The 70,261-nt window shown below is 45.0% G+C and overlaps 3 protein-coding genes across 20 annotated transcripts; 2 read left to right on the top strand and 1 right to left on the bottom strand.

Annotated features, from left to right (window-relative positions):
* Nucleotides 1-3,734: 3,734 nt before the first annotated feature.
* On the top strand, nt 3,735-10,674 carry PDCD2 (programmed cell death 2). 6 transcript variants are annotated; one of them, XR_014295203.1, is made up of 7 exons: nt 3,735-4,112; nt 4,681-4,923; nt 5,292-5,423; nt 7,376-7,479; nt 8,701-8,814; nt 10,086-10,360; nt 10,394-10,674. XR_014295203.1 is itself a non-coding variant. In XM_082634370.1 (7 exons), the coding sequence occupies exons 1-7, from the start codon at nt 3,818-3,820 to the stop codon at nt 10,111-10,113; spliced, it is 996 nt and encodes a 331-aa protein (XP_082490496.1). In that variant the 5' UTR covers nt 3,735-3,817; the 3' UTR covers nt 10,114-10,235. The 6 variants fall into 6 exon arrangements, 4 of the variants coding, with proteins under 4 accessions (XP_082490496.1, XP_082490495.1, XP_082490494.1 ...); XM_082634370.1 differs by lacking the exon at nt 10,394-10,674 and adding an exon at nt 6,831-6,910 and having other exon boundaries at nt 10,086-10,235; XM_082634369.1 differs by lacking the exons at nt 10,086-10,360; nt 10,394-10,674 and adding exons at nt 6,831-6,910; nt 9,462-9,667.
* A 3,454-nt stretch (nt 10,675-14,128) lies between these two features.
* TBP (TATA-box binding protein) lies at nt 14,129-30,666 on the bottom strand. 13 transcript variants are annotated; one of them, XM_082633429.1, is made up of 11 exons: nt 28,931-29,545; nt 28,398-28,434; nt 28,244-28,309; nt 26,930-27,027; nt 25,714-25,917; nt 22,896-23,287; nt 19,926-20,013; nt 18,093-18,184; nt 16,883-17,050; nt 15,589-15,683; nt 14,129-14,891 (listed from the first exon to the last, which is right to left on the bottom strand). In XM_082633429.1, exons 5-11 carry the CDS (start codon nt 25,765-25,767, stop codon nt 14,812-14,814), a joined length of 969 nt encoding a protein of 322 aa, XP_082489555.1. In that variant the 5' UTR covers nt 25,768-25,917; nt 26,930-27,027; nt 28,244-28,309; nt 28,398-28,434; nt 28,931-29,545; the 3' UTR covers nt 14,129-14,811. The 13 variants fall into 13 exon arrangements, with proteins under 13 accessions (XP_082489555.1, XP_082489557.1, XP_082489556.1 ...); XM_082633431.1 differs by lacking the exon at nt 28,398-28,434; XM_082633430.1 differs by lacking the exon at nt 28,244-28,309.
* PSMB1 (proteasome 20S subunit beta 1) lies at nt 30,656-48,454 on the top strand. The gene is made up of 6 exons (XM_082633435.1): nt 30,656-30,827; nt 34,498-34,605; nt 37,668-37,749; nt 40,146-40,275; nt 47,022-47,128; nt 48,171-48,454. Exons 1-6 carry the CDS (start codon nt 30,763-30,765, stop codon nt 48,354-48,356), a joined length of 678 nt encoding a protein of 225 aa, XP_082489561.1. The 5' UTR covers nt 30,656-30,762; the 3' UTR covers nt 48,357-48,454.
* Nucleotides 48,455-70,261: the final 21,807 nt, after the last annotated feature.

The following is a 70,261-nucleotide window of genomic DNA, read 5'->3' on the forward strand; positions in this document are numbered from 1 at the left end:
GGTGCGGCTAGCACCAGTGGTCTTGGTCGGGGTGGTGGTAGCTGTGCCTCCCGCGGCCGCCCCCGCCTGAGCTGAGCCCCAGAGTGCAGTGGTAGCCGTTGGGCACCCGGCGGAGGGGGTGCGACTGGGAGGTCAGGGAGGACACGCAGGAAGTCCGGGACGAGCGGCCCGAGTTGGTGGCCACGGCCTCCTTGAAGGTGAGCGTGTCCTCAGGCTGCGTGCGGGCAGCAGCCTCGCTGTCCAGACGCTGCCCCTGGTACGGGTTGGAGCCGATCCGAGAGCTGGGGGCCAGGGGCTGGCTGAGGGGGTCTCTCTGGAGCAGGGCGTTGTGTTCTGAAAGGCCACGGCTAAGCCGGCCGGGGGAGAAGGCAGGGAGGCTGGTCTGAGCCCCAGCAAAGTGGACGGGCGAGGAGTTGGCCGTCTTATAGGTGATGCTGGGACGGGGGGGTCAGCGGAGTCTGGGGCAGCTGTCTCCGCCCGCCGCGGCCAGGGGTGCTAGCACCAGATGTTGGCAGCAGGGGGCTCCCGTTCGCTGAAGCACTGCCCTGCAGGAAACGGGAACACAGCAAACCCCAGTCAAAGGACAGGGCGAACAGAGCACGGCACAGGGGAGAGCCATGGCGGGGGACGGGGGCGGGCAGCTGCGATGGACCCGGGGCGGCCCCAGGAGGGTGGGATGGCAGTCTGGGGATGGTGGTGACAGCAAGGGATAGGCACAGGGCCAGGGACCAGGAGACCACAGCCCAGCCCACCTCTGTCAGAAGGAAAGCAAAGAAGGGACCGGACAGCGGGAGGGCCAGGGCTCCGCCCGGCGGGACGGACGGGCCCGGGGAAGTGAGGAGCACAGGCTTGGGCCTAGGAACCAGGACGGCAAGGGGCTCCCTCCCGGATCCCAGGGAGCGCGGGTGAGGCGGGGTCCTCAGGCCCACGTACCTGTCTCGGGGGTCCTGGCTCCTGCCCAGTGGTTGGCGACGCAGGGTGACCCTAACCCTAACCCTAACATGTACACTAACACTAACCCGTACCCTAACCCTAACCCATTGTCGTACCCTAACCTGTACCCTAAACTGTACCCATTCCCCAACCCTAACCATACCCGTTCCCTAACTCTAACTCTAACCCTAACCCCTAACCCTAACCCTAACCCGTAGCCGTACCCTAACCTGAACCCTAAACCGCACACTAACCCTAACCTGTACCCTAACCTGTACTCTAACCCATACCCCAACCCTAACCCGTACCCTAACACTAACCTGTACCCTAACCCATACCCTAACCCGTACGCTAACCCGTACCCTAACCCTTGGGTAGTGCGAGCTCAAAGCTCTCTCCTCAGGCAGGGCTGAGGTCTCTGGGGAAGGCAGAGCTGTGGTCTAGAAGATGCAGCTGTGGGGTCTTTTTCCTCTGCCTGGTGACAGGTCCCCAAGGTGACTGTCTCAGGTTCAGGGCAGGTCTATGGGGATGACTGTGGCTGCAGGTGACTAAGAGGGACTTATTCTCCTTGTTCTCAGGTGTCCTGTCTGATCTGACACTGCAGAGTCTGGCCCAGGACTGGTGAAATCCTCACAGACCCTGTCCCTCACCTGTGCCGTCTCCGGGGGCTCTGTAACCAGCAGTTACTACTGGAATCGGATCTGCCCACGTCCTGGGAAAGGGTTGGAGTGGATGGGGTACTGGACAGGGAGTACAAGCTACAACCTGCTTTCCAAGGCCGAATCTCCATCACTGCTGACACGTCCAAGAACCAGTTCTCCCTGCAACTGAGTTCTGTGACCACCGAGGACACAGCCGTGTATTACTGTGCAAGAGAAAGTGAGAGGAAGTCAGTGTGAGCCCAGACACAAACCTCTCTGCAGGGAGACAGGAGGGGCTGGGCTGTAGGGGGAGCTCAGAGACTAGGCCCAGGAGCTGGTGCAGCAGGTGGCAGGGAAGGTGCTTTCGGTTGGGATGGAGAATTACCTCTCCACAACATTCAGCTGCCCCAAGGGACATTTCATGTTTTTTCTGTCTCTGAATTCTCGTATTCTCAGTGCAGCCAACAAATAAGAAAGTTACATTGTCTATTTGCAGATGGGAAATCATCAGTCACTAGGGATCTGTCTGTCAAGTTCCTATATCTTATTTATTTTTCTTGACAAAGAGAACATCCAGAAGACTCTCAGCTTCCCTGTGATTTGAAAACATTTCCACAAAGGGAGGTACCAGTACATTTCATCAACCCTGTGTCCAAACCCAACTTCGACCCCCCTCACGCACAGGTGGCCCACGTACAGGACCTCCTGTCAGACAGGCACATATGACCTCAGGGGGTTATGATCAGTGCACCCCCAGGACCTCTCTCCACAGGGTCTCTCTCCCCCCAGGATATGTTAACCTCCTGCTTCTGATTTACTGGGGTGGATGTTGAACCCACCCCAACATAACGCTCTGCCTTCTACCTTTTACATTCTCCCTCTACCTGTCCTAGACCCTGATCACCGTGGGGTTGGGGTTAGGGTTAGGGTTAGGGTAGGGTTAGGGTTAGGGTTACGGTTAGGGTTAGGGTTAAAAAAAAGCACACAAGATCTCAGAAAACCAAGTAGTGTTTCCCTCTGTGAGGGGAATTTATGAGGTAAATCTCCATTTGAAAGGGTGTCTCCCTCTCTGTACCAGGAATAGGGTAACTGAAGCTCAAGAAACTTTTACCTATGGAGAAGGCCTGGACTTAAATCTACATAACAAACATACCCTTGTATACTATGCGCTGCCTGATGACCTCCTTTAACTGGCTTCCCCCCTCTCCCAACACCTTTTGTTTTTTAACTGAAGATGGTATATAAGGGAGATTAGGTCATTTCCTGAGTTAGTTTTCCTGGTGTTGACCTGAAACAAACAGACAGCCAGATATTTCTCCAGCAAATATGGGTTTATTCTCAGGATCGGGAGAAAATCACAACTTGGAGGTCTGCAACCACAGCAAGGCACATGAGCATCCCCATGAGTCAAGGGAAGGAAAACACCTCTGTAGAAAGGAAGAGGACCCTGGAAAGGCTATAGCAAACAGAGTACACAACTTTTTATTGGCTGAGTCCTTGAGTCCTGGCTCAGTCCTTTCCTGAGGCCAGGAAATGAGAGTCTTTCTTTTCACTGTGGGGCTCCGCAATTGTGGTAACGCATGAGAGCTCTCCGTTCTGGTCTCCCAGTCCTATTTAACTGAGGTTTCTGCTTATTAATTTTTACAACACTAACCCCTAACTCTTAGCCCTCGGCCCAATCCCTAAACCCAAACCTAACTCCTAACCCTTAACTCTAGGCCCTAACCCCTAAGCTTACCCCTTCCCCACCGTCCTAAACCCTCTCCCTAACTGTACCCTTCATGCCACTTTCCTGGACCAACTGGGCCAATGACATTTCTGAATCCTTCAGCATCTCCACCCTGCCTCTCCCCGCCACCCTACAGCCCCGCCTCCAGGGCTCAGGAGGCGACTGGGGTCATCCGCCCCTAAGTGAGCGGATATGTACTCCCAGACCTAGAGCGCTCAACAGTGTCTGCAGGACGTGCCCAGGCCGTCAGGAAGTCAGAGAACCCGCGCTCCGCTGCACTTAGCTCACCTAAACGCCCTCCAAGACCTCCACGTGACTCCCGGGGACTCAAGCGGCTTCGCGCCCCTGCCCCAGGAACCAATCGGAAGTCAGGGACAACGAAGCGGGCCCACGCCAGGCCTCCCCATGGCCCCGCCCCCTCTCCACTGCCGTCCAATCGCTTCTGGCCCGCCGTCCTCCGCGCTTCCGCGCCGACTTCCGCTGTCGGCGGCGGGGCGGAAGTTCCAGGGGCCTGATGTCTGCGCCCATGGCAGCCGCGAGCGTCGGGCTGGCTGAACTGGGTTTTGTGGAGGCGGCGCCGGCGTGGCGGCTGCGCAGCGAGCAGTTCCCCAGCAAGGTGGGCGGCCGGCCGGCGTGGCTCGGCGCAGCCGGGCTGCCGGGGCCCGCGAGGCTGGCCTGCGCGCTGTGCGGCCGCCCACTGGCCTTCCTGCTGCAGCTGTACGCACCGCTTCCGGGCCGCGCCGACGCCTTCCACCGCGGTCTCTTCCTTTTCTGCTGCCGAACGCCACCGTGCTGCGCCGGCCTACGCGGTGAGCGGCCCGGGGCCCGGGTAGCGCGTGCGCGGTGAGCGGCCTGCGGCCCCGGTCGCGCGTGCGCGGCCTTGCTCGCGGTCAGGGTCCAGGAACCGTGCAGTCTCCTCTGCGGCCCCACCGCGGGCCTCTCCCCTGTACCCCGCGAGCGTTTCCGGGGGTGGGGGGGGGCGTTCCAAGGGCTCGCGCCTTCTTCGCCCCCAGTTTTTTGTTGTTGTTAATCAGTCGGTAGTAGGTGTTCAGATGATAGAACCTGTAATTTTTCGGAAACCTCGGTTCCAACACGTTGCTCATATGTATGTAGTCTGACTTAATGTTACTTTTGTTACTAATTTGAACAAGCTCAAAGAGCCTACTTAGTTGTATGGACTTTAAAAAGTTTATCGTTTTCACTCTTATTTTTTTCTTCCTTTCCAGAAAATAAGCTTTTTGTAAGCAAAAACTTTCTTCTATTTTTCTTTTTAAAAAATGACTGTCTTTTCAGCTCTGTGTGGAGTGAAGGCTCAAATACTTGAATTGCTATGTTGTTTTATTTAAAACATGTATAACGTTTCTCCTCTCTCCTTAGTTTTTAGAAATCAGTTGCCCAGGAGAAATGACTTCTACGCCTATGAGCCACCTTCTGAGGATCCTCCGCCAGAGACAGGAGAATCCGTGTGCCTCCAGCTCGAGTCTGGTGCTCATCTCTGCAGAGTTTGTGGCTGTTTAGGCCCCAAAACATGCTCCAGATGTCACAAGGCACATTACTGCAGCAAGGAGCATCAGACTCTGGACTGGAGATTGGGACATAAGCAGGCTTGTCCACAAGCAGGTCAGTCAATTCTGTTTTTATTTTTAAACCTCAGTTTCATAGTGTCTGTCAGGCCAAATCTTTCATTTTGAGGATAAACGTTAACATTAGAAAAGGAAAGGTGTAATACTTTTCAAAGCTTTGGTTAACTAGTGACTTAAACACCTTTATGAAGAAGGAACTGTGAGGTCTTGCCCACTCGCGTCCCAGCCTAGCTTTAGTGTAGTCATTTAATTTATGAGCTATAATCTAAAATGCTGGAGCTACATATGTTACTTACTAAGGAAAACTGTTATGACATGGAATAAATACACTTCAGATACAGGAAATTATTTGACCTTCCAAACTAAATGATTACTAATGATGCTAGTTACCTTACTTTGTTTCAGGTGATTTGGACAGTACAGTTCCAGACCACAGCTTCCTTTTTCCAGAGTTTGAAATTGTAATAGAAACAGAAGATGAGATTATGCCTGAATTTGTGGAAAAAGATGATGAATCAGAGATTATAGGTAGCATGGGTAAGGAATCAGTTTCAAAACTCATTCATTAAATATACACAACTATGTATAAAATAGATAACTAATGAGAACCTACTGTATAGCATAGGGAACTCAGTGCTCTGTGGTGAACTAAATAGGAAGGAAATCTATAAAAGGGGATATATGTATAAGAAAAAAAGGAAAAAGGTGGGGGGAAGAATAGTGAATCTAGTTGAAGCAGAGAGAAAGTAGAGGGTCAAGCGTCCCAACATTCCAGCCTCAAGGGACATGTTCTCACCCATTTCAGGGGACACTGAGGACCTGCCATGGAAACCTAGGGATTAGAGAACCAATTTGGAGACACCTGTCTTAGATCATTGCTAAGACAAAAAACGTTTTTCTTTTTAACTAACACATGAGAAGATTCAGAGCCAGATTTAAAAGCACCTAGGGAGAGGGATGCTTTGCTTGTTGGTGGGTAGTAGTGTTAGAGGGTGTGCTTTGGGGAAGAATTCACTGATGAAGGAGTCTGATAGAAAATTTCCAATAACAGGTGAGAGAGGACTCCCTGTATTGAGTGTCCAGTGAAATGAAGCCATGCTGTATCTAGTCTGGACAGTGCATGCCATTGATCCACACTGTCTCTACTCCTCAGACATGGGGCCAATGAAGTAATAAGCAATAGAAATGTAAAAAAAAAAAAAAAAAAACGCTTTCATTAAGTGATTAAATATAATGCTTGAAAGGAGGGGCTCAAAATGCCAAGAAGAGAAGCACTGATAGGAAAAGGCAACTCACTTGGGAGGCTGCAACCTATACTTTTCAAATATTGCCTCATTTGAAGATATCCTTTCTGTACTTCCCTCCTTGGTATACATAAGGTACGTTCTGGTTCCCGTAAAGGTGTCAGAGGAAGTATCCAGGTGGTCAGTTGGGTGGGGCTGCACAGGATGCTGGAAACTTGGAAAGTTTATCTGGCTCCAGGATTTGTTTCTCTGATTGAGATGGTGGACATGAGAGTGCCTAGCAGTGTTTGGTGGGCAACAGGGGCCCTTTTATCTGGCAAGTTTCAGATACTTGATTTTGTCAGTTACCTCAAGGTTATGCTCTGGAGCAGTGCCTGTGCTGAGACTGAGCAGTAGCCAAAATTTATCCAACACTTACTCTGTACCACGGGCCTTTTGGGCATGATCTTACTAAAATCTTGACATCAGAACAATATGTTAGAAACTCTGCCCCATTTGGCAGTGAGGAATTTGAGGTTCTGGGTATAACTTGTTCGGTCGTATAACTGACTAAAGTTGTTAAGTTCTAGAACTGAAGTTTGAGCTCCCGTCTTATTGACTCCAAAACTTGAGCTCTTAACCACCACAAAATGTAGATTTCAGAATCTAAATTAAATTTTAGATTAGAATGTCAGCTTACTGGCTTACATTTCACATTCAGGGTATCAGAAATATCTTCTGAGTTACAAAGACTCGATCCTGCTGGGGATGGCGGTGTTTCAGGTGGCTGAGATTTCAGAGGTGAGTGTGAAGGAGTGAGCTGGTAGGGTTAGGGCGTGTGATAACTGAATGAGTGTAAGGGAAAGGAGAGATGAAACATGAAGAGATTGGAAATAAGAGTCCAGATGGGTGAAGGACACTAGTGATAAGCAGGGCTCATATTTTTGGGGTGCCCTTCTGTGTGCTGGGCACAGCAGTCCTCAGACTGGGACTTGGGGTCTGTTCTTTTAATTTGGAGTTTTAAAGAGAAGCTCTTACTAGGAGCCGGCATAGTAATAATGCTTCATGGAGGACCTGCAAAGTCAGATGGTCTTAAAGCACAAACATTAATGAATTAAAATAGGAAAGGCTGTGGAAACATCTGGCCTTCACTGTCTGATTTAACACTAAGTTGGTTGTTTAAAACTGGCCTCCCTCAGCATGTGTTTATTGTCAAGACATGGAGATTATTCCTGTTGCATAATAGTTATGTTGACAATTTTTTAGGTGAAGCACCTGAGGAAGAATTGGATTCCATGGCAAAACATGAATCTAGGGAAGATAGAATTTTCCAGAAGTTTAAAACCAAAATATCCCTTGAACCAGAACAGGTAAAATAGAGTTCATATACAGCTCCTTCTGTTCTTTTCAGGTGGTGTTTTAGGGGTATAAACCCTGAGTAGGGAATTCCCTGGCAGTCCAGTGGTTAGGATTCTGCACTTCCATTGCTAGGGGCCCAGGTTCGATCCCTGGTTGGGGAACTAAGAAACCAGCCTGCCACATTAGCACAAAGACCATTGGGGTTTTGTGAAAAGAATAATGGGTTTTGCTGTTATGAAGAATTCTGGCTTCTTCAAGTACATACTGACCTTCTGATGTAATTGTATCTACAGTGTGGGGGAAAAAAAAGAGTGGTTTTGAGGATTAAGGTAGATTGTAGACTCACAGTAAGTATTCAGGAAATGTTTCCCTTTGCCTCTTTTCTTCCATTAACTTTATTCCCCTTAACTTCCCTCACCGTAAACATAAATCACTAAAGAAGACAGCTAAATTCCCATAAGCCAGTCTCTAGAGCAAATAAATATCCAGGGGCTTATAGGAAGAGTAGGTCTAGGTCCTAAATACTGAGAAGGTAGTTTTTAGCAACGCATATGCTTTTAACAAGAAATATTGAGGAAAGTCACTCATTTGTTATATAAGATGTTATTATAACAAAATTTACTTGTTTTATTTATCTAAACACTGTGGCTCACTTGGTATTTGTTCCTTTAAAAATTGTTAACTTAGGTTCCTTATATCTGTGTGAAGGTAAGCACAAACCCTGGGCTGCATGTTAGATTGACAACCTGATAATGGGGAAATAGGATTATTGTTAAGTCTTTTCACAAAATAGTCATAGGATTCAGATTCTAACCATACTGACATCTAAGAAAAATCATCTGGGTATCCTGAATCAGATAAGCTGAAACAGTCCCTTTGATCAGGGGTCCCCATGTCCTGGGCCGAGGACTGGTGCCGTGAAGCTTCACCTGCCACTCCCCGTCGCTCGCATTAACGCCAGAACCACCCCCCTTCCCCCTCCCTGTCCGTGGAAGAATTGTCTTCCACGAAACGAAACCGGTCCCTGGTGCCACAAAGGTTGGGCACCGCTGCCTTTGATGACACTGAGAACGGTATTAATTGTGCCCAGTGGAGGGGCGCAGGGGGACAGACAGTAAAGTGGTTTTCAGATGAGCGTATCATCAATTGTAAGAGTATGTACAAAGCTTCTCTAGATGATCCTCAGATCACATGAGATGTTGGTGATTTAAACTGATCCTGATTGATTTTAGATTCTCAGATATGGCAGAGGGCTTGCCCCCATCTGGATCTCTGGTGAAAATATCCCTCAAGAAAAGGATATTCCAGATTGCCCCTGTGGTGCCAAGAGAATATTTGAATTCCAGGTATGACCTTAAATAAGTACTATTTTAGTATGTAATTACCCTGATTTATAATTTTAAGCATTAAAAAACTTTGCCAAAGTAACATATGTGTATGGATCCCTATGGTATTATGGAAGGTTCCCTATAATGAAAATCAGTAGTTTCCTGCCCCACCTTAGGGCTTGTTGCAAGGAGGGAGTTATCTTTTACTGGTCATCTGGTAGTTATTTCTGTCTTTAAATAGCATGCTTTTTCTGAGATTTATCAGTTTACTCGTTTTTTAGACATTACCTGCTGACTGACTTCTGCAGTAGTGAGGATTTAAATGTAGTCGCTAACACCATCTAGACCATCGCCCACTTCCCAGTGTGGTTAGGGTCAGTATTATTTTAGTGCCTCTATCGTTACCTTTATAATTGAAAATAATATACCTTTTTTACAATCTTCGACTCTCTCCTTTGTGAGAGTGTTTCGGAATGCTTACTCTGTCTAGTCTTGGTTTGTAGATTTGTTAGGAGAACAAATTAACGTAATCATTAAAGTAAAATTTTTACCTCCCCCCCCCGCCCCCGCAAAGAAGTTGTTAGCATCAAAATCCATTTGGGTTGGGCGGAGATGCTCTTGAACTGTGGATTCACTAACCTTATAAAGTGATATTTGTTTCTTAGGATAAAAAAAGGACTTTTGTGGACTGATCCAAAACTGATTGGTTCTTACTGCCAGAGCTCTGACTGACGCCCAAGATGAGCTGACGGTGGTTGTATGAAGCAATTTGATAACAGTAGTGGCGGTGCTGCCTCTTCCTCTTCCCAGGAGACCACCGACTCCTAAGACCCATTTCTAGTCTATACAAATACATCAGTAGATTTCCTTTTTGTATTCTACCAGGTTAGTGTTTCTTCAGAGTCATAGAAACAGCATCTGCTATTCAGGTTGTAAATAACCCAAAATAAAAGTTGCCCAAATAGAAGCCTCATCCCTATTTTGTGGCATATTATTAATAAAATATAATTAGGTTAACAGCCAGGTCAAATAGGTCAGCTGATCTTATTATACTTAGGAACTTCTTTCTTAAATGAAGAAGAAGGACACCAAATAGAGAGGGACTTGAAAGAAATGTAGAGTTGCAGAGTATTTTTAGATTGTTAAATATGTTAACGCCGTAATGTCTGTAATCTCGCTGTGGAGATGGAGGTGGAGAGACCAGGATACCCAGGAAGGTCTGGTCTGTTGAAAGCGGACTGTGCTCCTCACTGCCAAGGAGCGCTCTGACTGTGCCATCCTTTCCCCAGGTCATGCCTCATCTGCTCAACTACCTGAAGGCTGACAGTCTGGGCAGGAGTGTCGACTGGGGCGTCCTGGCCATCTTCACCTGTGCTGAAAGCTGTGGCCTGGGCACTGGCTACACAGAGGAATTTGTTTGGAAGCAAGATCTGACAGATGCCCCCTAAAGACAATGGTGTAAAGCCTTAAAATATTCATCATCTCTTAGACTTTCCAATTCCATTTCTAGGACTTTATCCTAAGGAAATAATTATACCAGAGATACACAAAGATGTTGTTTTAGGTGTTGTGTATCTACACAAAGATGTTGTTTTAGGTGTTGTGTATCTGTCCAGCAGGAGGCTACACAGTCTTAATGATACAGACTTATATGCACATCAAGTAAGATAAAGATGCCAAGGTACCACTGTAGATGGTACTCAATAGTATGCCGTTTTTGTAAAAATATTTATACACGTGTATGTACACCAAAAATATCTGGAATGATATGCACTAGATGTGAACCGGTTACCAGTGGGACTAAGTGACATGATCTTTTTACTTATATGTAATTTATTTCTATAATAAAAATGGGTTATGTGCCTGATTAAGTCAAACCATCACTCAGAGCATTTCTCCCCTAAAATTTGCAAAGTTAAAACAAGGAGAAAAATATTTGGGTAAAACCCCAAGAGTCTTCCTGAGTTCAAAGAGAAGCTCTACTTCAAGACTGACTTTGGTCAGCCAGTGGGACTGCTTATAGACCAGAGACTGAAAGGTCTTCTCTCTCCATCTCCCCATCTCATAGCACTGTCCACATGGCAAGTAAACCCAAATAAGGACAGGGAATCAGCCACTGGAATTTCCCTGGGTCAGCCTGAGGGAAGGCTCTGAGGTAGCTTTCAAGTGAGGGATGTTGTTTCCGATGCCTCTGTTTACACGAGCGGTTCCTAAATCAGTGCCATCAACCATGCTAAGGCTCCTTTCAGCCCCAAGTGACTTACACTTACCTTGTAATAATTCCCAGTTCTCTTAGTGCTGGGCAGGCTTCACTGCTGCGAAGGCAAACCTAGAGACATTGCTGTTGATCACTGCTTGAAGACCAGCAGCTAGTTCTGGTAACATCCCTGCTAACCCTGAAATGCACTGCCACCATAAACACATCTTTTTGGAGGTAATATCACTTGCTAATATCACTGACTTGGCTATTTCACCAGTTTTATATCAGGAAATCCTGGCCTTTTAGTCCATATCACACGTGTGTGAATATGTATGTAATTTATATAAAGATACATAAAATGCTGGACTAGTGGGGCCTTCATAGCCCAAACTATAAATCAGAAGTTTGCCCCAGTAGGACAGCATCCTGACTGCTACGGACTTTTTAAGCAAATTGATTAGGGTCTGTCTATTTGGAGAGATCCCCAGATTATGTAGACATTCTTGCAGGCATGTTGGTAACCCGCCAAGCTATCCTTTAGGTGTGTATCCCTGCCAAGGTCTGGAGATGACAGCAAGTTCACCGGGCATTTCCATTTGGAGACAGACTTCCAGCACTGAGTTGGCAACCATGTCCAAAAAAAGCAACTAGTTGAAAATAACTAAAAAATAAGAAAATTTAGATAAATAAATAAAGCAACTCAGTTGCCTCTAGATATGTCAAGACATTTAAAAACCTTCATACCAACCATGAAATGATCGACACATCTCACCCAGCAACTGCTCCTGCGGAGGACATCAATCACTACTGCCAACCCATGCATGCTGTCCCTCAAACCTCTGCTTGGCCCAGATACTGCCTGACCAGGCAGCTCACCGTACGGGAGAGAGCAATGCATTCACCTGTCCTTTTTTATTTGATATACTGAATGCTGGTCATATCATCCTTTGACAATTCAGAGATCACAGCAAAGAAAAAATGTTTCAGTGCTTTTGATATTCATATTAGTGGTAGTGTTCTGTTATTCTAACTAACTCATCATCCCACGTGTCTTTAAAAATTAAGGGTTCTCAGCGTAAAATACTTACTATAGAACTGATCAACTAAAAACCCTGTAGTCTGAATCTGGATTGGATATACTGGTATGAACTCATGAGGTGTTTTATCTTGAAAACTTTTAAAGGGAAAGAAGCAAGCACTTATCCTGCTATGTGAAAGAAGTGTATCACTATATAAATAAGTATTCTAACAAATCATGAAAATAATTAGAATTTTATCTTTTGCAACCCACTAATGAATTAGTGGGTCAGAAGACGACAATAAGACATTAAATTCCTAACAAACACTACTTACAGTCTTTACAAAGGGATCAAGCCTTTAGGTGCAGTCACCCACCGGCAGGAAATGCAGAGAACAGAGGGATATGCTGGCTGCACCATCCTGAGTTTGCAAATAGCACGACAGACTGTAAGAAACTACTACCCAAACAGCCTATAAATTTCCTTAAATGAGATGGCAGGGGAACTTAAGGAATAAAACAGACATAAAAACATATCCATTTATTAAAATGGAAGACTAACCTATATTGGTGCTTAGGTAATTACTGTAAAAGGATAATGGTTATTTGGGTGGGTGGTGTGGCTGGGCTGGTGCATAAGGAGTAAGAATAATTCAGTAAAGTGACTGGAAATAAATCTATCAGCAAGAATTTTAAAGTCTTATTAAAAATGCCATTAATAACAAACAAATACTTAGGAATTAACTTTTATGTAATGTAAAGCCCTATAGAAAAAAACTATGAAACTTTACTGAAGAACCTAAGACTCACACGTGGGGAAACAATTCTTTCTTGAATAGAAGGAGATCATATTGGACTGATGTCTTTCCAATTCATCCATACATTACTGACATCACTGATGATTGGAAAATGCAAGAAAAGGGCACTTAATACACCATGTTCTCTCTGGACTGTAATCTGGTATGGATCTATCAAAACCTAGAATGTATAAATGCTCTTAATACAGTGACTCCTCTTCTAGGCATGTTACTACAGAAATACCTGTACTTATCCACAAGTACACATAAAAGGATGTTCCCTGCAGCACCTGTTTATAATAGTAAAACACTACAGATAACGTAAATGACCATAATTATGGAAATGGTTAAATACATAAACTTGTGTAACCATCAGATTACACCATCAGACTACATCATGTGGCACCATCAGATTCCATTTCATGGCAGTATGTTTGTCATGGAAAAATGTGTCTGATACAGTGACTAAAAAAAGGAAGCTATAGAGGCTTCCCTGGTGGCGCAGTGGTTGGGGGTCCGCCTGCCAATGCAGGGCACACGGGTTCGTGCCCCGGTCCGGGAGGATCCCACATGCCACGGAGCGGCTGGGCCCGTAAGCCATGGCCGCTGAGCCTGCATGTCCGGAGCCTGTGCTCCGCAACGGGAGAGGCCACAACAGTGAGAGGCCCGCATACCGCAAAAAAAAAAAAAAAAGAAAAGAAAAAGGAAGCTATAAAATCAAACATATGCTTTACAATTTTTTCAATAGGATAACAAAAGCACCCCAAAAAGAAAAAATCTGAACAGAAGAGGGCTGGGGAGGTACCCACCAATCTGGTAGTTAACCTGGGGAAACAGACAGACGGGAGAGGAAGGAAGAAACTTTCTGGTTATATACCTCTGAGCCATCTGAAAAAATATTTTTACAATTAAAAAGAAACACACACACCCGAACAATGAACCCCAAGAACTTACACATGCTCACCTGATGTTCATGAGAAAAACACACCTCACCAGTCGGTGGACGACCCCAGCTCTAACACTGAAGGCCTTTGGCTTAGAGCCCGTGTTTGCCACTTACGGGCTCTGTAACCTTGGGCAGACCCTCAGCTGGGGCCTACCTTGCCCTACTTGTGAAAGAGGAACAAAACCTAACTGCAGCTTTTGTGAGAAGGCAACGTATCTGGGAAACGGGAGGTGCTCAATGTATGGGACTTAATAAACACGTTTTGTGAGCAACTTAAAATTTTCAGACAATTCTTCCATTTTCACCGCAACATACAATGAAATGTTGATTGAAACAAACAACAAGCAAGCAAGCAAGCAAACACACTGAAATGGTTTCAGGCATTATATCTAAAATACAACTTTTTAAACAGTATGATCACATGAATCTTACAAAGTTTCATTTATAACATCAATCTAACACTTTTATAAACAGCATTTAATGTACAGAGTACTCTGAAGGAAGAAAAATATGTACAGCCATTTGTTTTCATTAATACATTTCTATTCTGTCCTGCAATACTGAAAAGGTGGAATGTGGCACAAAAATAACCCATAGGAGTTACAAATTAGAAAACAACACTTTTAAAAAAGATTTTTACTTTTCTGGTAGAAATATAAAAACTGTGGTTTATGGGGAAGAAATTAAACAAAATAAAGTCCAATGGATTGTTGAGGTGGCTTTAACACTTAAAAGTTTTGTCCCTTAAACCAACTTGTCAACAGCAGTAAGTGTTTAAAATCTAAATATAAATAAACGGGCAGCGCTGCCCAAATAGCAGCACAGTTCGAGCAACTTACAGTAACACTTCGGTGTTCTCTGTGCAGAAATAATACCCCCTCTCTGGTATCCCTACGGGGTACACATGCAGGAGAGCTTCACCTCGTGCTGCAACCTACAACCAGACATCCATCCTCTCATCACATGGGGCCATCCACAACACCACTAAATGTACCAGAACTGATTTGTTTTAATAAAACAAGTGGGTGGGGGAGGCAGGAGTACATGACAGCCATTACGTTGTCTTCCTGAAACCCTTTAGAATAGGGTAGATGTTCTCAAAGGCTTCATAAATTTCTGCTCTGACTTTAGCACCTATGAAGACAAGGTGGAGTAGAGAAGAGTCTGAAAAAACGGCATTTCTTAACATAAAACCACAAGCACAATTCTCTCCACACCTAGTAAGACAGATGCATTAAAACATTAACGATGGACCCTTGTCATAATCCTATTTTTGTTTTTAAGGTGGTGTTTTTTTAAGTTGGCTTTTTAAAAAAATTACAAAAGTAGCGCCCCAGGTGACTCCAGCCTCCTTCCGCAGTCTGCCCACGTGACTGGTGCTGGTCTCTGGACTGGGTCAGAACCCAGCAGGGCAGCAGTGAGAGTGGCTGAATCTTATTCTCCCAATTGCTGCCTTCAAACAAGCTCTTTTGAATCTTCCTTTGTTGTCGCAAAATGATAATGGTGATGAACCCCAAAGTTTTAGACAATGGTACCCAACTTAAAACGCCACCTGTTATGCAATGTAATGCCCCCCTCCCCCTCCCCCACCAAGGTCATGCTTCAGCTGGAGAAGCAGCCGGGCTGCGCTCTGACTTCCCTTGGCTCACTCCCTCTGGTGGGTGTGTTCCCCATCAGAGTGTCAGGGTCAGGGGAAGAGAAAAAAGGGGCAAAGCTGCTGTACAAGTCACCAGTCAACTGTCCCGACACTGCGATATTACTTCTCAGCACTGAGAAAATGCCATTCTTCACACTTTCAAAACTTCGAACACTACTTCCTGTTGCAACTTACCTGTTAATACAACTTTTCCAGAAACAAAAATAAGGAGAACAATTCTTGGTTTGATCATTCTGTAGATTAAACCAGGAAATAACTCTGGCTCATAACTAGAAGGAAAATGGCAAAAACAGTTTAGAAATTAACAGCTACTCATGCCTTTAGAAAAAACGGGGACCTGAACAAGGGAAAGTACTGGGTAAGCAGCAAACTGATGAGGAGGTGAAGCCCAGTTCTTAAGGAGCATCACAGGGGAGAGTGCTCAAGGCCAGGGAGGCCAACTTGTAACTGGCACATGAAGACCAACTAACTCTATTTCTAATGAATCTGGATTTCCTGACATAAGAACAAGAGCTTTATAACTATGTTCTATAGTCTCTGACCTTTATCAAGTTTCATTCTGGACAAGTTTACACCGACTTACAAGAGCCCAATAATCATTTATTTATAAGATCTGACAGTCACACAGTTTACCTTCTAATCATTCACATCTCATCTCCTTAAACTGAAATATCTCTAGCTGTTAACTTTGTTCAGGCAATTTAACCAAAGTGACTGAAAAGATACTAGTTGGAGACTGAATCTTTCCCTGACTATGTTGTCTGACTAAATGCACTATTGGTATGTTTTATTCTAATCCTAGTAATTTCATTTTCTTAGTTAGAGAGATTGAAAACAGTTAGGATGTGTGACTGTGTTTAACCTAGTGGAAAATTCAAGATAGGCTTCCCTGAGGAAGAGATGCTGGGGTGGATATGTGAAATGCCAGTGGGACTTTCCTAGGTGAAAAGTGAAATAAGAGTGTGCCAGGTATAAAAGTGGGATGTGCAAGGGCCCTTGTGCAATAAGGGCATGATAAGCCTTGGGGGTGCTATGAGCAGAGAGGCTGGAGAGGTGGGCAGGGACCACCTGCCTTCTAAGTCTTCATCAGGAAGTAGCAGGGAAAATAAATGTTGACTAGCACAAAAGATTCAAACAACTGGGGAAAAAATTGATACAAGAAGTTGTGGACTTTGTTCATGTATTTAAAATGTATTTAGTGAGCAATAAAATAATAAAACATACAGAAGGGAATCAATTTCATCCCAGTAAAGGGGAGTTTTGGGTGTCGTTAAGCGAAATGAAGGAGGCTGGAGAGAATAGGTGTTACCAAAGACATCAGGAAGAAACTTCAACGATAAATATACCTATAAGTATATCATTTGTTCTTACATACTAATTAGTTTGCACATGTTTTATCATGAACAATGTTTAAATAGATTATAAATTAATTGTTGCCAAAAACAATCACAATCCATTTCAGACTCACCTACTGAACTGTTGGTGGGTAAGCACAAGGCCTTCTAACCTTATAGGGAACTTCACGTCACAGCTCCCCACCATGTTCTGAATCTTGAAGTCCAAGAACTTAGCTGGAAAACCCAACTTCTGTACAACCCTGGCATATTTTCTTGCTGCTAGTCTGGACTGTTCTTCACTAGGGAAAGAAAAAGTGAAATATTCATACTCAAAGGCAGCTAAAATAATTATTTAGATGAAAAGCTTATAAGAAGTCCAAATTAGGAAAGATATTTTATTAAGTATAAAGTGGTCACCCCTTCCAATAAAGAAAAGCTCAACAGACATTAAGAGTTTTATGTACAAAGTATTCCCGTGTCCTTGACAGAAAGCTTAGGCCTACCAAAATGAATCCCTCTTCAATTCACCAAATTACTGATAGCCCTAGATTTAAAAAAAAAAAAAAAGTTATTTATTTATTTGGCTGTGCCGGGTCTTAGTTGCAGCACACGGGATCCTCATTGCAGCACGCGGGATCTTTAGTTGCAGCATGTGGAATCTTTGTGGCATGCAAACTCTTAGTTGCCGCGTGTGGGACTTAATTCCCTGACCAGGGATCGAACCCGGGCCGCCTGCATTGGGAGCACAGAGTCTTAAGCCACTGGACTACCAGAGAAGTCCCGACAGCCCTAGATTTTATACATGTGAAACATAATATCATCATCACCATTATCATTAATATTATTGTATTTTAGCTCACAAATTTCTACTGAGATGAAAACTAACAAGCTTTATTTGGATAGGAAAACAATGATGAGACTTATACTCAAAGAATGCATACACTAATTCCTCTTTTATGTCAAGTCTTTCTTTATCCATTCCTAGAAGTCATCTCTTGGACAAAACTATGACTTAGCAGGGCAGGGCTCATGGAACAAAAGCATAATGAGAGCAGTATCATCGTCAACAAGAGGCTCTCAAGTGCAGGGTCATGAATGACAAAAATGAGGCATGCATACATGCTGAACTGTATGGAAATAAGGTGATAGCATACACCCTAAACTAATGCCTGATTTTAAGAAAATGAAGTTACTGCTGTCTAAAAGTGATGAGAATCAACTATTTTAATAAGAAAGCAACAATAACATTTTATTAAAGTATTAGCCTAACACCTAGAAACCATGACACAGCCATTTCTTTCGTAACATACAGACCAGGACAATGAACTCCTTTAAACCCACCTCTTGGCTCCTGTGCACACCATCTTCCCAGAACTGAATATCAGTGCAGTGGTCCGGGGCTCTCTTATTCTCATGATTACAGCAGCAAACCGCTAAAACAGCCAGAGACAATAGTTAATGATGTCATACCAGACTGCTGACTTCTGTCAGAACTAGACAATGAGAAAAAACACCCCAAATAGTAAGAAGGACCTGGTACTTAGAAAGTTATCAAGATATCTGTCATGTGTTTCCGTACAGGGCTCCCTTACATCACCATGTGCCACACGTCTTTTGCATACGGAGCAAACACACAAGTTGTGACTGCTAAGGCGGTTGGACCAAGATCTGTGTTCTGTCATACACATCCCAACAAGTGAAGACAAGGAATATTTGCAAAAATATCTTTAACTATAAATTTTGTTTTATTAATTTTTTTTAGGCAAATCTACTGATAAACCTTTTCCACCTCCAGAAGGAATTAATAAATCAAATTACAAGCATATCAACGCATAGTGATGTTACCTCCTGTTTCCAATAGACTTTTAGAAACTGAATTGGTGGATCGGCATTTATATAAATGTAATGGCCTCAGTGACTAGGTTACATGATATAAAGCAAAAAATTAGTTTCAAAATAACTGAAATTTTAATATCTGCTATCTAATTACACATGAAAAAATTCATATTATTTCTAATCAAGATCACTCTGACAGATTAGATTGCTTTCACAATTTTAGTTTAAAAACTACTATATGTCTTCTGATTTTACCACCACGTAAAAATGCTAGCATTATATTCTAGTTTATACAAGTCCCAGGAAATGCCTAATTATTTTGCATTTCCTAAATTCCCTCTACTGGTTTTATTGCTTGGATAACTAATATAATTTCATTAGAAAAAATTATGTAAAATCATGTATTCAACTTAATAAAATTATGACAAAAGATTAATTCTTATAATGCTATATTCATAGGGACTTGCCATATGCATTAGGCTGTTTTTTTTTTAATAAATTTATTTATTTTATTTATTTATTTTTGGCTGCATTGGGTCTTCATTGCTGTGCACGGGCTTTCTCTAGTTGCGGCGAGCGGGGGCTACTCTTCGTTGCGGTGCACGGGCTTCTCATTGCGGTGGCTTCTCTTGTTGCACAGCACGGGCTCTAGGCGTGCGGGCCTCAGTAGTTGTGGCTCATGGGCTCTAGAGCGCAGGCTCAGTAGCTGTGGTGCACGGGCTTAGTTGCTCCGCGGCATGTGGGATCTTCCCAGAGCAGGGATCGAACCCATGTCCCCTGCACTGGCAGGGGGATGCTTAACCACTGCGCCACCAAGGAAGCCCTAGGCTGGTATCTTAAAATCAGAAAACTTGTAGGTATTTTTCCCTTAATCTTTTTATTATTAAAAAATCGGCAGTTATACAAAGGTAGAAAATATAATAAACGTCTTGTACTTATTATCCAACTTTAACAATTATTAACTTTTGGCTAATCTTGTTTCATCCATATGCCCCTTTCCCAATTCTCCAACTGGACTATTCTGAAGTAAATTCCAGGTAGCATGGCATTCTGTTCTATATAGTTTTCAAAACATAAATGGGATCATACTATATATTTTCTTCTGTAACTTCACATGATCCCCTCACAATGGATATGTCAAACTTTATCTTGTGGACTGCTGTATTCCTAGAGTCTCTTACTTGGCAGCTATTCAATAAAAATGCTGCATATTTTGCTTTAAATCCTTGTTTTGCTGGTGTCAACAAACTTAAACACAACATATTCTTTTTGATCTAGAGACCTTTGGAAGAAAATTCTGTATTATTATAGTCTGAAATATATTAAAATTGTTCTGACCTTGGGATTATATTCAGCATTCCGGGCACGAAGTGCAATGGTCTTTAGGTCAAGTTTACAGCCAAGATTCACTGTGGATACAATATTTCTGTAAGAAATTAGAAAAGAAAACATGATTATTTACTGTTAGTGTTAGATGATTACTTAGAAGTCGTATTCTTTCATTAGAACTAATTTAATGAAATTTAATGAGATTAAATTAACTTAAACTATCTTAATTTTTTAAATTAAAATTTTAAAAAATTGCTGACATTTATTAAGTGTTTAAACAAGTACCAGACACCATGCCAACATTTTACAAAGATAATCTCACTTAATACTTACAATGCACTATGAAGTAATAGCTATTAATACTGCCATTTTCAGATGAAGAAGCTGAGGCTTAAATGGGGGTAACTTGCTCTGTATACACATGGCTCCTAAGTGAGGTATGACTTTCTCACTTCTCTCAAAATAAGTATCTTTTGGAAGAACAAGAGTTCAATTATCTTTGACAAAGGAAGAAAACCAGCTTTTTCCTCTGATTAACCCTCAGTAAGTCAAGAAAAACAAACATCACCATTTATTACCTGGGTCCAATGAACATATTTCATTTTTTAATATTCTTATATAATTTTATAAATAACTTATAAATGAGTTGTAACATCACTCTCTTGTGAATACTGATCCCAGATTGCAAATACATCTCCAACTGTTCCAGCTCATGGCTGCTTCTGGGTCTTTTTTTTGCACTGTCAAAATGCAATACCTTTGAAAACTTGATGGCTCATAATTAGGTTGAAAAGAGGGTGGGTGTCTTCTTGAATACAGTTGTAACGCCAGTTAGGATGATCAGCTCAACGTTCGCATTTCTACATCACCTATTTCCTTCCAATCAATTTTACATACACAAGTTCACAGAACTTTCTTATAATCTATTTTATTTCTGTAGAATTGGTAGTAACATCCCTACTTCCTTTTCTGATTTTAGTAATTTGAGTCTTCCCTTTTTTTGTTAGTCTAACTAAACATTTGTTGATTTTTTTCAAAGAACCAACCTTTTGTTTCATTGATTTTCTCTACTGTTTTTCTTTTCTCTATTTCATTTATCTCTGCCCTAATCTTTACTATTTCCTTCCTTCTGCTAGCTTTGGGATTAGTTTGTTCTTTTTTCAGTTGTAACGTTAAGTCATTGATCTGAAATATTTTTGTTTGTTTGTTTTATTTATTTTTGGCTGTGTTGGGTCTTTGTTTCTGTGCGGGGGCTTTCTCTTGTTGCGGTGAGCGGGGGCCACTCTTCATCGCGGTGCGTGGGCCTCTCACTGTCGCGGCCTCTCTTGTTGTGAAGCACAAGCTCCAGACGCGCAGGCTCAGCAGTTGTGGCTCACGGGCCTAGTTGCTCCGTGGCATGTAGGATCTTCCCAGACCAGGGCTCGAACCCGTGCCCCCTGCATTGGCAGGCAGATTCTCAACCACTGCGCCACCAGGGAAGCCCTCTTGTTTTATAATGTGATCATTTATAGGTATAAATTTCACCTATAGCACCACATTTGCTGCATCCCACATGTTTTAGTATGTTGTATTTTTGTTTTTATTTGTCTCTAAGTATTTTCTAACTGCCCCTGTGATCTTCAATCCATTGGCTGTTTAAAAGTGCGTTATTTGGACTTCCCTGGTGGCGCAGAGGTTAAGAATCCGCCTGCCAAGGCAAGGGACACGGGTTCGAGCCCTGGTTCAGGAAGATCCCACAGGCCATGGAGCAACTAAGCCCATGCACCACAACTACTGAGCCTGCGCTCTAGAGCCCAGGAGCCACAACTACTGAGCCCATGCACGGCAAAGAAGAGTAGCCCCTGCTTGCCGCACGCAGCAACGAAGACCCAATGCAGCCAAAAATATAAATAAATAAGTTCATAACAGAAACAAATTAAGAAAATAAAAGTATGTTGTTTAATTTCTACAATCTTGTGAATTTTCTGGGACGCTTTGTGGAATATCAGAAATATTATGGTGTTGGCAAGAAACAAACACCCCATCTGAACTGGGTAGAATTTACGATTTAAACCAAAGGTGCAAACTTAAATGCACATAAGAGCCAGGTAAGTGTGCAAGACAATAGGGTATGGTGTTTATAGAGGTGAACTAACAAGTGCTTATCCTTCTAAAATCATTAAGTTAAAAATTATTTTGTTTTTTAAATTGTTTCAGATCAAACAAACACCCAAGGCAAGATTTAGGTCACTGGATAACAGTCAGGATCCATGGTTAAACATTACTTAGTTCTAAAAATGATCAGGAATGACTTACAAGAAAACTGGGTAACATAGTTGTTACAGATAACCCCTGATATGGCCATGAACTTCCTAAAGGCAAAAGCTATATACTTCTCGGTGACAGATATTTAAGAATATTTGTTTGTTTTTCAGGCAGGAGAAATTTTCCCTACCCGTCCCCTACCCCCCAGTTCTGTGACATACAGGACCTAATTCAATTAGATAGAAAAATACATTTAGGACAAGAACAGCCATCCTCAGCTTGCGGGAAGGGCACAGCTCTTCAAAAATTTACATGCAGCCCTTACAATAAGCAATGAAGGAAAACAAGGACCACTGTGAACTATAATGATTCCGTGACTAAGTAATTAATCTTCCCAAAGACTAAAAATACCACAAGGGAAGGAGGCTACATAAAGCTTCATTTGGTAAATCAGCCACAGCGAAATGTCTATAGCAACAATGATGCAGTCTAAGTTGGACTTCATTGGCCCAAACATATAAGCACAGCTACTAAATTTCTGAAGGCGTCATGGGAGCCTTTTACTGGGGGCACTGACTCACTGAGGCAGCCTGCCTTTTCTGTTTAAAGCGAGTTTTGATGCATGATCACCATCAGTGCCACACAAATCAATCAATCCACCTGAGAACAAAGGACAGCAGCACAGCTCCAGGAGGCGCCTCCAGGGCAGGGAAAGGACATACAGCAAGTACTCACTGCAGCTGCGGCACAATCCCAGAGCTCTCCGAGGCTGGCGTGGCAGGGGTAATGGGGGTCATGGGAGTCATGGGGGAGGGATACAGGGGAGTGGTGCCCGGCAAGGGTGCGGTCGTAAGAGTCTGTGGGTGGAAAAGCTGTGGTGTCTGGCCGGAGGCCCCCTGGGTTGCCTGCTGGGAGGTCGACTGCTGAACGGCCGCCGCCGCCGCCGCCGCCTGCTGCTGCTGCTGCTGCTGCTGCTGCTGCTGCTGCTGCTGCTGCTGCTGCTGCTGCTGCCGCTGCTGTTCTTCCAAAACAGACAGACTGTTGGTGCTCTGAATAGGCTGCGGAGTCAGTCCTGTGCCATACGGCATCATCGGACTAAAGATAGGGATCCCAGGAGTCATGGCGCCCTGCGGGAAGTTAGGAGGACAGCGGGTTAGGCTGGCTGCTGTGAGTGTCTGTGGGACTTGGCTGGTAGAGCAGCAGGTGAGATTTGCAAAGACAGGCACCTTCCGAGCACAGATGGGGTTACTTAGCAGTAACGGCGAGGAACTTGCTCTTCTTACACACATCACCTTCTTCTTCAGCATAACACAGTAGGTAAGAGCTTAGGGAGTGGAAGCAGACCTGGCTGTGAAATCCAACTCTGCTACTTACAACACGTGAGAATTTAAGGAAGCTCCTTAACCCTTCAGGCTCTAGAGGATAACAATGCTCTAAGACTTAGAAAAAATCGAGAACCTCTACTCTTTGAAAGATACCATTAAGAAAATTAAAACTTGGGACTTCCCTGGTGGTCCAGTGGTTAAGGACCTGTCCTGCAATACAGGGGACGCCGGTTCAATCCCTGGTCAGGGAACTAAGATCCCACAGGCTGCAGGGCAACTAAGCCCATGTGCCACAACTGGAGAGCCTGAGTGCCGCAACTACAGAGCCCATGCGCTCTGGATACTGTGCACCACAACTAGAGAGAAGCCCACGTGCCGCGATGAAAGATCCCATGTGGCACAACTAAGACCCTACGCAGCCCAAAAAAAAAATAAATAAATATTTTTAAAAAAGGAAATTAAAAATTAAGCCACAGACTACGAGAAAACATCTACCATACATATATCTGAGAAAGAACTCATATCCAGACTACATAAAGAACAATCAAAACTCAATAAAAGATGAAAAAATAGACCAATAAAGAATGGGCAAAAGATGTGAAGGACATTTTACAAATGAAGATCTATAAATAGCTAATAAGCACTTGACAAGATGTTCAAGATCATAAGTCGACAGGAAAATGCCTGTACTGCTAGAATGGCTGAAGTAAAAACCCAAGGGCTGGTGAGGATGTGGAGCAACTAGAACTCCCACATGTCGCTGGCAGAACTTCAGAACATGCTTTCTTATAAAGTTAAACATGCACTTACACAATGACCCAGCAATCCCACTCCTGAGTACTCACCCAAGAGAAACAAAAACATAGCAGACACGGAGAAATGTACACAAACGTACAGCACCTTTATTCACAATGGCCCCAACCTGGAAACAACCCTAATGTCAGCAACTGGAAAATGGACAAACTGTCGTACACCCATACAACAGAGGGCTACTTGGTGATAAAAAGGAACTTGCTGATATACAAAGAAGACAGACACAAAAAAAGCATATACTGGTATGATGCCATTTGCATGATATTCCAGAGTAGGCAAAACTATCTCTAACTCTGGAAAGCAGATCAGTAGCTGCCTGGAGCTAGGGGAGTGACTGCAAAGGGGCAGGAAGGGATTTTTAGGGTGACTGAAATGTTCTATAACTTTCACAGGTGCATACACTTATCAAAACACATACTTAAAATGGGTGTTTTTGGACGTCCTGGTGGCACAGTGGATAAGAATCCACCTGCCAATGCAGGGGAAACGGGTTCAATCCCTGGTCTGGGAAGATCCTACACGCTGCGGAGTAGCGAAGCCCGTGCGCCACAACTACTGAGCCTGCGCTCTAGGGCCCGCGTGCCACAACTACTGAAGCCCACACACCTAGAGCCCGTGCTCTGCAACAAGAGAAGCCACCACAAGAAGAAGCCCGCGCACCACAACGAAGAGTAGCCCCCGCTCGCCGCAACTAGACAAAGCCAGCGCGCAGCAGCAAAGACCCAACGCAGCCAAAAATAAATAAAATTAAATCTTAAAGAAAAAAGAGCGTTTTTATTTAAGTATGTAAACTACACTTCAACAGAAGTTATTTAAAAAATTTAAAAGTAGCTACATTATTTGGAACCTTAAACATAAAAATGAAAAGATAAAACTAGAAAATAATTTGGTTAGAGTTATCTCCAAAGTCAAACACCCTATAATCACTCAGACCACTTTCATAAGTGCTTATCAAAAGATTAAGTTTTAGGGCCTCCCTGGTGGCGCAGTGGTTGAGAGTCCGCCTGCCGATGCAGGGGATACGGGTTCGTGCCCCGGTCTGGGAGGATCCCATATGCCGCGGAGCGGCTGGGCCCGTGAGCCATGGCCGCTGGGCCTGCGCATCCGGAGCCTGTGCTCCACAACGGGAGAGGCCACAACAGTGAGAGGCCCGCATACCGCAAAAAAAAAAAAAAAAAAAAAAAAAAAAAGATTAAGTTTTACAAATACACATTTCAGCTTCCAAACAAACTCCCCAAATCAAACACTATCATGCTTATTCAAAGCCTAACAGAACTTCTCAATGAAATAAAGGAGGCTTAAAAAATATAAATCCATTTTCAACAACAGATGGTTAAATTCCCTTGCTTCCCTTTTACACTGTCTCTAACAATGCAGATTCTGTCCTACGTGTACCCTCCCTCCAGTTGTATTACCTGAGGGGAGGCCAGGCCCTGGGCATAAGGTGGGAGGCTGTTGTTCTGATCCATGAGGTTCACTTTCTTCTTGGCAAATCAAAAACCTTTGGACTGGGAATCACCTCAGCATTCAGTCTTTTCCTAGAGCATCCCCAGCACACTCTTAGCGGCTTCCTCAGCTCTCTGGGTTATCTTCATGCACACCAAGAAACAGTGATGCTGCTTTGAAAAAAGTTTGAAGTTTAATGTAAGAATACAGGTAAGCTATACAGTCTTATAAACCAGTTTCATGGTTAAACAAAAAACAAACAAAGAATGAAAAAAACCAACGAAACTATTTTGGAATATATTTCTTTTTACCTTACAAAGCTGAAATCCTATTCCTTCCACATTTCCTGTGACTGCATGCAAAATTGCCAACAGGACAAAAATTGTTTTTTTATGTGTTTAATTTATAGTCTTTTTTTTTCTTGAATTTTATTTTAATCTCAATTCCCTTAAGCTCTTGAATCTAATTTTAAGAGGCTTCCTATTCCACTGGTTGTTTTGTCTCTCTAAAACAAAACGCTACCTTAATTATAATGTAATTATAATATAATAAATGTAATTAGTAAACATAATACAATATATAATAAATAGCATATATATTATTTTTTTACATCTTTATTGGAGTATAATTGCTTAACAATGGTGTGTTAGTTTCTGCTTTATAACAAAATGAATCAGTTATACATATATATATGTTCCCATATCCCCTCCCTCTTTAATTTATAGTCTTATAATGTTAAAATTAAGGTACATAATCAGCATTAAAAACTTTTGGGGAAAAACACCCAGGGAAAACAAATTCCTAAGGAACCTGTCATATCTGAGTAGAAATATTTATTATGCATTGTATACACAGTGCTATTAGGCTAAATTCAAGTTTTAAAATATTCCATTCAGCATTCTATCCTCTACAATGTCTTGGGCATTAAGTTTAATAAATTTTGAATTGGATCCAATACACTTTAGTGTGCTCATTTATTGAGCAACTACTTTAAATAAAACACTGTGATAGAAACCGTACAGACATAAAAATAAACATCATGTTTTTATATATGTAATAATTTTACTTCTTCAGAACACATAAATACAAACTATGCCTGTATGTGGCTTTCCTTAAATCATGTCTTTACTGGCTACACGTTTGAAATTTCTTTTAGTCAAAAGAACCGAGTGACTGATGAACTACCTTTTATTGTTTAGTTCAGATGGACTCCTACCGTGCTCAGGGTTGCTGTGAGAACTGACCGATTCAAACAGGACTGATTAACACCTCAAGAACAGCATCTAATTATCACACAGTAAGCACAGGATAAATGTTAGCTATTATTATTAGATTTCAGTTTAAACATTACCATCTAATAAGATAGTCTCACACAGAACTTACAGATCTTAAAGTTACAAGTTATACGTCAAAGACACACATGTAACTCAAGCATGTACTGGTACAAAATAAGCACTCAGAAAGAATCTGATAATGACTTTGAAAGGACAAAGGACTCCAAAGACTATATATCCTACATATTCATCAATGGAAAACAGACCAAAAAAAAGAGAAAACTCTGCTTCAGAAAACATCAGACATATAAGAAAATTATGCTCTTTCAGACATTGTTACCCTCTTACAACAACAGAGGTGCTGCAAATATAAAAATGAAGAGGCATTTGATCCCTGGCATCAAAGAGTTCAATTTGAAGGGTTTGTAAATAATCACTGCAAAACTTAAGTGCTATAATAGCAGATATGCACTATGCTAAGCCCCTTGAGTGAAGAAATCAGCAATATATGTCTTTGTAATCTCTGTACTTAGTACAGGGCCTGGCATATAGTATGTGATCACGAATGAATGCATACATGCTACACAAAAGAAGACAATATAACTGCTAAGTGTTCTGAAGAGTATGTTTCATAAAGCAGGGACCATATGACTTGGGTCTAGCAAGGTGAGAAGGAATTTACATTCAGCATTTCAGGCAGAAGAAAGATCAAGCAGAAAGAGACAAACACTGAAAGAGCATGCAGTATGCAAGCAACAAATTTAGCATGACTGCATGGAACGTTCCTGCAGGGGATGAGACAGCAAATATAAGTGGGGTCACATTATCAGAATTTTAAGTCATTATTACATAAGCAATATGGGCAGTGACAAGGTTCTGAAGTGCACCATGAGTAGATCTACTTTGGCAAGAGTGTGGATGAACTCCAAGAGATAAACCTGGAGGCTGGAAGTTCGGTTTAAGACTCACTGCTGTGGTTCAGGCAAGAGCTAATGAGGGCAGGATTTAAACCACTCATTAATATGACCACAGATTATCCAGAAACCGGTGGCTCCCAGACCCCTGTTTACAAACTAAGTCTAGAGAAGAAATCTGTGGAACTAGGTTGAGGCCTCATGTTACCATTTTCAGAGCTCATCTCTCACTCCCAGTGGTGGAACTGACCATCTTTCCTCCCCTGTGTCATTAAAACCGCACAACTATTACCGCACTACCTTATCCTCACAAAAGAGAGTTGTTTGCAGAATCTCCTCATTTTTTGGTCAAATTCGGTATTTTTTGGAGATAATCACTGATAAGGGAAAAGACTCAATTAATTCTGCATAGCCTTCTAGTGACTGCATATGTCAATCAAGCATAATCTTTTCAGAGACGCCTACCTGGAGTTTTAAACGAGAAAACCACACAGTCCAGGCCCTAGGGAGGGAGACCTCGTAAGGAAAGTGGTGTGTATTTGTATCTTAACGCTCTAGCGTGCCTGAACTCTCCGACCTCTGACAAAACGTTAGAAAGTCTCAAGCGCAACTTTATTACAAAACCACCACTGCTGGTAGCAAAACAGGTGGGCACAGGCCAGGGTGAATCTGCCTTTCAATATCGAGGAGAATTAACGGATGGCAGGACATAAAGACTCCGCGTCTTGGATGCGCGGGACTGTCCTGTCCCAGGCCCCTCCCAGCACCCTGCACCCCACGCTCGTACAATGGGAAGCCGCTTTCGAACCACGGCAGAGGAAGGCACCCGTTGGGGTCGGCAGCCGGTACAGGCCGAAGCTGCGGCAGCACGAGCGGGAGGAACAGCCCCCGCGCGGTCTCCCCGTCCATTCCGCGCCTCCTCCCACCATCACCCCAGGGCCCCGCTGCAGTGGTCACCTCTACACGAAACCTCAGAGAAAAGCTAAAAGGTCTGTTACCTGGAGTCACTGCAGAGACAACTACCGGCCGGCGAAAACGAAGTTAAGTCGCAAACGGCCGAGGCGCCCGCTACGGCGACCCTTCCCGACCCTACAGAACTCCTGGCTCGCTTTGTTAACGTCACTTCCGCCAGTTCCGCCCTCGGCTTCGGCCGTCTGCCCACCGTGGAGCGCGGGCCATGGGAAGTGTGGGCGTTGCGTCACTTCCTGTGATTTGCTGGGTATTCGGCTTAAGGGAAACAAGGGGCGGGGCGGAGCTCTTCTGCCTTCCGGGCGAGGCCACCCTGCCAGAGTATTTTACGATTGGTTGTTGCTGGATGTAGTAGACAAGACATTGATTTTTAAATATTGACTGTTTAAACCGACTAGCGGTGTTACATTGAGCAAGTTACCAGACCTCTCCGCCTCAGTTTCTTCGTCTGTAGGATGAAGTAATAATAGCACGTGTACTCTAAGGATTGTGAGATGGATTAAGGAAATGCATGAACAGTGCCTGGCACATGGTAAGCATGTTAGCTATTCTCAAACATGTAGAATGATAAAAAACAAACAAACAAAAAAACACCTGGTTTACAAATTCGATTATATTTTAATTCTGCTGCTACCATCTTATGCAGTATTTTCACATTGGTCACAAAAAGACTATAGGTAGTTGGACCCCAGAGTACCTCTCCTATGGCTCATTTAGGCATAATTACATGTTGTAATGCTTGTTAATTTGCCTCCTTTGTACTTCATATAATCAATGAGGTTGTGAGCTCCTTAAGGATAGGAAATGTTTTACAGAATTTTTGTATCCAGGCCAGTACTTGAATAAGTACAATACTTCTCTGTCCATAACCATCAAAGAAAATCCTTTGTTTACAGTAAAGTATGGGGAAAGTTTTAATTAAAAAAGTACTTTTCAAAAATCCTCTCTGCTTCCAGAATTGCATGTATATATCAGACAGTCCATTCTATATTACCCAGCTGCTTGCTTGCTTTTTTACATAACATTTTTAAATTGTAAAATATAATATTCATATAAAGAAGTACATAAACCCATATACAGATTAACAGACGGTATTAAATCAAGTAAAGACAACCAGTACTGCCAGCACCACGACCCGTCCCCAGCCACACAGGCCCTTCCTACTCACTGTGTACTCCTAAAGTATATAGTATGTATTCTTTTGCTCAACGTTAGAAGACTCATCCATGTTGATTGATGTGCCTTCGCTCCAGCTGAAGTAGGTTAATTTTTTTGCTGTGACACATCCCTCAGTTGCTTTATCTATTCTGCAGTTTATGGACATCTAGCTCATTTCCACTTTGGGGCCATTAAGAACAATGTTTTATGAACATTGTTACACGTCTTTCTGGCTAGGGTACATACCTCGGCGTGAAACTGCTGGGTCATGATGCGTGTGTATTTTCAACTATGCCGAGTAATGCCAATCCCTGTTCGAAATATTGCTGTACCAATTTACGCTCCAATAGAGTCTTCGAGCTTCCGTTGCTCCATAGTTTTGCCAATTTCTTTGTAAGGTCAGACTTTAAAATTTTTATCCATCAAGAGTGATTTCGAATGTTTCCTTGGGAGAGAAAGCCTTTACCTCGCTGTCAGCTCTCTTGGAAGAGCGGGCGCCGGCTACTCTCTGAAAGGCTACGGCGCTTGCCTCTGGGACCAATGACCGACCGGCGTGATACCGAGAGGCCGGAAGCAGCGCCGCTAAACCGGAAGTGGCGCCATTTCCGGTAGGGGCCGCCATCTCGCCGTGAGACAGCAGGAGCGGAGCAGCGGGGTGTTGTCCTCGGTAGCCGCGTACTCGGGTCCGGGCAGAGACCCGGCCATGGAGCCTCACAGCGCCGCGGGCCCTTTGCAGCTGCGCTTTTCGCCCTACGCTTTCAACGGAGGGTAAAGCCCGCAGAGCCGCCGCTTCCTCTTTCTCCCCCCATGTCCCTGCCTAAGGCTGTCGGCATGGCTACCCGGCTTTGCCCCGCCAGCCGCAGGCCTCCCTCTCCGTGGTTTCTCGGTTCGATCTTGTTCCTCAGGGCTTCACCTTACAGTCCGGTCACTGGGTCTCGATGTGGACGGGCAGGTTTGCATGGACAGGAGGTAGAAATTGATATCTGGGCTCTGCTCTGGAAGAGCTTTAAAAATGGACCTAACCTTTCCTTACTATCTGAACGTGTTTCTCGCGCCAGCAGGCAAGGGGCAGGTTGAGCATCTGAGATGAAAGAGTGAGGATTGATTGGCCGTGTCGTTAGGTGTAGTTGTGTCTGTAGCTAAATCAAACTACTTCATCATTTTCTGTTATTTTAAATAGCGGGTAGGATTAGTCGGCCAGACTTAGTTTCATAGATAAGTGTTTATTTTTAAGGGTTAGCGTAAGTTAAGGAAAAAAAATACTCAGAAGGGGGACCTTTGAATATTGTATTCTTGCGTGTTGCATTCAAGTTGTCTTTTTTTTTATAGTTACCATCCTTATCTTAAATAATACTTTTCCTTGATAGTACACTAAAAGAATCGGGGTTGTGGAAAAACACTCTGTTTAGGACTCCTAACAATGAAAAGCTGTATATTTAAGCACTGATTATAGTTTACCGACCAAACTTTGTACTTTAAAATATCCCCACCCAACTGGAACAAACAGAGGGTCCTTTAAGGCAACCAGGTTAATTAATCAGGTCCTTATGGATTTGAAATTTTAATGCAGATTTTTGCGGTATGTTGCAAACAGGGTGGAAGGCTATGAATTTAGCCTTGTTTCTGCCACTGAAGAGCATTGTGGTCTTTGGGTACCCCTCAACTTCTTGAACCCAGATTTCCTTGTCTTTCTTAGCTACTCATATTTTGGCGAGGGGAGAATCAAAAGAGAAGCATTTTGTAAATTGAAAGCAGTTATCTTTTTTAATCCTCATGATGACTGAGTGTTAGATGGTATATGCCTCAATTTTGCAAATGAGCCTGGGCCCTTAGAAGTTAAATTTTTTAAGTCACAGAGCTGGTGTGAAGTTGAGCCCCAGGATTTGAATCCATAGCTGTGTTGCCATGGAGTTTATGTATGCTTTTATTATTGCACTTCTAAATATTTCCTATGACAACTAATGAAGTAGTTATACCACAAAATGCGTTAATAGACCCATTTCATGAGGCAGTTGAAGATTCTATATAAGACTTAAAAGGTATTCAGTGTTCATTACTCACTTTTTAACCTTTGTAACCCAATTACTGCCCTAAAGTTAGTTGCTATGGCTTTCTCATTATTGAATTACCTTTTCTCAGTCTTCCTTCTTTTTCTTTAGTATTTACTCCTGCTGGCTCTTGGGCAGCCTTTGCTTCTACAAAATAAGACTTAGTCCTATGTCTTTTTCTATTCTGACTAAATGTGGTTAAACTCCAACTGATTAGCCTTCACATTTGTCACTGAGTACTCTCACGTGTTTCATTTATGGGAAGATACTCCCAGATCTGTTTCTTCAGTTTTACCTTTCATGAGCCCCTCGATTCTGGCTTCTTAAATACAACTTTCCACCTGGATTTTCTGCCCTCACCATAACTTAAGATATTAAAACAAAAAGCAAACAAATTATTCCTCTCAATCACTTCTCATTTACACTGCTTATAATTAGGCCATCATGCTGCTTGTCAGAGTTTAAAATCTTGGATGTCAAAATTGGCTCTTCCAGCTTCTAACACATTTTGGTAGTTACAAAAACCTGTACAGTTCGTGTGTTTATATTACCTGTTTCTTCCTGTTCACGTTGCTACCTTCCTACTGCATTAGTCTTGTTGAAAGAGTTTCCATCCTATTTCACATACAGTGTTATCGTCACAGTAGTCTCCTTAAAACTCCACTTTGCAGAAGGAACTCTTCTCATTCTGCTTGTATAACCTTTGGTTCCTCACAAAAATTCCTAGATCTGTGCTTTTCCATGTGAGATTTTCTGCTGTTGGATCTGTCCATCACATAAGCCTTATGCCACTCCACTTGTATATACAGAAAGGGACACCTGAAAAAGTTGTTTCAATGTTTTATTTGAATGATACCGGTTTTCCTTTATTCAGTGTTCATGTTATGTGCAATACCATCCTTTTCTACTTGAGAGTTTTAGTGCCATCCCACCTCGGTAAGAATAATGGCCTAAGTTTTCTGAGCACTTATGTTCTGTGAGGCACAGCGCGGGTGTTCTATGTGGGTCATGCCGTCTAATTCTCACAGCCACCCTTTAACACAGCAGCTGCTGATATCATCAGCTTGAACTTGGATGATTTGTCCAAGGTCACAGAGCTGTTAAGTGGCAGGGACGGGTTTCGGGCAACTCCAGAGCCCAGGTTCTCAGTGATCATACTCTGCTGCCCATGCTTATGCCACAAGGATCATAGCTAACACTTACTGGAGGACCAGTTATGTGTCAGGCACTGGTATGAGGGCTTAACAATTATTAAGTCATTTTATCCTCTAACGCCCAAATAAGATAGCTACTGTTATGATCTCTGATACACATATGAGGACATTGAGGCCTTGAGAAGTTAAGCAACTTACCCACCATCTCATTACCTGCTAAGCAGGAGAGCCAGACTTAGAACCCAGACGGTCTGCTTTTAGAGCTCATGCTCTAGGCCTCCACTAAACTGCTATCATGAACCACACAGCCACAAAGGGAAAAGTTTGTTCTTTGTTGGTCCATTTTCCAACAGATATTTGGCTGTCTTCCTGAGTGCAAGACATAAAGACTTGGATATAAAGAAATGAAAAACATTAAGCCTTTTGGACTTCCCTGGAGGTCCAGTGGTTAAGACTGCACTTCCAATGCAGGGGGCAGGGCTTCCATCCCTGGTGAGGGAACTAAGATACCACATGCCGCTTGGCGTGGCCAAAAAATTAAAAATACAAAAATAATCTTACGGGGGTGGGGGGTGTGTGTGATGATTTGGGAGATTGGGATTGACATGTATATACTGATGTGTATAAAATGGTTGACTAATAAGAACCTGCTGTATAAAAAAATTAATTAAAAAAATAAAAAGTGGGATAGTTTCTTAAAATGAGCAAAAATATATATATATTTATACGTACGTGCTTATGACTTTTATGTGCAAGAGAATATAAATTTTTTAAAAACAGAAAAATAAATAAATTTTTAAAAAGAGAAGAAAAACACTAAGCCTCTCTTCCCTGAGCTCAGATAGTTTGTGTTGTAGCACCACTGTCTACGCCTAACTGCCCTCCCACCCCACGGCGGGCAGGGCCATGGCCTTTGGCTGTCTTATAGTATCGGTAGACATTAACTGTTTGATGATAGTGATAACTTAGTGATTTTTTTCTGTTACCTTCTGCTAAGGAACCTTTGCTCTGATTTAGGCTTGTGTCTTTTACGGAGTACTTCATATTTTTTCCCAGATGACCTGTAGCCAGGGATCCTCTCCCCGATCTTTCCTCTTCCATCTGAATCCTGCACTTGCTTACATGTAGTATATTTTATCCCAATACATGCTGTGGAGCATTCTCATTTTGGGAAAGGTGTTATTACCATTCAGAAGAATTCATGAATTTTCTTTTTTGTCTTTCTTTTCCCCTCAGTACTGTATTGGCAATTGCTGGAGAAGATTTTTCAATTGTTGCTTCTGACACCCGATTGAGTGAGGGGTTTTCAATTCACACACGGGACAGCCCCAAATGTTACAGATTGTAAGTAAATATTTCTAAGGACACATTCTCAGCATCTTGTGATGATTTAATACTGCAGGAGATTTCACTTCTAAATGACTTGTTTCATGAATTTTTAAATTGCCTGTTTGGAGCTTAGCTTGCATTTTTGTTAGGAAATTGTTTTCTAATAATTCAGTATGTTGTCTTCATGATATTTGCCATATCTAGGTACCAACAGTGCTTTTGGTAACTTAAATATTTTTTACCTCAGCATCTTATGAAAAATTTCAAATATACGACAAAGGTAGGATAATTTTGTAGTGAACACTCATACACTATCACCTAGATCTTATCAGTATTTTATTATTATTACTTTATTATACATACTTTCATCCTTCTATGCATCCATTAATATGTTGAATTTTTTTTAATCACCTTAAAAAAGAAAATAACCTGAAACATTCAATTTAACCATATCGTAAGCAGTTATATCCATGGTTCACAGTTTTAATGGGGTGCTTATATTTTTTCTAAAACATAAGAATATAAAGTCATGTGTACAGGGGAAGAAAGCCTGCATAAATTACCTAAATGCATCTTGCATGTTAGCAGTGGTTTGTATTTAACATTTTTAGACACAGTTAAAAGTGGTGGTTACGCCTACGTTAGTCCACAAGATCATCTTAACCTTGAATTGTAGCAGGAGTGGACTGATGAGGTTCGGGTCCTTTGGGTGGGCCTTGCGGTGCTGCAGGGCATGAGCTAGCCCACATCTTTTTTTTTTTTTTTTTTTTTTTTGTGGTATGCGGGCCTCTCACTGTTGTGGCCTCTCCCGTTGCGGAGCACAGGCTCCGGACGCGCAGGCTCAGCAGCCATGGCTCACGGGCCCAGCCGCTCCGCGGCATATGGGATCCTCCCAGACCGGGGCACGAACCCGCATCCCCTGCATCGGCAGGCGGACCCCCAACCACTGCGCCACCAGGGAGGCCCTAGCCCACATCTTAACCTCAAGAACAGTAAACTTGTCTTCATCTTCCCAGTTCCCTTTCTGTCCACTTCTGTCTTTTGATACCCCTTTCTCTTCTCCGATTGGTAGTGTACCCATGCTATAATTTTTTCTTCTAAGTTGTAACTTTTATGATTTGAAAGTAGTAACGTCATAAATAAAATTTAAATACGTAATTTGATATATATTATCCTTGTGCAAGATTCTGCTCATCTCTGTAATGTTTTAGTTTGTGTGCTGCCTAAGTGAATGCCCTTTTTTTTTTTTTTTAATGAAATTCTTCCCGTATATAGAGACAGAACATTAATGACTTCCTGTGTTCCTGTCACGCATCTTTTGCACTAGACCTTACATGCAGTTGAATTGCCTGCGTGCCTCTGATCCCATGCCCTTTGGGGCTGACCTAGAGCCAAGTCTGCCTCTTGCCCACCTGTTTGAGACTTACATTTCCTCTTTATTCTTTGCATAAAAACGCCTCTTCATTTATGTACCTGGCTATTTGGCGAAAGCATTTTTAAGCTCAGATTTTGTCCTACCCTCTTGGTACTGTCAACTCTTCTTAGTAGTATAGGCAGTGAAGCCTTGTGTGTATCGGGGGTCTTAGGCTCAGTGCAGTGCGGTTGGTTATGGGGGTAGATCAGGAAATGCTGGTGATGCCCCTGGACGTGCCAGTGGTCTCCCCAGCTGGACAAGGATGTTTTGTATGAGTCATTCTTATATTTCTGAGAGGAAGGGTATCATGTGGCCTCTGCTGATTATCTCTTGATGAGATTGGTTTGTGTTTCCTTATACATGTCAAGACTTGGGAATTAATTTTTGAGACATAGATGTACCAAAATTTTATCAGTTTCTCTCTGGTGGGCATTTGGGTTGTTTTTGTTTGTTTTGTTTTGGAGAGCCATTAAAATAATATGTATACTTACACACAAGTGAACCTAGAGTATATCTTTGCAAACTTGCATAAGTATGTTGACTGGATGAATTTCTAGCAGTGGAATTATTGAGTGAAAATGGTGTGCAGTTAAATTTCTACTAGATACTGTCAAACGAGCCTTCTAAAAACTTGCATCAGTGTATACTCTTTACCAGTATCTGAGAGTACACATTTCCCACTACGTCACCAGCATTAGGCATTATTAGTCTAATAGGTTGAAATCGTCTCTTATTTAGATACGAATTTCTGATTGGCATGGAGGTTCTTTTATATGTTTACGGTGACTTGTGTCTCTTTTTATGTGACTTTCATATAAGTTACCCATCGTTCCATTGTGTTTTTTTTTAAATTGAGGTATAATTGACATATAATAGTTTCAGGTATACAACATAATGATTCTGTATTTGTATATATTACAAAATGATCACAATTAGTCTGGTTAATGTCTTTTACCACACATAGTTATGGCATTTGTTTCCTTGTGATGAGAACTTCTAAGATCTACTCTCTTAGCAACTTTTAAATACGCAACACAGGCTTATTAACTGTAGTCACCATGCTGTGTATTGCATCCCCGTGAGCCATTGTGCTGTTAATGCTTTTCATATTTTTAGGAACCCTTTGTAGAATAAGGAAATTAAAATTAGACTTTGGTTGTATGTACTACAAATATATTTCCTTAGTTCTTTTTCTTTTTCTTTTTGGCTATGCCGAGCGGGTTATGGGATCTCAGTTCCCCGACCAGGGATTGAACCTGGGCAACAGCGCTCTCGGTTCTTTTTTTTTTTTAAACTTTGTTCATTGTATTTTTATAGAAGTTTTAATTTTTTATGTAATAAAATTTATAAAGCTTTTCTGTGTGGACATTGGGTTGTATCATATGTAAATTGGCTGCCCTCAACCTAAGGTTGTAAAAAAAATTCAGTCATGTTTTCCTTAGTCCATTCATAGTTTCATTTATTCTTTTGAGTGACATGTTGGGATACAGGACCTCCCCACCCCCCGCCTCCCCCCAAAAAGAGCTAACTAAATAGTAGTTGTCCCGTTACCATTTGGTGAATAATGGGAACGGGAGTTTTCAATTTAAAATTACCCAAGACATGTTTTCCTGTACTGTCAAACCAACTCCGTTTCCTGAAATGTGTTTTTTTTTTGGTACAGAACAGACAAAACAGTCATTGGATGTAGCGGTTTTCATGGGGACTGTCTTACCCTGACAAAGATTATTGAAGCAAGACTAAAGGTAGATGCTTTTGTATATGTCTACACTGTTGAAAGCTAATAACAGTTCTTTAGATTCTTTTAAGCATACATCATGACTTGCTCAGAATAGCTGGAGAAGAGCTAGTTTAGCAGGTGAAACTAATCTATCCTGGAAATGAAATGATAGTGGTAATGCAGCATCATCAAAGTAGCATAATGTGAAACTACAGCAAGTTCCTCCTGTTAAAATATATGTACAGTATAAAGTAAAGGATTATCTGCCTTTTTTGAGGCAGACGGGGAGGGGTTTCTTCTGAAGATACTCTTCCCTCAGAAATGAAACAAATCGATTTCTGCAGAGGAGGCAAGCTTTTAGGCCGAAGCTTGGTCTGGAGCCCCGCCAGCTGACATGCTCTCTTTAATAGCACTGCACTGTTAGCAAGGGCAGGCGAAGAAGGGACAAACCAGCTGTTTGGGCCAGAGGCACAACCTGCGCCATTGTCACCTGCCCCTCAACAGGCTTTAGTTAATAGCTAGCTGAGGAAGGAGATTTGACGCAAGGTGGGTGAGGGTGGAAGAGACAAAAAGGGTGGTATTCGGAAGAAGTAAGAACGCGACAGACTAAGCTGTTGTACAGTTTTTAAAGGCTGACATTGCCTGCATGTCTTTTGTGGGAGCTGGGGAGGCATAAAGAACAAAGGAGTGCTGACCTGAGGAAAGCAGAGGCCCGTCTGGATTCTGATTATTGTCCGTATGCATTAGCAGTGTTTGCTGCAGGTAGTTTCAGGGGGAATAGGATAGGTGTAATTTGGACTGTACTAAGATGGGCTTTATCTGTAATAATAACCAGTAACTACTCTTTTCTTAGTTGGTAACAGTATAGGGTTGGAGTAGGGTTCTCAGTCACCGTATGTCAATATTCAGAAATATAGCTCTGTTTCTTAATCAGTTATAGCCTGCTGACATTTTTTAAACTGCTGATATTTACAGTGTCAATACTATATGCTGTTAATTTTCTTATTTAATTTTGTGGGCTACGTGTCGTAATTTTTTAATTAGTAGTTGGTAAGTCCAGCTGCTACATGAAGAAATGAGCCGGGTTGGTCGCGTTCTGTTTTGCCTATTTGTGAATAACCCTTAAGATTATGAGTGGTGTCACTGGAGTATGTGATGAATTTGTTTAACTGATACTTGCCTTTTGAATGTGTAGAAATGATTTCATTCACTATTTATCAATTATTAACATTTACTTAAAACCTATTTATATTGAAAGCTTTAGTGACTTATGTTTATTGATGTATTTGTATGACTCCTAATGCATATTTTATAAATGGCATTTAGAGGACAAAAATAAACATGACATGGAGAGTAGTGTTTTGTTAATAAAATAAAACAAGCAACAGTGAGTTCAACTCAATGTACAGTCCTTGAAATTTTTCTTTCATATATTATTGTGTAAATGGTGAGGTGAATAAATGTTGGTGCTTGGTTTTGAAATGAAATTAAGAATTTTCTTTATAACTGTGGAAAAAATGTTTCTATACACTGATTTATCCAAGTAGCTCATTTCTCATCTTTCTTCAGTATTTGTCATTGTTTGATTTTATCGTACTTCTTAGGTTTCTCTTTAGAGATGTAGCTGACAAATTGGTGAACTTAAGTTTATTTTATTGGATAATTTGGGATGCCTAAGGATGTAGTAAATCTAAGATTGGAAATCACTGTATAAGATGCTCTTTTGGATACTTCTGTTCTCCATGGTAGATGCTCTAAGGATCAAGACCACTGTACTGTATTCACACACAGTAAGGGTGCTGCCCTCAGATCTCACAGGTATCTACTCTGCAAAGGGAGGGACTTATATCTGAGTCTGATCAGGAGTTAGCATAGCAGATATCTTCAACTTTATGAGCCATTTGGTTTCTGTGGCAACTGTTCAACCCTGCCCTTGTGCAAAAGCAGACATAGACAATATGTAATGAATGAACGAGACTGTGTTCCAGTAAAACTTTATAGGAACAAGTGGTGGGCTGAACTTGGCCCATGGACTTTCCTGACCACTGTCTGTTTGCAGAGTGGAGAGCTGGATTTGGAACATCCTCTCCAGGTCGCCTCATATGCTCTGTTTGTGTATATTTGCTCTTGAGTTAGCAGTGCCTGGGATAAGGATGGCATGGAAAGTAGTCTTCAAACCAAAGAGCTGAGGGCAAACTTAGCATTCTTTCTGATAGGAGTGTTTGTAGCCCCCCAAAATGATAGGACATAATAAAGTATTATTTTATTTTAGTAGTACTGTGTTGTTTGATCATGAAAGAAACAGACATCCTTTCCCATTTCACCAAGATAGGCTTTCATTCTTTTCAATTTACTGTTCATTGTTCTAGGCTTTCATATATTCTGCCTCTACATGCCTGTTATTTTTGTTAATAATTGCAGATGTATAAACATTCCAATAATAAGACCATGACGACAGGGGCGATTGCTGCAATGCTGTCTACAATCCTGTATTCTAGGCGCTTTTTTCCCTACTATGTGTACAACATCATCGGGGGACTCGATGAAGAAGGTAGGATGTTTTCCTTCTGGATGATGAATAGGGTGGCATTTCTTAGATGTGTGTGTTTCCAACCAGAGTTGAAAAGAACCGGATACCCTGTTGCCCAGCAACTTCATTTTCTCATAATTAAAGCAGTGAAGAAACTGAAGCTAGGGCTTCCCTGGTGGCGCAGTGGTTGAGAGTCTGCCTGCCGATGCAGGGGACACGGGTTCGTGCCCCGGTCTGGGAAGATCCCACATGCAGCGGAGCGGTTGGGCCCGTGAGCCATGGCCGCTGAGCCTGCGCGTCCGGAGCCTGTGCTCCGCAACGGGAGAGGCCACAGCAGTGAGAGGCCCGCGTACCGAAAAAAAAAAAAAAAAGAAACTGAAGCTAAAAGGGAAATAAATGATTATCCAGAGACACACAGCAAGTGGTGTATTAAGTGAATGTTGGGCAGTCAGTTGTTTCACTATTTTCTCAAGATCTTGCATGAATTTGATAGTATATTTAGCATTTTAATCTTACAGAAAGAAACCTGATTTGAGAAGCTTGACCGAAGTATGATTCTAAGTAAGACAAACATACGTGACCTCAAAAGGTTTTTTTGAAAGTAATGTGTTAAAGAAGTGCATTTCCACCAGTGTTTTTGGGTCATTTTTAAAATCCCTCTTGGATTTTCTGTCAGAGTCGCACCATGAGGGCCAGGGAAAATCAGCATTGTTACTTGACATTTCCATGCTGTTTTTGATCCAAAGCATGGATCAAAGGGCAGCAGTGTTTTTCACCAGGTCTGATTTGAATTGACTTTTAGTTGCTTCCAGAAATCAAATATAATCTCCCAGGACAGATCTGTGCTGCCTTTTAGAGTAGTCCATTGTACAAAGAAGTTACAGAAATGTCTTGGGTATCATTGAAACAAGTCTGTCTTTCTGAGAGGGAAGGTTTCTGGGTAGGATGGAGTCAGGTTCTTCTCATCTCCTTTCTAGTTTTTACTCCTGTCCGTTTCTGTTCCATGGGTTTTTTCTTTGTTCTCTCTCTCTCTCTCTCACTCACTCACTCACTCACTCACTCTCACCTCTGCCCCTCTATGTGACCTCTGGGAGCATTCTGATCATTTTACCTACCATGGTTTATATGTAGACAAATTAGGTTGACAACAGTTTTTTCAGGCTTTCAAACTTGCTTGAAAACTAAGAGAAAATATAAAGCACAGAAATGGTACATAGAAATTAATTACACTTAACCTGGGTAATTAAATTCTAGCTACAGGTTAGCTTGCCTTACCCAGCATGCTGGACACTTCTGGTGCCTTTTTTGACTTCATTTATGTCTGACTTGAATGTCAGGTTAATAAATTCTGATTTTAGCAATATTAATAATAGCTACCATTGAATTTCAGCAGGCCAGACAATGTCCTTTGAGTTTTTCTGAGCGTCAGACTAATTGGAGAAACCTCATGTGTACTGAATGGCAGAGCTAAGGCTTGGATCTGTTTGACTTCAGAGCCCTATTCTTTGATTTCCACGTGATTACACTCTTCCTTGTTTTGGTGGTATTCTCAGGCGTTTCTAACCTTTTTTCCCCCCCCTCTAATCTTGTCTGGTTTGATTTGATTTTTATTCCTTAGAGGAATTTATGTGTGTAGTAAAGCAGTCCTTTGCCTTCTTTTTGTGTTTCCCAGGACAGTCTTCGGCTCTTTCACCCGTGCTTTCCTCTTTCTTGGTTTATTTCCTTGTTTGGTGGTGTGCATCTCTAGAGAAATTTCTGAAGAAAGGAACAGGAGACCTTTTTGAGTCTTCGTTTTTTGAGTCTTTTCTTTATCCTGGTGTTCTGAAAGGTTACAGCGAGGCTCCTCGTCCAGAGTCCTTTCTCGTTTATTTTGTCTCCTCTACCTTCCTCTTGCCTCTCCTCCTCCTCTCCCAACCCTGCCTTCTCCACAGCCACCTGGGTTATGATCCCATAGTTTCTCATTTTTTCCCCTGCATGTTGTCCACCTGTTTATTTTTTTGTTCTGCTCTGAAGATTTCCTCAACTTCAGTGCCTCATTCTTTACTGAGCTTTCTGTTTTTGCCATCATTAATTTCCAAGAGCTTTTTCTTATTTGTTAGCTCCTTTATTTTTAAGTATCCTGTTACTGCTAGATTTTTTTTCGTACTTATTTGAAGTTTTCTTGTGTTCTCTGCATTTCATCCAATTGCTTTTTTTTTTTTTTTTTTTTTTTTTTTTTTTTTTTTTTTTTTTTTTTTTTTTTTTTTTGCGGTACGCAGGCCTCTCACTGTTGAGGCCTCTTCCGTTGCGGAGCACAGGCTCTGGACGCACAGGCTCAGCGGCCATGGCTCACGGGCCCAGCCACTCCACAGCACGTGGGATCTTCCCGGACCCGGGCATGAACCCGTGTCCCCTGCATCGGCAGGCGGACTCTCAACCACTGCGCCACCAGGGAAGCCTCAATTGCTTTTTTTTAATGCATAATTTGATAAGTTCGGAATATGTATATACCCACTGAGACAATTTATTCCTTTTTTAAAATTTTATTTATTTGTTTTTATTTTTGGCTGTGTTGGGTCGTCTTTGCTGTGCGCGGGCTTCCTCTAGTTGCGGTGAGTGGGGTCTACTCTTCATTGCAGTGCGTGGGCTTCTCGTTGTGGCTTCTCTTGTTGTGGAGCACGGGCTCTAGGCGCACAGGCTTCAGTAGCTGTAGCACTCGGGCTCAGTAGTTGTGGCTCGCGGGCTCTAGAGCGCAGGCTCAGTAGTTGTGGTGCACAGGCTTAGTTGCTCCACGGCATGTGGGAAGAGATCTTCCTGGGCCAGGGATGAACCCCTGTCCCCTTCATTGGCAGGCAGATTCTTAACTACTGTGCCACCAGAGAATCCCTCAGATGGCTTTCTTCATCTTGTTTATTTTTGGCTGCTGCCTTCTACATTGGAGGTTTCCTTCAAATTTCTTTTGAATTTTGGCTGCCCATTTGTACTGAAGATTGATAATCAAAATCTGGTCATAAAGGTCTGCACTGAAGGAGCACATCAGCTCTCCATTTAACACTTCTGTTTTTGTACCTGCCTTTTACCCTGTCCATGCTTAAGCCTGGTGCCTCCAAGTCCAGAGCCTCTGCTGAAGTTTTGAGATTTTTAATTTTTTTTAATTTTTTTATTTTTGGCTGTGTTGGGTCTTTGTTGTTGTGCGCAGGCTTTCTCTAGTTGCAGCGAGCAGGGGCTATTCTTTGTTGCGGTGTGCGGGCTTCTCATCGCGTTGTCATCTCTTGTGGCGGAGCATGGGCTCTAGGTGCGTGGGCTTCAGTAGCTGTGGCTTGTGGGCTCTAGAGTGCAGGTTCAGTAGTTGTGGCGCACAGGCTTAGTTGCTCCACGGCATGTGGGATCTTCCTGGACCAGGGCTTGAACCCGTGTCCCCTGCATTGGCAGGCAGATTCTTAACCACTGAGCCACCAGGGAAGTCCCTGTTTTGAGATTTTATTTCCTGTCTTTTGTGTTGGTGGAAGTGGGGCTCTGTTCCTGTGGAGACCCTCAGGACACTGGGTCAACAGCTGACTTTAGCACACAGTCAACAGCTATCTACTTTGACCTCTGTGCCCTTACCTCTCCAGTTGCAATCATGCCCTCTTTTAAAAAATTTTCCCTAAGTTAATGAGGGCTTTAGTTTTTCTGTAATGAAAACAATAATGCTTATAGAAGTCAAATAGTACTGGAAGATACAAAGGTAAAAGTAGTAATCCCCCAAAGCCTGTCCCTAGAGATAATTACTATTCAACTTCTAGCGAACATGCTTTTAGATATCTTGGTGTGCATACGTGCTTGTACACTACATAAGTAGGATGTAGTCTATACGTTTTTCTGGGACTATACAGTGGATGTATTATCACTGAGGTAGTTTTATGCTGGTGGATAAAGACATGCATCATGATTTCAGGCTGACATATGGGATAGAGTGGCACCATAGTTTCCCCACCAGTCTTCTGAGGGTTATTTAGGTTGTTTCCAGTTTTCTTAATATAAACAATATGACAACTCCTGTACATACAATTTTGTGTATTTCTCCGACCCAGCTTATCTCCCTGGAAAAAATTCCTAGAAGTCAAGCTTCTGGGTCAGAGGATATCTCTGTGTTTTGCATCCTGCTGACACCATGGGCTTGCCCTTCAGAAAGAGGCCTCCTGCACTCCACCAGCAGGGGTGTGAGTACCTTCTTTGGTTTTGGGTTTTTTTGGTTCTGTTTTTGCATCCTAACCAGTATCTGAATTTTAACACATTCTACGTGTTTCCTAGTAAATACTTTGTTGTTTTAATTTATATGTATTTTTTGTTTATAGAGGTTGGGTGTCTTCGTGTTTATTGCCCTTTTCATTTCTTCTTTGGAGACTGACCCATGTGTTAATGTTTGCTTATTCCCTTATTCGCAGGTTAGTCTTTTTCTTACTGATTTATAAGAACAGCTGTGTTAACCCTGTGTAATGTATGTGGTAGATACCGTGCAAGAGTGTTCTTGGCCTCTGACCTTTTGGGATGTGTCTTTAGCTACACAGAAGTTTCTGAGTTTCATACAAATCTGTCAATCTTTTCTTTATGGTATTGAGTGTCTTAACTTTGTTAGAAACGCCTTCCCCATCAAAGACTTACCTGTGTTTTTTTCTAGGACTTGTCTGGTTTTATTTTATTTTTTACTTTGAAATCATCGCACTTTTTAAGAATTATTTTGATGAGGAAAATCACTTTATACTTACAGTCAAGATTCATGCCTTCTGCACTCATGTTACAGATGTCTCTTGCTTTTTCTAAGGGAGTCTTTGAAGCTGTGGTCTTGGGTATATTCCACTCTTCTGTTTTCCTCAAAGCTGTTGTGTGTGGTTTTCTGAGATTGGTTTACCCTTGGGTAAATCTTTTGAGCCTCATTTTACCTGTGGCCTATTGGCCTCATGAGCGATACAGCTGTTCTTTTGGCTTTATACCTCATAGCGCTTCTTTATGTGTTGAAGTTAGTGGCATTGCTCGCTGTGACCTTGTTTCTTGTTCTAAGCTCGCTCCCAGCAGAGCACTTCTCCAGGTTCTTTCAGGTGCAGCCTCCTCAGCCGGGTTAGGGTTACGGTTATATCTCCGTAATTCTGCGGTGGGAAAAATACACACACCTAACGTTGGTGTTGGCGGTTGTCCATGGTAGTAAGAAGATTATCCTTATCTCGCATCTCCCAGAGTAACTACTGGAGTGTTTCAGTTACGGCATAACGTGTTTTAAAAATCAGTTGTGTCGGGCTTCCCTGGTGGCGCAGTGGTTGAGAGTCCTCCTGCCGATGCAGGGGACACGGGTTCGTGCCCCGGTCTGGGAAGATCCCACATGCCACGGAGCGGCTGGGCCCGTGAGCCATGGCCGCTGAGCCTGTGCGTCCGGAGCCTTTGCTCCGCAACGGGAGAGGCCACAACAGTGAGAGGCCCGCGTACCGAAAAAAAAAAAAAAAAAAAATCAGCATAAATGATAAATGATCTGTAATTTCTCACACTCAGAACACAGTTGTTTTAAAAGGCCTTTTTAAAAATTAGTGACATGTATTCTTTGTAATAAACTCAATACCAAAGCATATAAAGTGATTCCCTTCTTTTCTTGTCTGTAATCCCACAAAGATGAGTAACTACAGTTTGCTTATTAATCTTTCCATACGTTTTGTGTGTATATATAAATGTGTGTACAGTTTACTTAGTGCCTTTAAACAAAAATAGGACTGTACTCTACATAGCACAGAGCTCTTTATTTTACATTGTCCTATGGATGTGTCCCACAGACCTGTCTTCCTCTTCCCAGTCTGCACATTGCTATAATGACATACCATTTTCTGCTAATGGATTTGGTTGCTTGTAAATTTTTGCTCTGTAAGAGATACAGAAATGATCTTGTACATATTGCTTTGTGTGTTTATGTAAGCATTACTTGTAGGTAAATCTTAATTCTGTAAGTGAAATTATTACTGGGTCATAGGGTACGTACTTTTTCTCTAGTTGCGGCGAGTAGGGGCTACTCTTCGTTGCGGTGCGCGGGCTTCTCATTGCGGTGGCTTCTCTTGTTGCGGAGCATGGGCTCTAGGCGCGTGGGCTTCAGTAATTGTGGCTTGCGGGCTCTAGAGTGCAGGCTCAGTAGTTGTGGTGCTCGGACTTAGTTGCTCCGCGGCATGTAGGATCTTCCCGGAGCAGGGATTGAACCCATGTCCCCTGCATTGGCAGGTGGATTCTTAACCATTGCTCCAGAGAATTCCAGGGAAGTCCCTGGAATTTTTTCTTAATTAAATTGATTTTTTTATGGTGCTGATGCTAAAGACTGTGCTTACTATTAGTTTAAAAATACACAGTAAGTTTTTTATGCTTCTCACATTTAGCACCAGGAAAATCTTACACTTGTGTCTATACTGCAACTACACCAGTTAGTTTTTTAGGAATGTTGTGAAGAGTTTGGTGCAGAACTTAGAGCAGGACCTGTGATTGTTAACTAGTGAACCTGTGAGACCACATACATAGTGGGAGCCACGGCGTGGTAATCGGTGATGGTAGCTTGAAGAGAGCATGAAGCTCCTGGTGGCAGACGCCATAGTGGACAGGAGTGGGCAGGTGGGCCTCCGATTGTATTCTAAGGGGAGGGGAGGGGAAGGGCAGGCTGCACTTCTGAAACTTTAGCCAGGTTGATAGTCCATTTTTTATCACATTTTGATTAGATTTATTTTTACCACAATTTGGGAATGTGGTCAAGATGCATCCTTATGGAGACTGTTTTCTTCTTTAAGGGAAGGGAGCTGTGTACAGCTTTGATCCGGTGGGGTCCTACCAGAGAGACTCCTTCAAGGCTGGAGGCTCAGCCAGTGCCATGCTGCAGCCCCTGCTTGACAACCAGGTAATAAGACTGCGTCCAGGGGGTGGTGGCATTCACACGAAGTGCCTTTCTCTGCATTCTCTTCATTAGCTTAGGGGAGTGCAGAAATCAACGCTTTTTTGTAATTAGCTGCTGAGCTTGCTGGGCTGATTTGCCCCACCCAGCCTTCTTGTCTCTGTTCTACTGGTTCTCCTGCTGCCGCTCACTTCCATGGCTCCAGCTTCTTCCCTGTTCTCACGGCTTTGAAGGCGCTTCTGTCTACAATGGTTGGTCCATGTTTTTGGTTCTCCTCTTGCCATTTTTACCTGAAATCATGAAAATGCATTTCTCCCCCAATCTCACCGTTCCTGTGTCACCTCATTTTGTATTCTAATTTCCAAGTATATTTTTAATTTGCCCCCTTTTCTGTTACTGCCGGCTACGTTCAGGCTTGCCTGGCGTCTTGCCTGGATCATTGTGTTTATTTCCCAACATCCTTTTTGCCTCCAAGCTTACTTCCCTGTTTCATCCTTGCTTGTCTAAAATGTGTTATGTAGTTACTTCTGCTTATTGCTTATCTGCCTCATCTCCTGTCACTCCATATTCCACTCAGATCCTTGAAATGACGTGCCTTCCCATCTCCATCCCTTTGGAGATACCACAGCCTCCATCTGGAATGTTACTCCATCCTTTAACTCGTTTATCCTTTAGCACTCCTCTACTCAGATGTCTTTTCTGCTGAAGCCTTTCTTTTCTTCTCCCAGGAGATTTAGTTATGACAGCTTGGGGCTCTCCTGCCTCTATTTTCTTCTTAGTTTCAGCAGATTCTGTAACGATAGTTTGCTTACCTATGTTCACCCCTCTACTGCGTGCTTCTCAAGAGCAGGGGCTTTGTCTCCGTGGATATTTGCCGGGTGTTAGGTATGTGTAATTCAGCCAGGGCTGGAAATATTTCAGTTGAGGGACATTTGAAGGTTGCGTGATGTATTCATTCTGAACCCTGAGACGTGTGAAAGCTTTGGGGGAGACTGGACTGCCTTTGTATGGTCACGTGATGCCTCATCCAAGTTTTCTGTCCCATCAGGTTGGTTTTAAGAACATGCAGAATGTGGAGCACGTCCCACTGTCCTTGGACAGAGCCATGCGGCTCGTGAAAGATGTCTTCATTTCTGCTGCCGAGAGGGACGTGTACACTGGGGACGCGCTCAGGATCTGCGTCGTGACCAAGGAGGGCATCAGGGAGGAGACTGTGCCTCTGCGGAAGGACTGAGTCCTGTGCCGCTGTCCTTGATCAGTTCAGAACTGGTTAGGTTTGTACCTTGGAACTGTTGGACTGATCTGTTTTATTAAAGAATAAAACCCCAAGCACTTATTTTGTTATGACTTGTTTTCTTCCAGGACAGAACTAGGAAGTAGAATTTCTTTTTCCTTTCGTTTTCTTCATTCTTCCTGTATTTTTCTGTCATCCAGAGCTATTTTTGTATTTTAAGGATACAAAATCTTTTAGCTTTCATCTGTCTGGAAAAGTGCACTGTTTTGATCAGCTTATCGTCTTATGGTAGTCAGCCCATCTTACGAAGAGAGTGTTTGGAATTTATTTAGTCCACCCAGCTTGCCTTGAAGGGCAGATTACCTTTAAACCATCTCAATTTTATTAAGACATTAATGGATATAAATAGAATATGTTAAGATTTATCATCCCTGGGATTGTTAAACAGTCTGGAATGACTGTTTTGAAGGAAAATCTTTAAATCAACCAGAATAGAAGAAAATTGTAAAAGCAAATAGCCCTTTAAACAGACTTTAACCAGAAATCTGGAATAATTTTTATAAACACTTTGGAAATGTTAAAATTGATACCTAAATTTCGATAGAGTTTTTGTTTTAGAACTATTAAGTGCATTTTGACTTCATCAAAATGGGATGGAGTCAACATTGGATGTTGGAGTAATTTTCTTGATGTCGAACGAGTCAAATTCTGTGCTACGTAGCGGTGTGATTTGCCTCGCGGCCACTTTTACTGTTGACCTTCCATGAAGAATTTAAATGATCAAAACCCCGTAGAGGATACATATTTTAAAATTTGCTCGAGAAGTATTTGTCGAATACTCTGTCACAGGCACCAAGGATGCAATGGTGGCATCTCATTCGTTTCTCTTACAACATCACAACTGGAAACTAGACTATCCCATTCCAAGTACACATTTGTCGTCTCTATTATACCAGTTATCCAGAGACACAGAATCAGTAGGATACAGACGGAGATTTAATTATTGGTAACTGGCTCACACGGTTATGGAGGCTGAGGAGTCCCGTTTCCTGTGGCTGCAGCCTTGAGACCCGGGAGCAGGGGGGTGGGCATGGGTTCCAGTTCGAGTCTGAAGGCCTGAGACCAGCAGAGCCGACGGGGTGAGATCCTGTCCCCAAGGATGAGGGAAGACGGCAGTCCCAGCTCAACAGGGAGCGAGAACAATTGGATGACGCCCACCCCAACTGGGGAGGGCAACAACCTCCTTACTCAGTCAAATTCAAATGCTAATCTCACCCAGAAACCCTCACAGACACCCAGAAATAATATTTAGCCAAATATCTCAGTACCCTGTCATCCAGTCAAGTTGACATTAAATTAACCGTTATATAAGCTACAAGTGTATTTTACTTTTTGTTTCAAAGGTTTTCTGTTGATTTGGGATTCAGTTTTTCACTGCTTAAAATTATATATATTGTGCCTAAAATGTTTCTATAGGGTCCTCACCTCCCGAGGTTTCTAGGACCATTTTTTCCCCCACCCTCAGGTGCAAATTATTTTAGCATAATATTCCTCTAGACCGTGAACGTGGTCTCATTTGAAGGCCTAGTCCAGAATGTGCTAGATATGGACCCTTCTGGAGCTCCCTCTGACTCCAGTTGTTTGAGTGGCTTTTATAGGTCATTCAGTCACAAGTGCTCACCTTAAAAAGGAGCCTTTTAGCACTTTGCTAGATTGGAGGTGCCAGCCTTTAAGGTCCTGATTAGAAAGCTGCCATTGTGTTGTGACTATGCTTTATAGATGAGTTACATTCCCGCCTGTAGCACAGAATTGAAAGAATCTGATAATATTAGAAATTGTTGGAAAGGAGCACTTACTCTTTGGAGGTATTAGCCATGGCTTTGATTTACACACACACTGAATTGGAATGTTGTGTAGACGTTTGTTTTTTCTTTAATTATCAGAGCAGAAATGCTTTTTTGCAGTCTGCTCGGCAGGGCTGCCCAATGGGGTAGTGCTGGCTCAGAGCCGAGCCTGTGGCGGGCAGGGGCTACTCTTGTGCCTCTGAGTTTCACACGCAGCCACATTGCCTGCTCTAATTGCAAAGACAAATCAGGCTGTGAGACAGTGACTTTGCAAGCCTACTTGAGAGGAACATGAACCACTTAGTAGGAAAATCGTCTTTATTACTAAAATGTCTCAATGATTACCCTGATGGGTTTTCCCACTGCTTTTCTGTACCTGTTACCTAGGAGAGCCCTTCAGTTTTCTGACTCCAGGGTCTACCATTCCCTCTGTTTGTGACTTTCACGGTGTGACTAGTGGGTCCCCTCTATCAGAATTATGTAGAGCGCTTGTTAAAAATGAATTCCTGGGCCCACCCCGGACGTATTGTCCTGGTTTCTGGACTAGGCCATGAAAATTTGCATTAGGAAACAAATACCCAATCTGAAAACTCCCTTAACTCTTCAGGCAGGCCCCTTCAGAGGAACAACCCTTAGGAGACATATAATGAAGGACTGATTACACGTTTGACCTTGTGCCATTAAGAGGGGCCGGTTAGATGTGTGTGTGCTTGGTGCCGGAGCCTAGTCCACGTGCAGCCTAGGCTGTTGGGAAGGGACAGTGGGTGTGAAGGGAACACACGGCCAGTCTGGAAACTATGAACTGGGGCGTGAGGACATTCTCAGCAGCCCCGCTACCCCCAGAGATGGCTACAAGGGGCTGAACTAAACACTCACCCGGCACAGCATTCGGGAGAAGCTAGAGGGACGCTGGCAGGAGCTGAAGGCACCACCACGCCCACCAGATGGGCACGAAAGGAAGACGGGTGCTGCCTCACCTCTCCGGCCAGCCTCCTCCTTGGTCGGCAGCAGCAGGCCACACCTAAACGCAGGAAGTACATTCAGGTTCCCACCCCACAGCGGAGGCGGCAACTATGTCCATGGGCAATTGGGACTGAGGGCATGGAGAGCTGGGGTACAAGAGCCTCCTCCTACCGTTCTGGTTAGGCCAGAGGGTAGGAGAGAGTTGTCTATTAACATCTGGGGCTGGTTTACTCTCTTGGCCGGGGAGGGGCTCACGGTGTGTCTGTAGTGACTCTGGGCACGTCCAGATGAGGAGGAGGCCCTGACCACCACGGCCAACGTCACCCTCTCTGCACAGGTGCCCAGCGTCTCCGTCCTGAAGGCACCTGCTCTCGTCTCTCCTCCAGCGTGAGATCAGCTGCCCACGTGGCTCTCCCCGGTCTGAGTGCCTCCTTGGAGTGTGTAATCATCTTTGAAACATGTTTTTTCTGTAATAGGAAAATCTTTTCAAAAAACAGCCTGGGAAAACAAAAAGCAACAAAAACCAACATGGGGTATGAATTGATATCCACAGGGCTGACTTAGAAAGTGTAGGTGACCTGGAGTGTGGTCTCACACACTGTCCTCAAGCAGACCCACAACCTGTGCCTCTTCTGCCGTGAGATGCTGCTGGAGGGGCCCTGCTAGAAGCTGTGGGTTTGGAGGAGGAGTTGGCTGCGGTCCAGGGAGGCCATCGGACCCTCACTTAACGGACGTCAGATCTGTGGGCCACTCTCCCCGAGGCCACTGGATGGCAGTGTTGTCTCATCCGCTGGCCATCCTGCAGCTGGGAACCTGGTGTTCGGTAAGGAAGCATGTTGCTGGCCCAATTCTGCCAGTGCAGACTGCTGAGCTCCTGTGCGAGCCCTGAGCCTGGTGGTAAATCCTGTTTGGTAACCTGGAAGGAGGGTTGCCTTGCTATGCGCTAAATCCCCCTCATCTTCATATCAAAGTGGAAAGGACAGGAGATAAACGCAGAAAAATTGGTAGTAATCGATACTGGCGGAGATAAACCGAAAAGTTGGTAGGTAGTTATCTATCCTGGAGGTCCCGTGTATGTGTATGGGTGGGAGGGGAGAGAGGGAGAAAGAGAAAGGAAGGGAGACAAACATCAGAACACAGAATTTCTTTGGAAATGGGGAAATCTACAGGGTTTGCTCAGGAAGCTGACTGGTGGTAGAACTGAAATTAAGACTCAGTATTCGTTTTATGCTACTGGGCTCTCTCTCTGGGTTTTCTTTGTTTTCTGCTACCAGTAAATCCTTTTACTTCTTGTACTTCAGTATGTTCCTTTCAAATGAAATGTGATGTTATGATGCTCTAAGGACCCAAGGCTACAAATGCCAGTGAGATTCGTGGGTAAAGATTTTGTGCAGGCACTCATGGTAGAAAATACCCACAAAGTCATGAGCACAACCTCCATTTAATGAAGTTCTAAATCCCAGTGAGTGGGCTGCTTACTTCAAGTAGTAACTGCACCTCCAAGAAAATGCAAGAAGACTTGCTCTTCTTGCATTTAACTTAATGCCTTTTTTTTTTTTTTTTCGGTACGCGGGCCTCTCCCGTTGCAGAGCACAGGCTCTGGACGCGCAGGCTCAGCGGCCATGGCTCACGGGCCCAGCCGCTCCGTGGCATGTGGGATCCTCCCGGACCGGGGCACGAACCCGTGTCCCCTGCATCAGCAGGCGGACTCTCAACCACTGTACCACCAGGGAAGCCCTAAGTTAATGCCTTTTGATTTAATAGGAGTTGGCCTCTACTGATTTCCTGTGCCACTGGCAAGGGGTACGTGTGTTTTCCCTATATATCACAGGTAATTTTGCCTTTCTTCTCTTTTGCTCAGAAGAGAAATCTGGTGACCCCGAGGCTGACCTGCCCTAACTGGAAAAAGTTTAAAAAGGAAAAAGGAAAGCTTGCCATTATAATGACCACATTTTCTAAGCCAAAGGTTGAAACATGCTGTAATATACGGTCTGACCAAACATTTCAATTCAAGGCTGTCTTTCAAATATTAACACTTGTAATAGACGTGTTAACAGTACCTGTTTAGTTTTGGTTTTCTTTCCTAACATTTATTTTTAACTATTTCAAAACCTGCACCTGGATTCTGTTTTCTTCCTGCTCTGATAATCTCATTTACTTTTTGAATTGATTGTTGAGAATCATGGGGCTGGCCTAGAGGGTGAAGACACGCCTGGTCCGTTTGTGACGATGTTGCTGTTTTTCCTCTTCATTAAGAGGCTAAGAACGTCCACCTACAAACCCGGAAATGTTGGCTAGCATCTCAGGATGTCATCTCGGACTGCACAAATTCTGCTATCACTGCTTCCTGGGAGGGGTGCTGTGCACGAATCTCTGGAAGCTTGTAGGCTTGGGGAAGGCCTCCAGGAGAACTGCCAGCCATCCTGCTCCTAGGCTCTGAGGCTCTGAAAGCCTTAAATGTCATAGAACATTCCCCATTTGTAGGATCCTTGTGAAACTTCTCAGAGGGAAGGGGAAGGTGTGAACGGGGAGAAAGACACAGGGTCAGGGACAGGAGACCCTGGGTAATGTCAAAGAGCCAGGGTGGTTGGTCATATTCCTTTCTGCAGGCTCTGAAAAGAGTATGAACCATGTGAGCTGGGACTTGAGAACAAAGAAAAGCCAGGGATATGAGGATCTTGGGGATGAGTTTGCAAGGCTCATTTGTTCCCCCAAATACCAGCTGAGCACCATCTCTGCGCCAGGCCTGAACAGACACCAGTCCTCTGGAGAAGCTCATCTTATGTTGGGGGAAGGGAGACAGTCAACACAGAGGAATATAGGTTCTAGAGGGAGCGGAGCAGAAGGGAGCCTGTGCTGGCGATTCTTCCTGAGAAAGAAGCCAAGCACTTAGTGACTCTTGTGTTGTGCCTCAGAGGGAGGCTGGGATCCTAACAAGAAGGTCATGTGTTGAAGCCTCAGCTTCTTCTTGTGCGGTGTTCCTGGTTCCCTTTGAGAAAAGCACTGGAACTCGGCCCATGTGGGCTGTTGCTGGTGGGGGTCCTGACATGCAGCACATCTAGATAAATAAAAACCTCATCCAGACGGTGTTTCTGTTTTAAGTTCCTTAAAAACTAACAATTGGGAATGATTGAGCAATTTAGGAAATACTGACTACCTAGGAACTCTGCAGCCCTTAAAAGCAGTGCCCGTGAAGCCCTTGTGGTAACACTGCAGAATATTAGGGCAGAACATTACATGAAATCCACAGAAAGAAAATTGTCTGTGCGCCATGACCATAGGTATGTGAAAACATGAATATAATAATGCAGAAGAGGGCTTCCCTGGTGGCGCAGTGGTTGGGAGTCCGCCTGCCGATGCCGGGGACACGGGTTCGTGCCCCGGTCCGGGAAGATCCCACATGCCGCGGAGTGGCTGGGCCCGTGAGCCATGGCTGCTGAGCCTGCGTGTCCGGAGCCTGTGCTCCGCAACGGGAGAAGCCACAACAGTGAGAGGCCCGCGTACCGCAGAAAATAATAATAATAATAATAATAATAATGCAGAAGAAAAAACATCCAAATTAATACAGTGGAGTGGCCCAATATGGGTGGTTTTCCTTATTTTATGGACCTCCATAATGATATTTTGTCATTAAAAAAAAGTTTTAGGTAAAGTTTTGTAGATTTAGAATTCTACATTTAATAACTCCTCTTCCATTTTTGCCAACCTCCTCAAAATATTTTATTTTCAGTGTGGATGCAATCTAGTAATCAACTAACTTAATGAGAAAAATCCAACTGGTAATTTGGTTTGAGTTGGTAAAAAATTAGGTTGTTTGACAGAGTATCTCACTTTTAACCAGCCATGTTGACATCAAGAGATATACCTGATCATTTCCTAATTATTAACTGATAAAAACTATTGTTTTCATGGTGCTGTTTTCATAAGCCACAAATATTTTGGGGGTGGGTAGGTGGGGCAAGGACGGGGCTAACTGCAGAGCGCATGCCTGCTGTATTATTTCAGGACTGTTGGGCAGTTAGGCAATGGCATGGCCACAATACTAGTCTTGCTTATCTGTCGAATTATGAAACTGAAACTCTAGCCTTTTTAGAAAGAGGTGTACAAAGTCTCTGCGTTGTCTGGAGAAAATCACAGAGAATTCTGATTTCCCTCAGGCTTCATGAAGGTGAAAGGAGTTTTAACCTTTAGCAAACATTACAAAATTCTAACAAAGAAAATGATATTGAAGGGTGTAGAGTTTCCCTCAAAAAGACACGCTAATAAATTCTTAGAGGCAATATGTCCCCCACAAAAAAATTAAAGAAAAACTCCAGGGAAAATCACCAATGCCTTTTTTATTCCATTGGAAGTTTGGAGTAATGTCAAATATCAACACTTCAAAAACAAGAAAAAAACACATTCTTTCTTACAGTTTTCACAAATTGGAGGGAAACAGTTACTGGTCAAAACTTATCAGGAGGGCTTCCCTGGTGGTGCAGTGGTTGAGAGTCCGCCTGCCGATGCAGGGGACACGGGTTCATGCCCCGGTCCGGGAAGATCCCACATGCCACAGAGCGGCTGGGCCCGTGAGCCATGGCCGCTGAGCCTGCACGTCCGGAGCCTGTGCTCCGCAACGGGAGAGGATTTGTATTGTCCCATATCTCTCGTAATTCTATGAGAAAAATACGTATGTGATTTTACACTGGAGAAAACTTTAATATGAGATCTTCATTTGCTCAAAATTTACAGCCAGTTTTGAGCCCTCCTGATACTTCAGTGCCTCCTGTATCTTCTTTTTTTTTTTTTTTTTTTTTTGTGATACGCGGGCCTCTCACTGTTGTGGCCTCTCCCTCTGCGGAGCACAGGCTCCGGACGCGCAGGCTCAGTGGCCATGGCTCACGGGCCTAGCCGCTCCGCGGCATGTGGGATCTTCCCGGACCGGGGCACGAACCCGTGTCCCCTGCATCGGCAGGCGGACTCTCAACCACTGCGCCACCAGGGAAGCCCTGTATCTTCTATTAAATAGAAGAAAGAAATCTTCTATTTGATTCTAAAGAATCTATTTGATGTGAAGAAATCAGATGAAATCCTATAACTTCATCTGTAAATATTTCAACCCTCTAAAAGGTAATGATCATATTTTAAAATATAATCACAATTTCATAATCATACTTTAAAAGATTAACTCTAATTTCTCAACGAAATATCCAGTCTATGTTCAAATTTTCTCAATTGTCTCACAAATGTCTATTTACAGTTCATTCAAATCTGGAGCCAAATAAATCAATATCTCTCTTTTCAATCTTCCTCTCTCTCACCAATCTCTCTCTCTGTATTAATCTCTTTCAATCTCTTGAAACTCAAAGGTCAAAGAAGCCAGGTGCTTTGTACTGCAGAGTTTCCCACTTTCTGGATATTGCGGATTATATTCCTGTAGTTTCTGTACTTGTCTTTTCCTATAAATTGGTAGTTAGATTTAGAAGCTTGATCAGATTGAGTTCAATTTTTCATCAACGGAGCAATCTAAGTTTATGTCTTACCATTGCTTAGATCGGCAAATTTGACCTGTTTCTATCAGTCAAACAATAATCCACTGTGACGTGACACATATCTAAGTACCATTGATTGTTTTAGTTTATGCCGCTGTAAGATAAACTTCAGTTTCTGAAAAAGCCACAACGTTCTTTCAATCATAGGTTCCAAACTCAGACAGGGCAGGGCTTCAAGCTTCCCGCTTGCACAGGTCAGCTGTTCCTTTCCCCCTGCCCTGGGGGAGGGTGGGGGCACCTGGCTTCTGCATGAGCATCTCCAGGGATGGGGGCTTGTCCACCCAGCCCATCCCCAGGGCCGCATAGGAAGCTCCCTCACAAGGTCACAGCTTCTCCTCCAGGGCAGTGTATTTTCTTCCAAGGTTTTTGGTTTTTTGTTTTTAAACGGGGTTTCTATCATGTCACCCTGCTCTGTGTTCATAATGTAAATATCACTTGCTTTCTCAAATAACACACTTTCCAGACTATCTGGCCCACTAACTGAGGGAGTTTGGCTTGCTCTAGTGAATCCTCTAACAGTTTAGCCCCTGTATTCAACACTCTATCTCCTATGCCTGATTGTGGCCAACACCTTTGTTCGTATTTTATTCTAGGGATCATAGGAAGAATGCACTGCTATTAGTCTCATTGTCACCTCTGCCTTTATCTTTATTGCTCCTGTTGGGACTGTTTCTGGGAGAGGGACTCAGGGAGCCTACCAGCCAAGGGTCTGTTCCAGCTCAGCTCAGCTCCAGGTGGCTCCTCTGGGCACCGGGGCAGAGGGTCTGTGTGACCGGTGCCTCTTCTGGGAGGCCCAGGCTGTCAGGCTCCCTTTTAGACACTTCAGAGTCAAGCTATTCGCAGGCATCCAGCTGCCCTGCCTGCTCTCTGCCTGCCGGGCTCAGATCCCTGATGGCCTTAAAAGGAGAGTCAGAGGGTGGGCTGCACAGGCGCAGCTTCTCTCTGAAAGCGCCCAGGGAACAGTTTGTGGGAGTGAGAGGGTGCCTCCCAGAGCTTGGCCTCAAAATAGCCTGGTCGTCTTGAGCTTCCCTTAACAGCCGGCCATGAATCAATCGCCCACAATCTATGTAAAGCCTTTGTAAACCTATTTATATTTTATGTTTGTGCCACTCTGAAGAATAATTGAATCCAAACAATTATTCCTGAGCATATTCTCTCCTATTTTCCTTAAACTAAAGCTATCTTTAAGTTTCAAGGGTGTCCTCTTGCCTCTATGACCTGGAATTGGGTGGCGTGTGACATGTCACATCCACTTGTGAATGTGCTGTGGGGAGGTCCAGCTGCGTCTATGATACCAATTCATTGTCACTGTCACCTTCAGATGGAATACTGTTGCCCTAGTGACATCAGTTTCTGGGCGGAAACTAAGTGCCTTGCCTTTTGGAGTAGATTCCATCTCAAGCAATTGTCCAGAAAAGGAGACACTTATTTATCTCAGCTTCCTCCATGACTCCATTCCAAAATCAGCTTCTATAGGGACAGTATTCCTTGCAAACGTGGCAGATGGTCAGGGCAAGATCACAGCTCTTCTCCTTCCTTTATAGCTGTGACAAATGTATGTGCCAGGAGGTTGAATTAAGGAAAGTTACAGATAGGAAGCAAATCTACGTGGATTTCTACCCAGAAAGAGTCGGAGCTGGGCTCATTCAGCAGCCGAGACAGACTTGGATGCCAAGAGGAAGCCAGGGTGTGCCATGAGCCCCTGGGTGTTTACAAGATGCCAGCTTAGAGGGGGCGTCCACGGACACTATTTTGGAAAATCTAACATGAATTGGACATTAATGTGAAATAAGGCCCAAGAAGAGGCTCCGCTTTCCCTGCGTTTGCAGGGTGACTGTGCAGTGGTGCAGTGCGACTGTGCAGCGGTGCAGTGCGTGGCTCTGTGCTCGGGTCTGCACTGCACTCTGCCCACTCCCTGCCGGCACCGGGGCAGCTCTGCAGACCAACATGGCGCAGCCGAGCCGCACCAGCGCCCTCAGGTCCTGGCCTGTCTTCCCACTGTCCCTTTCCAGCGACGACAAGCTGCTTGCTGTGGGCCAAAGACACTTGCAGAGTCGGTGGCTGTCGGCCCTGGGGCCCAGTTCCCTCACTTCCCAGCCACGCGGCCTCAGACATCCTCACCTGTGAAATGTGTGCAGCGTTAGGAGGAGTGGATGAAGTGATGCGATGAAGTGACGCGTGTGCTCAGCCCGGATCCCGACGCGCAGCAACTCCTCAGTGAATTGCAGTTATTTTCTTTAAGCCTCGGGCTGTTCCCGTTCTCTGGAGGGTCCACAACCGAACCCCCTTCTATCATCTGCCTGGAAACTTTTTTTTTTCTTTTTTTTCTTTTTGGCTGCTTTGGGTCTTCGTTGCTGCACGTGGGCTTTCTCTAGTTGTGGCGAGCAGGGGCTACTCTTCGTTGCAGTGCACGGGTTTCTCATTGTGGTGGCTTCTCTTGTTTTGGAGCACGGGCTCTAGGCACGTGGGCTCAGTAGTTGTGGCTCGCGAGCTCTAGGCGTGCAGGCTCAGTAGCTGTGGCGTATGGGCTCAGTAGTCGTGGCATGCAGGCTCAGTAGTTGTGGCTCGTGGGCTCAGTAGTCATGGCGCACGGGTTTAGTTTCTCTGCGGCATGTGGGGTCTTCCCAGACCAGGGCTTAAACCCGTGTCGCCGGCATTGGCAGGCGGATTCTTAACCACTGTGCCACCAGGGAAGCCCTACTTGGAAACTCTTATTTGTCCTTCTTCTCCTTCAAGTCCCGGCTCAGGGGTGCCTCTGGGAAGCTGCCTCTGACCCACCTCTGCCTCCTCTTCCTTCCCCGCCTCATCCCCGCTCCCCTCTCCTCCTGCACAGATGTCCTGAGGAGGGTAACTCCTCACTGCATGGTGACTTCTTGCTGTTACCCTAGAGGGCTCGACATCCATGTCTGCCATTACTGATGAATACATATTTGTTAAAATAATTAATTAAACAAACTCAGGGCTTTATTCAATAAAACTTCGGCTGGAAGCTATAAATATCTTTGATTCTTGAAGAATTCATTGTTACTAAATGCAATTTTGTAAGAAAAACCTTCCCGACACAGGGTGGGTCAATGGAGGTGGGGTGGAAAAGATAAAAAGAATTCTTGGTGGTAGGAAGTTTGAGGAACCGCTGCGCTAGCTTCTCCTCCCATCCCAGCAGGAGCTTGATCTCCAAATTAAGCATTAGTTTCTGAGCTTAGGCGGCAGCAGCTGCCACTGAAGGTAGGATACAGTGCTTTGCAGCTGACCAGTGCCTTTCCCGGGTCACTTCCGCCTTCTGCCTGGCATGTGCCCCTGTTGGCCTTCTGTGGGCTGGCCTCCAGTCCCTGGCCACTCCCTAAGGTCCCTTGGGGTTAGTTAGATGCAAACAGTTGGATGGGACCAGCTCCTCTCACCTCCTGCCATTTTGCAGTTAAAACTCTATGCATGCAAAATTTTGTAAATGACCCAGCATGATATGGTGACTATATTTTCAGACCCCAAAACTGAGTTTGTTAACCAAAGATTGATTTCAGACTTGTGAACTCTTTTATATGAGAAGTCTTATAAAGTTACAAATATTAAATCATATTTTATGGTGTGTTATTTTTTTAAATAAATAAATTTATTTATTTATTTTTGGCTGCGTTGGGTCTTTGTTGCGGCACGCGGGCTTTCTCTAGTTGCAGCAGGCGGAGGCTACTCTTCGTTGCGGTGCGCGGGCTTCTCATTGCCGTGGCTTCTCTCGTTGCGGAGCACGGGCTCTAGGCGCGCGGGCTTCAGTAGCTGTGGCACGCAGGCTCAGTAGTTGTGGCTCGCGGGCTCTAGAGCACCGGCTCAGTAGTTGTGGTGCACGGGCATAGTTGCTCCTCGGCATGTGGGATCTTCCCGGACCAGGACTTGAACCCGTGTCCCCTGCATTGGCAGGTGGATTCTTAACCACTGTGCCACCAGGGAAGCCCCTGATGTATTATACTATCATCGTACTCTCCTCCCAAGTCTATACTCCTATGTGCACCTTTCTCTCTTTATTCCATCCAGATACAGCTGGAGAAGGTCTTTCCCCCTAACAAAGCTCAGTTATTTCGCAGGAATCTCGGACCCGTTTTCCTCTCACTGTGTACGTCTTCTTTCCTCCTATTACACCCTCCTCCACGGTGAATTACTGGTCTTTCTTTAGGACTTGGTCATCCTCACTGGTAAACTGATGTGCTTTAGGGTCTCCCACATAAAGAAACAAGGGAACCTCTCTGGCCTCCTAACCCTCCTCCAGCTACGGTTCCTGTTACTCTGATTCTCTTTACAGTCAAATTCCTCAAAACACTTTCTGTCAACGCCGCTCGCCATCCTCCCCTCCACGTGCCCTCCTGCACTCTGACACACCGAAGTGCTCTGGTCAAGGCACCACGGATGTACTCAGGCCTAATCTAAAAAAGAATTCTCTTGCTTGGACTCCCTTCTGTCTGTCTCGGCTTTGTGACAGTGCATTCTCTGGAGCTTTCTCCTGTTCCGTTAGCTGCACCTCAGACTTCTGTATGCTTTCTCCTTCCTTATCCAAGTTCTGGTTGTGGGTGTTTCTTAGGGCTCTAGAGGCCACTCTTGAAGGAACTTGAATATGCTTGGGTTTTGTTATTTAAATTTTTGTTGGTATATTATGCTACATGACTATACCTTTTCATTAAAAACCCACAATTACATAAAGAGCCAAAATCCCACTAACCACTCCCACCAGCCCCATTCTCATCCACAGGACAAACCGCACCCCAGGCCTGGGGCTCTGGAGCCTCGTTGGCCACTTCGGGCCTCCAGGCCACCAGCCACCTCGCCTTCTCCCCTCCCCAGACGTCATCAAGCCGTTAGGAGTGCTTCCCCAGGCTCTTCAGGTGCCAGCTGGCGTCTCTCTCATCTACCCTGTCTGAGTACTTATTCTTTGCAAGAGCAAACTGATTATTTTGTTCCTAGTAATTAGCATAATCTGCAACTATTTGTTCACTTGCCTTGAGTTTACTCAGTCTCTCCCGTTAGAATAAAGCCTCTGGGAGCAGCAGCGGCTCTGTGTCTCGCAGTGTTTCAGTCCCAGTGCTTGGAGCAAACGGGGCACACGAAAGTAGCACCATACACGGATGGCAACTTCAGTGCAGCCTATGTTTGGTGCCCATCTCACATGTACATACCCTGAGACTACATGTATGTGTACATATGTGTGCAGTCAATCCTCGTTACCCATGGATTTCATACTTGTGAATTTGCCTACTTGCTAAAAATTTCCAAGAAAGGAGATCGGAGATGCACAACCTCCCAGAAAGAAAGGCAAGTGAGCAACACAACTCAACACAACGCAACACAACACTACACAACGCAACACAACACAACACAACGCAACACAACACTACACAACGCAACACAACACTACACAACGCAACACAGCACAACGCAGCACAACACAGCACAACACAAACACCACACAACAGTCATCAACATTCGGAGCGTCGGAGCACGAGAGCCTCCCTCCCAGGTGTTAGCTGAGCTCTATTTCCCAGAGTCGAGCTGTCTCCCCAAAGCCTTTCCCAAATGAAGAAACCTTCATTTCTTTTAGCCTCAACAGGCCATGTGTCCAGAGCTGTTTGTTGTCTTTCATATCCTTTAATAGACTTACTTCATTTAAAGGGGAAAAATTTGCCTAAGAACCTGGCTACTAGAGATCTAATCCAGTGCCGTGTTTCTCTGGAATCTAGAGGTTCACAGATGTGGTAATGACAGTGAGGGCAGGCACAGCAAGGCTTGAGGACAAGAGGGGGTTACGGCTCTCTCCCCCGCTGGGAGTCCCTGTGCCTCGATTATAACCCTGTTGGTTATAATCTTGTCCCCTATCGGCTACAGCCAGGAGGGCAAAGCTTCACCCGTCTTGCTCGCTTGGGCGGGTGCCTGGCACTCAGGGTGCACAGCAAGTGGTTTTGGTGAACGAGTGGGTCCAGCCCCTGCTTGACTGGTGACCGTCTGTACTGCACAGCCTGTGACACGGGACAGACCACTTCGGGCCTCTGACCCGCCGCTCCTTCGAGAACACGGGTTTTGAGGGGACTCTGTGATTCTATGTCATGAACGTGAAGCCACACTGGGAACCAGCAGACACAAGCTGGGGAGTCGCCCTGGACAGAAATGGGTAGGCAGGAGGGCTTCCAGAACCATCAGAAAGCACTCCGTGGGGTAGAGGTAGGAGGGCGGCAACCGAGGGGACAAAGGAAAACTCCTGCCAAGGAACAGTCCTCAGACTCCGCCCTCACCGGCCCCTCTCAGCCTGGAGGCTCGGCTCTGACCAGGAGGGCCGTGTCTTCTGTAACAGAATTCATGCCATTTAATCCTGACAGTAGCCCTACTTTGTCACACAGATGAGGAGCCTGGGACTCAGAGAGAGGTTAAATCCTTCCCCACAGTCACGGTAGCTGGAGAGGCGAAGAGATCGCATCTGACCCCAGAGCCCAAAATGCTACAGATCTCTTAGCTTCTGACAGTTCCCTGAAAACTGCAAGGACAGCGGTTGTTAGGAGTTCAGGCTCTGAAGTGAGGACGCAGGGTGAGACTCCTGGTGCTGCCCTGTCTGTCCCTCAGTTTCCACGTCTGTAAAATAATGGGGATGATGGTAGTGTCTGTGCCACAGGGTTCAGTGACTTAAACTGAAAACACACCTGACAAGTAATCCGTGACCAATAAGCATTAGCTATTACTATGGTTATTATACTTAAAGAATTACTACAATGAGGAGAAAACCTGCTTTTCCAGGTTTATCTCCTGTTGCTTTTGAATCCCCTCCGACTCTGTTCTAGATAAGAAATCCGTGAGGAGAAAGTACTCAGACAGTCCATGCTCATGGCCCAGACCTGTCTGAGGTCCCCACTTACCAGCCTTCTGGGCAGAGGAGAGGGAGAGCCATCATCTAGGTGACATCTGCCTGACTGCTTTCAATGGTGCCTCATTTCTTTCAGGTTTGGGGATTAGCTCGTCAAGCTAGCTTGTGTGGCCACTTTGAAGGAGACGCGATCCTGGGAGAGCCAAGGACTGGGGATGACAAGGGGTCTGTGTGCGGCCGGGCCCCTCGAAGGCCTGGCTGAAGAGAAGACACACCCCCAGACATGCAAGGGCCATTGTGGCCGTGGCTCGGGCCGACCCTCCCACCTGGGCTGCAGGGGCTCATGTGGATGCAAAGGGGGGATGCAGCCTTCGGATCAAGAGGGATCAGGAGAGGGAAGGAAGATGGTCGGCCCAGGACACGCAGCCCCTCTTAGGTGGCCCCTGCGCCGACCCCGCTTCTCGTTACCTGCTCTTTGTGTGTCTTCTGGCTTTGGCTTCAGCTGCCAGCTGCTCAGTTCCTGCTGCCTGTCTGTCTCAAGTTCCAACTCCTGCAGAGAAGCTGGCCGTCCCCTCAGTTTCCCATCAGCCCCCTGGGCCTTCTGCCTCTCGGGCCAAGGGCAGATTCAGACGCTACCCTTGAACTAGGAGTGACTTAAGAAGGGCAGTGAGCACTGCAGGGGCTCCTATGTGCATCTTCTGGACGCCCAGGGCTCAGCGTTGAGGCCAGGTAGCCAGGGCATGACTGTTAGGGGTGGAAGCAGAGACAGAGAGAGAGAAAGACACAGACAGAGAGACAGGGGCAGAGACGCACACAGAGAGGAAGGAGAGGCGTCTGGCACCTGCTGGAGGTGAGCACAGCCGCCTCTGGCTCAGCCACACCTCCTGGAAAGGACGCCCCCATTTTACGGACGAGGAACTTGAGGCTCAGGGAGATTCAGGGGCGCCTGGGTTTTGCTCAGCTTGTCTGACCCCCAACCCTCTGGGCCTCCTTACTCCCGGGGAAGCTGTGGAGGAAATTTAAAAGGAAGAGATGGACAGAGCAAAATTACTATGTTTGCACTGGGCCTGAGGGCAGTTTGCCGAAGGTGGAGGGAAGCCGCACCTGTGCAGACCGGAGAGGCTGTGTGTCCCCACGTCAACTAGGAGTTGCTGGGAAGGGCCACGGTGGCAAGCACGGCAGCTCCCCTCGGGGAGGAGGGAAGGCAGCTTGGCGTGGGGGGAACATGGAGGCGTCTGTGTTTATTAAATCACACAGCGGGGTCTGGAGGGGGAGGTGGGCCGCAGGACTCATCGGTGTGGAAGAGGTTCCCTGAGTGCATCTCACGGGGGCCTGGCTGGGAACGCAGCCGGCAGAGCTGAGCAAGGGAACAGACACACAGGACTAGCTGTGGGGCGGCTGGGGAGGAGGGTGGAGATGGCGGCCCAGGAAGCCTTCGAGGGGCTTCCGGATCCCCCTCCGTCTGGGGCCACTGTCCTGGTGGGACCCCGCCCCACCTGAGGTAGTAGAACAGCACCCGGAGGGTAGGGAGACGCTAGGGAGTTGCCTACAGAGCACAGCGTCTGTGATCAGACCCTCGCACGGTCCTGAGATGGGTGGAGGGAAGAGAACCACCGGGGAGAAAGGAATTCCCAGCAAATAGCTGGATCTCAGACACCGGCAGAAACTGTCAGGAGATGGTGTCTCAACGATAGTGCGCGCGTGTGTGTGACACATGAAACTGTCTAATCTCGTTTTATTCTCAAAACCGTGCTTGGATGCAGTAACCAGCTATCGCTATGACAACACTGTGCCCCAAGTCATCACCCCAGTGCTCAGTGGCATTGGACAATAAGCTCCCTTTCTCACTCAGAGTCTGTGGGCCGCTGGGCTGTGGGCAGAAGGCCTGGCAGGCTCCCATCTTGGACGAGGGGGGAGCTCTCCAGGCCTGGCTCAGGGGTGGCAAGTCCTCACTATCCTCCCAGGAAGGGGAGGGAGGGTTGGAGGTGAGGACTCACTGAGCAGTAACTCAGTCGACCGGCTTGTTTTATAGCTAAGAAAGAACAAGGCTCCAGGGTTGACTTGTTCATCGGTAGCATTCTTCACCTCCAGAAGGAGGGCAAGCGTAGGCCCAACTGGGGGCAAATACGGGATCTGGGGGTCAGAGTATAGCTGCAGATACCCGCATCTATGTGAGCCAGTTCAAGCAGAGGAGGACATAACATAGGGAACAGGCACTTCCAGAATCTGAAGCCGAGGGGCGGGCTCTAGGTTGGACTTCCAGAAACAACCCCTGCCCCACCCTCTCAGGACTAGCCCAGTGAGAGGGCTGGTGCTCCTGCTTCCAGGATTAGAATTCAGGACGGTCAGAGGCCCTGCAGGCGTGCAGACCTCAGGAGAGGGTGCTGGTAGCTGTGTGGGCTGCCAGGCCCCTCCTGCCTTGTTCTTTAAACAGTAAAGATTGATCTGTGGGGACTTAGGGCTTCTCTGCTAAACGACACTGACAGTCTGCAGATGGGACCAGAAACGGAGCTGCTCTTCCCACAGCCCCAAGCCTGACCCTGGATGCTCTGTGGCCGCTGTGCCTGCGTGAAGGTCCTTGGGCCCGGGCAGCCTTCTGAGCTGCGCTCACCAGCGTGTGCAGGTGTGTGCACACTTGTGCCTGCGCGTGCACATGCCTGCCTACTTGAGTACAGACCTGGGTCTGGATTCTGGCTTGGAACCCTGGACCCACCACTTGTTAGCTGTATAATCTGGGGCAAAGGCACAGCTTCTCAGACCTCAGTTACTCACCTGGGAAGAGGGCGGCCAGCACCAGGCTGACTGCCCGGGAGCCTGGGAATTTCCCCAGGAGCCAGAGGGAGCTGCTGGGGTCTCCGAAAGGGCCCTGACAAGGCGCCCTCTTCTGCATCTGGGTCTCAAGCAAAATGAGACCCCCCAGTCCTGGGTCATCATGCAGCTCCAGCCGGACCGGCGACTCCCTTCCGCGAGAAGACAAACCGCGTCTTGTCCAGACGCCGCGACTGTGCTTTCCAGTCACAGGCAGTGGCGCTCGGGGCCTCACTGATAAACATTCACTGCCCAGAGTTACTGCAGACAGCGAAGGACATCATAAAGTCAAATGCCAAATGAACGTGGCTTGTTTAGGACTCACTGGCTTCCCTAGCAGGACTTGGGAGGGTCTTTCACGGGAAAAGAACCGCGGCGCCATGCCAAGCAGGAGTGCAGACGGCCTGTCTCAAGACCACTCCCTCCTCCATGCCCCACGGCTCGCCGCGTGCCAGGGCCACCTTTTCCAACCGCAGCCCCGGGGACAAATCCCGCCATGTGGCCCCCGGCGGGGCTCTCGCTCAGCCTTTCTTCGGACGCACCACTGACTGTGCTTCGGATCTCAGCTGAAGTTTGGGGCTGACCAGTGAGACCCTGCCTGACAGAAGGGTGGTAGGCGGTGAGTCTGCGGTTCCTGACTTTCCTTTCTGGCTGCCCAGAGCCTCCCGGAAGCCCCGCCTTGTTTGGTCACCACACCAGCCTCCCCTGAACCTTTCTCAGTGGGACGAGGGACCAGGGGAAACAGTCCCCTTCCCTTTTTGCTGTCCCAGGCAACTGGTCACCGATCAGCAGGATGGCTGCAACCTGGGCGGGGTCTGGCTGGTCCGGGAGGCGTGAGAGGGACTGACACACCTCGGAACTGCCCAGATCATCTGTTACTGAGGGTCACAGCATGTATTCAGGCATATGGTCACTTGAGAAAAGAAAAACAAAACAAGACAAAACCAATGAGCCAAAACAATGAAAAGGTAAAAGGAAAAACACCAAAGTTAGTTATCTACTTTTCTTTCTCTTAGGTTGTCAAAGCTCATTCCCCTACCATAAAAAACTATGAAAGAGACTTCCTTGAATTATGAGCATTTGTGGCAAAATCCACTTTTAATATATGAAGTGCCACACTGAATCAGTCGCCATGGTGAGCGTGTCGTTACAATAACTAATGTTCGTGTCATGTTTAGACTGTTCAAGGACTTTTACATAACTTTCCATTGGATTCCATGGTAACGTTCGCAGTACAAGTTGTTGAAAGTATCATTCAGCTTTTTAAAATGAGGAAACTGAGAGGATTCATGGTTTGTCAAGGCCTCTTTAAGGAACTTCAACACATCTGGGGAGACCATGAATTCTTAGTGACAGGGATGTGGTTGGGGGGAGGGGAAGGCTGTGAGGAGCGGGTGGGAGGTGAACTCCAGGGCGAGAGCCCGGTGGCAGCCGCTGCGTTCGCGGGTCTCTGCCCCTGCTCACCACCCTGAGAGGGAGGCACCACATTCCCGTGTTGGAAGAGGACCCTGAGGATCAGAGAGGCTAAGGCACTTCTCCAAGGTCACACGGCTAGTGCCTGCTCATGCCAAGCCCCTGTGCTTTCCTCCAGCCGCCCCGTCCCCCACCCCCCTGCCCCTGCCAACCCTGCACCAGGAAGGGCCAGAGTTTGAGTGGGGTCCTGAGTCCAGTAAGGTGGTAGGACTTTGGGGCCGAGGGCCTTAGGGATCATTAAGCCCCTCATCTTAGTCCTTTTCTCCTGGCTTGTGGGCTGGGAAGCGGATCCCTGAACCCCTGTCCACATCTTGGCCTGAACTGCCAACGAGCACTGGCGTCCGGTCGGGCGGCTCAGGGCAGCCTCCACTGGCAGGAGGGGACTCAGCACCACGGGCCCTGCTCCTCTGCGTCTGGTCTGAGGTTCTCCTGCCCAGGAGGGAAGGACAGACGACACACCTTGAGATTCAAAGTTTCTATTCATAACAAAGTTCTCCCCAGAAGAAGGAAGGGGGAATTGGATAGCTCTGGGAACCAGTAACAGGATAGGGAGTTTTTAACCTGTACAGACCACCTGTTGGAATCTGGCTGGCCGGCCTGACAGCTGCTTGGTGAGGGCTGGTCTCATTTGGGGTGGAGGGGCAGCTGTGCCCGGTCACCACCTACCCTTAGCCAGTACCTCTGCTGACAGAAGCAGTCGAGGACCGGGGTCCAGGGTGGCCACCCTTACGCTCATTAATTCTGCTCCTTTGTCACAGGAACAGTTAGTGAGCACCTAGGCGAGCAAAGCTCTGCTTCTCCAGGGGGCAGATGTGAGAGGGTATGGCCTGGGTTTGGGGCTCACCTGGGGCCTGCCCAGAGGGCGTCCCGTCCCAGGGGGTGCAGGCAGGGGTGCCCCGAGTTTGGTGTGTGTTTAGTGAACGGCCCAGATGGACAGCTGCTCCATGCACTGCTAAAGGGGGGCTTATTTAGAACTCTGTTGACTTGACTTTCAAACCACTAAGACCATCTTTGGTGAGCCAAGATCAAGGGTAAATTGTGTAACCATGAGTCAGGCTTTAGAAAAACTGGCAGAAACAAACAATCTTGTGTAGGTATTTTTTAGGTTGGCAAATTTTAAATAGAAAATTGTCTATTCTAGGAAGGATTTCTGTTGACAACTATCTCACTAGTTTATGGTGTATAGCAGCCAATGACACTTCTTGTAGACAAAAATTAAGTTCTTCCTGAAATAGTGTTTTCGTAGGATTTGGGCCACAGGGCTCAGGTGAACTACGGTTGCCTGCAGTTTGATTGTTCTGGGAAAACTTCTTGGACAGCTGAAGTCCCCATGCACGTCCGAGCCACGGGGGCAAAACCCAGATGCTCAGACAACACTGCTAAACAGTAACTGAAATGAGCACAAACAACTAACATACATCACTTGAAGAGTTTCGGGTAAATTATTGTCCCGTGACAGAGGCTAACCCTCAGGAAGGTTATATCAAGCATCAAATCGTGTATCCAACAAACATTCATTGAGCACCGAGGGTATGCAAGCTACCCTAAGAGAGCAGTCCCCCTGCAGGGACACGCACCCCCAGCCCCATGCTCCGGGCACCATTTTAGAGACGTTTTTGAGTGAATGTGCTCATGTCACCAGGGCTACAGTGACACACTCAAGTGGCCAGTCCTTGGTTTCCCAGCTGAATGGGAGAAGTTCAGGGAAATTGGTCGTGTTAACAAGTTCAGGTACATCCACTCCAGCTACTAGATTAAGTTTTTATGCGTCCGTTTGGCCGAGGCATCCACCGCTGTCCCTCCCAGTGTATACTGCCCTCGCTCTTTATCCTTCGAGTTCTGGCTCCTTCTGGCAAAGTCACATCGGGCAGCCCTCTGGACTCCAACACAGCTGGCAGCTTTGTGCCTGGCTGGCGAGGGGCATGGTTTGTGGAAAGCAGGATTAGAGGCCTCAAGCCAAGGACCTGTGAAGAGGGTCCGCTGCAATGCAGACCCCACAAAAGCATCTTCTGTGGTGTAGCAAGGTCACCCTTTCATCTTGTTGTCCCTGGAGGGGCTGCCGGAGGGCACCTTTTGAAAGTTCAAACTCACGCACCTTTGCAGGCGATGGGCCAGCCCCAGGCAGGTGTGAATTCCCGTTTGGGGGCCGTTGTGGGATGGAGCCGAGCCGGAGACACGCCCGGCTCCTTTGATCTCAGACAGTCTTCAGAGTCATTTGTGCGCGGAGATGGTGCGGCTTCACTTGTTAGCCTACTGTTGATGGCTTAGTTCCCAGAGGCGTGCGGGCAGGCAGCAGCCCTAGAAGCTGAGAGCTGCTGGCCCTGGTGTCGGCTCTCACAGGGAGAGGAGGTCGAAAGCCAAGGCTTCCATTTGAGTCTTTTATATTCATGGTTGCTTTATGTTTTTAACCTTTCACAGGCTCCAGTGAACAGACTTTAGGGGCCTGTGAGGGAAGGA

This window comes from Mesoplodon mirus (assembly GCF_964341445.2).
Source record: "Mesoplodon mirus genome assembly, chromosome: 10".
In the NCBI taxonomy this organism is placed as follows: domain Eukaryota; kingdom Metazoa; phylum Chordata; class Mammalia; order Artiodactyla; family Ziphiidae; genus Mesoplodon; species Mesoplodon mirus.

Bases quoted from the DNA above. Each gene is read 5' to 3' on its own strand.
- PDCD2 (XM_082634368.1), top strand. From the start codon at position 3,818: ATGTCTGCGCCCATGGCAGCCGCGAGCGTCGGGCTGGCTGAACTGGGT. The intron at 4,113-4,680 runs GTGAGCGGCCCG...CTCTCTCCTTAG, and splicing joins GTGCTGCGCCGGCCTACGCG to TTTTTAGAAATCAGTTGCCC. The intron at 5,424-7,375 runs GTAAGGAATCAG...ACAATTTTTTAG, and splicing joins AGAGATTATAGGTAGCATGG to GTGAAGCACCTGAGGAAGAA.
- TBP (XM_082633425.1), bottom strand. From the start codon at position 25,767: ATGGATCAGAACAACAGCCTCCCACCTTATGCCCAGGGCCTGGCCTCC. The intron at 20,014-22,895 runs GTGAGTACTTGC...AATTTCTTACAG, and splicing joins GGGATTGTGCCGCAGCTGCA to AAATATTGTATCCACAGTGA. The intron at 17,051-18,092 runs GTGGGTTTAAAG...TTCTTTCCCTAG, and splicing joins GTGTGCACAGGAGCCAAGAG to TGAAGAACAGTCCAGACTAG.
- PSMB1 (XM_082633435.1), top strand. From the start codon at position 30,763: ATGGAGCCTCACAGCGCCGCGGGCCCTTTGCAGCTGCGCTTTTCGCCC. The intron at 30,828-34,497 runs GTAAAGCCCGCA...TTTTCCCCTCAG, and splicing joins CCCTACGCTTTCAACGGAGG to TACTGTATTGGCAATTGCTG. The intron at 37,750-40,145 runs GTAGATGCTTTT...TAATAATTGCAG, and splicing joins TTATTGAAGCAAGACTAAAG to ATGTATAAACATTCCAATAA.